Raw genomic sequence first — 57,193 nt, forward strand, 5'->3', positions numbered from 1 at the left:
AGAGCAGGGCGATCAGGGTTTGGGGAGCTCCCCCCTGTCAAACACAGAGCCACAGGGCAATCAGGAGATTGGGGAGCTCCCCCCTATTAGGCACAGAGCAGGGTGATTAGGGGGTTGGGGTGCCTTCCCCTGTCACGAACAGAGTAGGGCGGATAAGGAAGTTGTGGCCCTGCCCCCTGTCACACACAGAGCCGCAGGGAGATCAGGGGGTTTGGGCGCTGCCCCCGTCACGCTGATCCCGGTGCCGGGAGCCTCACTGCTCCACTGATCCCGGTGCTGGGAGGCATATTACCCTTTACTATATAGAATAGAGGCCTGGTGCATGGGTAGGGGCTGGCTGGTTTGCCCTGAAGGGTGTCCTGGATCAGGGTGAGGGTCCCCACTGGGGTGCCTGGCCAGGCTGGCTGAGGAGCTGAGGGCTGTTTTCCGGCTGGCGAGTGACTAAAGCTTCCAACTGCTCCTTGTTTTCTTCTCTCTTTTTTTTTTATTCTGGGCCAGCTTTAGCTCTGAGGCCTCGCTGCTGAAAACATCGATACAATGTTGTGGTCCCAGCCTGGCTGAATGGAAGCCGGTTTCTGGGGTTTTGTTTAGCTTCTTATTTGCAACATAGTACATAGTTGCTTAGAGTTGCAGCTGAGAGGCCAGCAAGTGAGGCGGGGAACTTTGGAGTCTGCAGCAAGCAAGCCTCATGCTCGCTTTAGTGCCTGGCTGCCGGCCGCCATCTTGGCTGACAGTTAATTTGCATATACTCACTGATTAGCCAATGAAAAGGGTAGCGGTCGTACGCTAATTACCATGTTTCTCTTTTATTAGTGTAGATATATATATACATATATATATGTCTAAACATAGTTTTCCAAAGTTTTTTGGTAACTTAAAACTTTGGAGTTTGCTGGGTTAAATAGTAAAAAAAATGTAAAGATCTACGTATTTTGGAATAATGGGATACTGAAATATTAATCTGAGTTTGCCTCTTATAGAGAATTTAGAAGATAGATTTGAATCCATTAATGAGCATGCCTTGTGTTTTATTTGAAATACATCTTTAAAAATGCAAAAACTTAAGAGAGAGGTAGATAAAGTTTAATTAATCTGTTGGTATTTAGTTCTAAACATTACTTCTCCAAGTTTAACATTTGTAAAAGTAATATTGACTTATTTGACAGCAAAAATAATTTGCTCCTCCTGAAAATTCTGCTTAGCAGCCATGTGCCCTGGAATTTCCCAGCTCTGCTGTAAGATGAATTTAACATCCTTACACTCACAAAAAGGGAAAGCCTACCTCCCTGTTGACTGAGAAGGAAGTAACTGATAGGGAAAAAGGCATTTGTGTTCCATGCAATCCTTTCTTGGGGCAGCTGAGTAGAGAAAATGGGGAAAAATCAATAGGCCAAGAACTGATGAGAGGGCTTTGATTCTTACTGATTTCAGAGACATTTTTATTTATTAACATATTGTAAAACAGAAAACAAAAGATCCAGGCAGCTCATTTTCTGGGCCCCTGGGAATGAATATGGCCACCCCTGTTCTAGAGTGTGTAGGGGAAATGCCAGGAATAGAGGGCAGAGCCAACTCTGGGCTAGTGGCCTGCTGGCTATGGACGGTAAAAAGACTCATCAAAGTGGACAGGCAAGCCACGTTCACAGGCAATAACAATGTCTCTGGACCCTGCTGTGGCTCTGTACCGGCAGGGAGGCTGGTTGGACCCTCCTCTGAGCTTGCAAGTAGTGACCTGGAAAGGAGACTTGCTTCTTCTTAAATTTGCCCCATAAGGCACTCCATTCTTATCTTCACAGACAGCCTTGATGTTGTTACTGGTGCCATGAATAAAGGTGTTGGTGTCTTTGCAGGGTGAAGTCAAGCCTCGTCTCCTCATCATGGTATCACAGTATGCGTCATTCCGGCCACTTGGTTTGGCATCATAATGCTGGTTCAGGAAGTGTTTGTACCTGCCATCCTGAGCCAGGGTTGGTGGGGTCAGACAGGGCCCCAGCATGAAGACCAACAACAGTAGACCCAGGCCCATCATCATCTCTTCCAACAAGGCTCCTGCCAAGGGCAAAATATATGGTAGGACAAATTAGGCTAAAAGGGCAAATGAGACTAAAAGGACAAGGACCTGCTGGGCTAGTGACAGCACATCATGAGTCCAGTATACACAGTCACCTAAATTATATCTTTTCTCTTCTCTTCCTCATTAATCTCACATTTCTTGTCAATCCATTCTTTTGGAAAATCAATCTAAGTTTTCTGAACACAACTTCCTACCCCAAGCATTCTTTCATATTCCTTAAGACTCCGAGTACTTACCTTTCTATCAGTCATAGCATTGCAATATCCATTCACACTCTTAAATCCATTTATTAATTAATTGAATAAAAAACATTATATAAGCTCCTCTGGGTACAAGGCACTGTGCTAGGTCCTGGCACACAGAGAGCATTAAGACATACTCAAGTCCTCCCTAAAAGGAGATGTAGCATCCATGGGGAAGGAATAGGAGCTCCAGTTCACTGAGATGAGACAGTAAGAGAGGAAGCTTATGAAGAAAATGGACTTTTAAAAAAATATGTTTTATTGATTTTAGAGAGAAAGGAAGGGAGGGAAGAGAAAGAGAGAGAGAGAGAGAGAGAGAGAGAGAGAGAGAGAGAGAGAGAGAAAGAGAGAGAGAGAGAAAGATTGACGTGAGACTGAAACATCTATTGGTTGCCTCCTGTATGCACCAAGACCGAAAATAAACCAAGAACCTGGGTACATGCCCTGACCAGGTATCAAACAGGCAACCTTTTGGAGCATGGGATGATGCTCAACCAACTGAGCCACACTGGCCTGGGCAAAGAGGGTTTTCTGAGCCCAGGGAGAGGGTCAATCAGAGGTTTGTTAAAGACAAGATTCTAAGTATTCAAGTCCATAAATCAGCTGGCTATAAGGAGAGCAGTTGAGAGCAGTTTTGCCCTGAGGTGAAGGAGGACAGAACCAATTCTCTAAGAATTAGTTGGTTTATGGCTAAAGGTGGAATTATTATATACTAGTTAGAAAAGAACAGAGAGGAGCATGGAAGAATTGATGCAATGATTGGAAGTGGGTCTGGGTCAACTTTTACAGAAGACTGGAGGAAGAGGAATTCAAGCTTATTCTTAGGATCAAGGTGGATTATTCTCAGAGAATATTTTCTAGTTTCCCCAATAAATGTACATACACTGTTACACAATAAGCAAATGATGTTACTATGTGATAAAACAACAACAAAGAAAACTTTCATCAAGCCATTTTTACAGTTTGTTGTAATGATTTTATAACATCTTCCACAAAGAAGAATAAGAAAGAGAAGAGGATTGCTGCCATCATCTCTCAAGAGTATTCTGTCTAAACTGTGGAACTCTCACTTTCCAGGGGTAGTGTGTCACACACACTCAAACGTATTAATCAAGTAAATAGAATGCTTCTTTCTGGAGTATGATTTTATCTCAATGATAGCTATTAAAATAGAATTAAACAAGTATAGATAATAACAAAATAGAAAACAAATTTCATATTAACTTTAAAAATTTTATGTGCACCCTTAATGGTTTGACTCAGTGGATAGAGCTTTGGCCTGCAGACTGAAAGGCCCCAGGTTCGATTCCGGTCAAGGGCATGTACCTTGGTTGTAGGCAGATCCCCAACAGGAGGTGTGCAGGAGGCAGCTGATCGATATTTCTATCTCTCTATCCCTCTCCCTTCCTCTTTTTAAAAAATCAACAAAATATATTTTAAAAAAACTTTATGTGTTAAGAAATGTGAAGATTTGAGAATTTAAAAATAGTTGGTGTCGCCAGAAAAATATTTGGTAATTTCTGACAATATTTTTAGTTCTTTGGAGAAAAATTCAAAGAACATGCAGAGCCCGTAAAAACTGTCGTATCTTCCCCCACATTATATCAAATATATGTCAGTTTTCCCACATCCAATAATAAAAATGACTTCTCACTATACATTTGAAACTGATTTTTGTAATTTTGTTTTTCAAATTTTTGTGAATGAGCAACTCCTTTACTTTATGATTGGTTATGATTTCTTAGCAACCATCACACATAATAAGAAATTCTTGCAATGGAAGAAAAATTTGACCTTCAAGTTATTCTCAAGTGTGATGTGATTCATATAAATCCTAAATTAAAATTTGTTTTAAATGATACATTTTCATAGACATTAAATGAAAGAGTATTCTTTATTTTTGAATTTTTCTTACATGTGCATCAATAAACATTTTTATGTCAAATATTTTTACATCCTTAAAGATGCCTCAGGTTCTAGCAGTAAGCCTGTGGTATTATTAAACAGCCCTTGTAGTATGACTGTAAATCTAGAAAGACCAGGAATCCAGGGTTTGATGGTTTCATGGGAAGGCATGTGAGAGAGGGAGCAAAGTGAACACTCTTTCTCGTCATCATTTGGCATTGATACACCTTGTCTGATTCATAATAATGATACACAAATTTGGCACACTGTTGAAGAATATGAAATTATATACTAAGAAAAATGTTGGTTATTCCACAGTACTGAAATAAATAGCAGCTGAGATAATTTCCATTAAGAACATCAATTACAATTTATGATAGAATCAAGTGAAAGCATGTTCTTGGGACTTGAGCAAAAAAGTGGTTCATGACTGAAGAGGGCAGAGCCAGCCCTAAGAATAACAAGTGTTCATACATGGCCACTGCTTCAGCACAGCTGCTGGCCTGCCATGCTCCCCATTTGCCAAGCCCTTTACATTTACATTGTGCTTTTTAGTCTTCTGGGTGTGTTTTCTTTTTCTAGTTTTGTGGAAGACCTCATGAAAGTTTTATTGATTTGGATTCATTTAGGTCTCTTGTTCTTCGACAGACAAATATTGTCTTCTAACGTCAAAGGCAATTATAGAAACTCAGGCTCCCAAGATGGAACAGGACCTTAGAGTCATCAAGTCAACACCTCTCTGCCTGGGGCCAGAAACCCAGAGTTCAAAATCAGGAAGTAGAACCAGAGCTGTAGTAGCCAAAAGAGTCATTAGGTGGCAGTGGTGGATAGAAATGTTGCAAACGTTTTCCACGTTGTAGTAGAAATAGAAAAAAGCATTCTTTTTGTTTCTTTTCTTGCTCTGCCACATTTAATGCCTGTTCCCTGGGGTTATCCAGATGCCCTTCAGCAAATGGCTTCCCCAGGACTTAGGGGATTTTATCACAATTCGGGAATTCCTCCTAAATCTCTACTTGCTCCCAATCTCACTAATCTCCCTTCATCCACACACATATAGACAATCCCAAAAGAAATCTGCTTTCATTTTAAACTTTAGAATCTGGTTCATTTTTTCTTAGTTCATAAGTTAGGTGCATAGGCTTTAAAGGGGGAAAAAATGTTTCATTGAAATAGCTAAACGGCTAGAAATAGTATGTATATATTAAAAAAATACAGCCAAAGATTGCCCAGGGGTAAGAATCTTACCAAAATCTGGAAGAGTCCCTCCAACTGAAGATGGTTTCCAGCTCTTTGTTCCTGGAGATGGGTCCAGCTGTGTGCGCTGGATCCCTCTGGTTCTGATTATATAGAGATCAAATGAACTGGGTGGGGAAACTATAGGATGTCCCAAAATTCAAGCAAGATTTGCAATTCAATTCAATTTCAAATCTTGCGTGAATTTGGGGACACCGGATAGTTCAAAAGAACCCTAATCCTGGCGGTTAAGCAATGTTTGCAACATTAACATTTAACACAATCTATTCAAGGACTGCTGTTGCAAGTCACTGTCCCAGGGTGAAAGACAGGAAGTTGGGAGCTGGCTAGAAAGTGGGCTATTTGAGAATGTCTTGTATTAGAGGAATAAAATAACTTCTCACAAAGTTCGTAATCATTCAAGGGGACATGGAACTAACTTTATGATGTACCAGGAATTTTATTAAGCCCATTTTATATCTATATTTGTTTATTTAGGTCTTAAAACTGCCCTGACAATGAACACTAATCACTCTTTATTGAAAATTACAGTTTTCTTGTTTGTCTTTTGCATTAAACTGAAAGCTATTAGAGAACACAAACCAGGCCTTTTTACCCTGGTATGACTGGTGATTTGCAGGGTGCCAGACCAAGGAGAGGTTAGCAGATTTAATGAATCAAATATCCGGTAGTTAATGAGGCAACTGATCATCTGTGAAGCTAAGTAACTTGCACAGATAGTAAATGTCTCACAATATGGCAAATGTGTAATGGCCATTATAATGAAAAGGTATCTTTAGACTGAAGACTGATGCAGGTAACTCCATAGGATAGAACAGAATTTATTAAAGGGCAATTAACTTACAGGCACAGAGAATCAGAGCAGACAGAGGACCCAGGAGTTTTACAAAAATTATTCTCCACTAACAGGACCCTGTTATAGCACTTTCTTAATAGTAGAATTCAGGTACTAATGATTGACAAGACAAAGGGACAAAGACTGTAGTACTCACCAGGGCCCATACCACCTGGTGATGGATGGTTGTTTCTAATTGATACCATCACCAGTTTGGTATTTATCTTGGTTTTTATACCATTCCAGCTTTTACTAATAAAGGGATCAAAGTTTTGCCACCCTGAAGCTACCTTTTTGGGATACTGATTTTAAGATGTTTATTAAGAAACAAAAGAAGAGGGTATTTGTTATCTAAATCTTTGTTACATGTTAGTGCTGAAAAAATTCCATTCCAGTAGCACCTGCCTGGTGCCACAAATGAGCGGGGTGTGGCTGGAGGCATCTCACATATTGTGGCAGACATTCCATCTTTCTGACTTTCTGTGTAATGAAGGTCTGCCCTTTCTCTGAGAGTGAACCTGTGTACCTATGAGAGCTGTATCTTTTTCACTCTCTTTGGGTAAGCCTTTCTGCTTCCTTGGTTAAGCTGTAAAAGACTTATGGCTATTAAAATCCTACTGTCATTGAGCAGATGTTGACGTTTTGAATTGAAGAACTTTTAAATGAAAACTTTTATAGAGCTCTCATCTTGTTATAATAACTAGCCATTAAGATACCCTTAATAAGATAGAAGGACAGAGATTAATATAAAAATCAAAGTCCACTCAGATCCCCTCCTAATTACTTCCAGAAATTTGTAGATATTGTAAAAATTAGGTTACTGGAAGCATAATTGCCTAGCACTTTAGAAGAAGAAGGATTGATACACAGAAATATAACTTGAGACTTTTGAATTAGCTATTTAGCTTTTTTGGTGTTACAGGTGCTAATTCGGTCAATTAACAAGATAATTCTTTTCAAATTCAGAAGGCAAAGTTATAGTCTTCTCAATAAGGTGGAAATTTTTAAAAGGTTATTGAGATAAAAAGATTATGAGAATATATTGAACAGGTTAAAAGGATTTGATAACTGACTGGAAACTTAACAAAATTGGAAGCTAATTTTTCAAAAACAGGAATATTTTGAAAATTTCAACAGGTCTTCCTGTTGGGTAATCAGAAATGTTAACACAGCTCACTAGGGCCTGAGGCTGAGGTAACCAATGGAAAAGAAATAAGGCACTTTTACAAATAAGTGGCATTTGACAAGGTGCAATATAGAGATCTTGTAACATAGAAACCCACACCTGAAACCTACATGTTCATGCTGACCAATGTCACCTCAATAAATTCAAGAAAGATAAAAAGTAAAAAAAGTGGCTAAAGTCATCATGCCTGATACTCCCCTGTCCCATCTCCAGGTTCCTTAAAAGTTATCGTGGGCAAATGAAAAATCTTGTCTTCTCTACAATTATTTGTAATTCTGTTTATGTGTATGATCTGTTGGTGATATCTGTGTATATATATGGTGTACTTTCTGTCTCCAGATGATATTATTAGGTTGTAATAATTTATTGGCTTAAAGGAATTAAATATTTACCTAAATTAAGAAATACAAGTGCCCTACTGTGTTTGTCTCAGTGGATATAGTTAGGCCCATGGACTGAAGGTCCTGGGTTCCATTCCAATATTGGGCATGTATTTTGGTTGCAGGCTCAATTCCAGGCCCTGGTCTGGGCACCTGGGGGCGATAACCAAAGGATGTCTTTCTCTCACATGGATGTTTCTTTCTCATTGTCTCTCCTCAGCCTTCCCAGAATTTATAAAACTCAACGGAAAAATGTCCTGAGGAGAGGAATAACAACAACAAAAAAATTAAAAATAAATTAAAAATAAAAGCCCAAGTATTTTTCATAATCCTATAATCTAAAAAATTTGTTATTAAAGCTGATTAAAAGTTGGTTTAATGCCAAAACCGATTTGGCTCAGTGGATAGAGCATCGGCCTGCAGAATGAAAGGTCCCAGGTTTGATTCCGGTCAGGGGCATGTACCTTGGTTGCAGGCACATTTCCAGTAAGAGATGTGCAGGAGGCAGCTGATCGATGTTTCTCTCTCATCGATGTTTCTAACTCTCTATCTCTCTCCCTTCCTCTCTGTAAAAAAATCAATAAAATATATTTTAAAAAAACTTGGTTTAATTAAATAGGCACGTATTTTAGTTATTAATATTGAAAACGGTATTTTTGTTTTACCTGGGTTTACATAAATAAGTTCATATATGTTACATAATTTGTCAAGAAAATAGCTTGTGTGATAATTAACTTTGAAATCACATAGGGTTGTTATGAACTAATCCTATCTAAGAAAAGAGTAATATGCAAATTGACCATCACTCCAACACATAAGATGTCCACCCCCATGTGGATACAAGATGGCTGCCACAAGATGGCCTGCAGGGGAGGGCAGTTGTGAGCAATCAGGCCTGTAGGAGAGGGCAGTTTTGGGCGACTGGGCCTGCAGGGGAGGGCAGTTGGGGGGGACCAGGCCTGCAGGGGAGATCAGTTAGTGGTGACCACTCCTGCAGAGGAGGGCAGTTAGGGGTGACTGGGACAGCAGGGGAGGGCAGTTATGGGTGACCAGGCTGGCAGGGGAGTGGTTAGGGGGTGATGAGGCTGGCAGGCAGAAGCAGTTAGGGGCAATCAGGCAGGAAGGTGAGTGTTTGGGAGTCAGCAGTCCTGGATTGTGAGAGGGATCCCAGATTGGAGAGGGTTCAGGCTGTGCTGAGGGACACCCCCCCCTCCCCCCCCCCCCACCCCACCCGTGTATAAATTTCGTGCACCCGGCTTCTAGTAAATAGATGTAAATAAAATAAAAATATTTTAGGTAAAATGTTTTAGTAATAATGTATACTTATGTAAAAACAGTGTTCTAGCCCTGGCTGGTGTGGCTCATTTGGTAAGAGTGTTGTCCCATGCACCAAACGGTCATGGGTTTGATTTCTTAGGTGAAGATTAAAAATAATAATAATAGCTCTGGCTAGTTTGGCTTAATGGATATAGTGTCAGCCCATGGAATGTAGGGTACTGGGTTCCATCCACACCTATGGATATATATTGTTTTTCATTGAGTCTAGAGAGAGAAGGGGAGGTAGAACAAGAGAAACATCAATCAGTTGCCCACCATACATGCCCCAATCAGAGATTGAACCCAAAACCTGGGTATGTGCTCTGATCAGGAATAAAACCCAAGAGATTCAGGCAGAGAAAGCTGCTTCAGGAAGGAGATCTTAGGATGTTCACCCTAGCCTAGTTTGAATTAAAGATGATAAACAAGAGGGCTTCAGGCAGGTGCTCATGTCACTTATAACTTTCTAAGGCTTTTAGGAGCCTTGTGCCAAAAATGGGGATGGGAGCAGAAACCAATATATATATATATCACAGGGGTCTAGTCATTGATATTTTTCTAAAAGCCCCCAGTTGAATTTAATATGATACCAGAGTTGAGAGCTGCTGGAACATTTGCTGAATTTGTTCCTAAGCTTTGCCTACGTTGGGGATTATTCAATAATGTATGTCAGGTTATTTAAGCTGATTTACGGATACAACTAAATGAACTTCTAATTTAGTCAGCTACCTTGATTCTCCCACAATACATAATTGCATGTAGAAAACAAAACAACTCAGGGAGTCTCCATCTCAGTCTAGTCCATTTTTCTAAAACTAACACCTTCTAAGAGTTTGGGCATGAAAGATTGTCCCAGTTACCCTCATTCTTACTCCCTCCTTGATCAGAGACAGAAAGTGACTACAAGTCTTGGAGGAGGGAGAAGTTGGAGAGGGAAGAGGAGGATTAGGTATTGCTGAAGTCTCTAAAAGATGGCACTGATACTTTTGTTTTTAATTTTTTTTCTTGGAAAAATATTTGCAATGATTTTTAAGGACACAGTAAAAGATGAAATTGAATGTATATCTCACACTTAATTTTGTTATTTTAAAGTAATATTTTATGTTCCTTAATATTTTTAACAATTCAAAACTTCTATAGTACATATGTCTTCAATCCTTTTAATGTTTAAATAACAAGAATGTAATTGAATTGTTTAATTAAAGGAAATTCAGTCTTTCACCAGATTACTTTCTCCAAGAATTTCAGGAAATGTCCAATGCTTTTATAGTATACTAGAGGCCTGATGCACGAAATTCATGCAAGGGGCTCGACCCAGGCAGCTGCAGTGGCTTGCCTCAGCCCTCCCATCCCCGGCTTCATCCAAAAGCTCGTCCAGAAGGATGCCCAGTCTAATTAGCATATTACGCTTATCTATTTATATAAAAACCATGGATGGTGTTCGTCACATACAGATGAACAGCCAGGGACTGAGCGGAAGGAAGTCAGTCCTACAGAGGTTGTCTTGGCAACGGCTGTGCCCTCCCCAAAGCTGTTGCCAGGAGTGTTTCCTGTAAGGGCAGAGTTTGAGGCAGGAACCCACCCTGGGAGCATGGAGGCATATCTTTCTAAACTTTAGAATCTCAAGTGTGCCATGCCAGCACGGGGTGAACCTGAGTGGGGCTGCTGAAAGGCTTAGAAAAGACAGACAAGCAGAGAAACCAAGATGGCGGCATAGGTAAACACCAGAAATTGCTGCCTCCGACAACAACTTCAAAAATACAACTAAAAGACAGAATGGTCATCATCCAGAACCACAGGAAGGCTGGCTGAGTGGAAATTCTACAACTAGAAGGAAAGAGAAGAGCACACAGACTCAGAGGAGCTACGAAAGTAAAGTGCAGAGTTACGGGGGCTCCGGCGCGCGCGGAAAGGGGTGGGCACCTGAGGACCCCGCTGTTTTTTTGAATCGGGAGGGAGTCACAAGCTCCTGACTGCTCTGAACTCTGGTTCCAGGAAATCTCTGGGGTTCCAGGGCTCATACGGGGAGAAACTGGACGGTCTGGCAGCAGGCAGAACTCGGAACTTGAGGGCGGCTTTCCCTCAGAGGTGCTGGCAGCAATTACCAGGACACTGAGACGCGCGGGCCCCTTAGGGCAGGGCTGAGAATCAGCCATAGCTGCTTGCTCCGCCCTGTTGATTCCGAGACCCCGCCCCATCCAGGCTGCTGCAAAGGCTTTTGCATATGAATGCCCGGGTCCTTTGCAACCTGAAAATTACCTAACAAATTGCAGCTGGGCCAGAGAGACCCAGAAGTTCCAAGAGAAGGCCCAAGGCCCCACAGCAGCTTGCATTGCTTCACAGCTGGGCCTCATCTGGGCACCCCCAAACCCCCAAAAAAGGAAGGGGAATCTGCATATCTCTTTGTAGCTCCTGCTGGGTAACCTCAGGAAAAGGTTTAATTAGCACCTCCTTAGATCCAAGAGCCAGTGTACCCAGTGGTCAGAGTGGGACCATCCAGATTACAACTCCTCAGATTCATAAGGAACACACTCAGGGGGCAGACTCAGTGAGCACCAGAGCCCCACTGAAGCAAGTCTTGCCCCAGAAGGGTGTCTTCAGCACAGAAGTTTTCCCACTGCAGACATAGCTGATTCTCACAGCCAATTGGCCTGGAGGTCAATTCCTCCCAGTGACACCTAAAACAATCAAGGCATAACTACAACAAGACTGTGCACAAAGCCCACAAGGGGGTGCACCAAGAGTGTCCACCTCAGGTAACTGGGGAGGCTGAGCCACTGGGCCCTATAGGACACCTAGCACACAAAACCATTCTACCAACACAGGGAAGCAGACAAAATGCCGAGACAAAGAAACAGGTCACAAATGACAGAAATGGAGGACAGCAAACGACTGGATATAGAGTTCAAAATCACGTTTCTAAGATTTTTCAAGAATTTTATGGAAACAGCCGATAAATGTAGTGAGATCCTCAAGAAATCTAGTGAGACCCTCAATGTTGTGATAAAGGACCAACTAGAAATTAAGCATACACTGACTGAAATAAAGAATATTATACAGACTCCCAACAGCAGACCAGAGGATCGCAAGAATCAAGTCAAAGATTTGAAATACGAAGAAGCAAAAAACACCCAACCGGAAAAGCAAAATGAAAAAAGAATCCAAAAATACCAAGATAGTGTAAGGAGCCTCTGGGACAACTTCAAGCGTACCAACATCAGAATTATAGGGGAAGAGAGAGGGCAAGAAGAAGAGAGAGGGTAAGATATTGAAAAACTATTTGAAGAAATAATGACAGAAAACTTCCCCTACCTGGTGAAAGAAATAGACTTCCAAGTCCAAGAAGCGCAGAGAGCCCCAAACAAAAGGAATCCAAAGATGACCACACCAAGACACATCATAATTAAAATGCCAAGAGCAAAAGACAAAGAGAATCCTAAAAGCAACAAGAGAAAAAAAGTCAGTTACCTACAAGGGAGTACCCATACGACTGTCAGCTGATTTCTCAACAGAAACCATGCAGGCCAGAAGAGAGTGGCAAGAAATATTCAAAGTGATTAATAACAAGAACCTACAACCAAGATTACTTTATCCAGCAAAGCTATCATTCAGAATTGAAGGTCAGATAAAGAGCTTCACAGATAAGAAAAAGCTAAAGGAGTTCATCACCACCAAACCAGCATTATATGAAATGCTGAAAGGTATTCTTTAAGAAGAGGAGAAGAAAAAGGAACTCTTACCATTTGCCACAGCATGGATGGAACTAGAGAGCATTATGCTAAGTGAATGTTGGACCTTGGAGGGAAGGTAGGGGAGGATGGGGGTAAGGGGGAAAGATCAACCAAAGGACTTACATGCAAGCATATAGGTCTAATCAATGGACACGGACAACAGGGGGGTGAGGGCATGAGCGGGGGGAGGGGGGCGGGTAGGGGGTAACGTGGGTATAAGGACACATATGTAATATCTTAATCAATAAAAAAATATATTAAAAAAAAAAGAAAATGAAAAAAAAAAGAAAGAAAGAAAAGACAGACAAGAGAATGAAAGCCAGGTCTTGGTTGGACACTGCTTCTCTGAGAGACAGCGTCCACGCCCACAGCCATGTGTTTAGTTTATAACAGATGCTATGAGGCAAAGTAAGGGTGTGACCAAGATGTTTACAAACATTCTCCTGGGTTTCAATCCTACTCAACTACATGCACCTGAATTCTATCCAGCCCACATCACTCAGGCACATGGGGCCACGTGTTCCGACCATAGGTTCAAGCTTACAACTACAGCTGTCAGCTATAATTGTGCTGGGAGGGCCCTGCCCTCCAAGCTGGGACTTGCACGTGGAAATGAGAGGACTGTGCCCTCTCATCAGTCCAAGGCTTGAACCTGTCCAAAACACTGTAGCAGCTCCCCACAATAAAGTTTCAATTCTGTTTCTTTGTTACTAATGTTGTGGCCCCACCCCATAAAAAGAAACAAAGGAAAATTTCCCCATTGAATTTCTGAATAGTATTACTCCTTTGGGAATGCTGTGTCATAAATTAAAATTGAAAGTGTGTGCAATCATCATGCTATTGAGAAATCTCAATAGTAAATGGGGTCTTTGTAATGGTACCATATTTATTATCAAAAGATTACGACCTAACATTATTGAAGCTGAAGTATTAACAGGATCTGCAGAGGGAGAGGCTGTTCTGATTCCAAGAATTAATTTGTCCCCATCTGACACTGGCCTTCCATTTAAATTGATTCAATGACAGTTTCCCGTGATGCCAGCATTTGTGATGACTATTGATAAATCACAAGGACAAACTCTAGACAGAGTAGGCATATTCCTACCTGAACCTGTGTTTGCACATGGTCAGTTATATGTTGCTTTCTCTCGAGTTTGAAGAGCATGTGATGTTACAGTTAAAGTTCTAAGTACTTCATCACAAGGGAAATTAGTCAAGCACTCTGAAAGTGTTTTCACTCTTAATGTGGTATACAGGGAGATATTGGAATAAGTTTAATCGCTTCATAGTCATTGTTTGCATCACTGTTGTTTTTATATCATGTTTTTGTTGTTTTCATATCATGTTTTTGTCATTTTTATATCATGCCTTTGTTGTTGTTATATCCTTTTGTTACTGTTTATTTATTAATAAATTTATATATGATTTTCATATACATTTTATTAATTTCCTTTCATCTCTCACACTTCTATTATAGAGAAAGGGCAAATAACAATATTAAAATATCTCTGCTAATTAATTCCCTTTTTAAAAAAATATTTTATTGATTTTTTACAGAGAGGAAGGGAGAGAGAGTTAGAAACATCGATGAGAGAGAAACATTGATCAGCTGCCTCCTGCACACTCCCCACTGGGGATGTGCCCGCAACCAAGGTGCATGCCCTTGACCGGAATCAAACCCAGGATCCTTGAGTCCTCAAACCAATGCTCTATCCACTGAGTCAAACCAGTTAGGGCAATTAATTCCCTTTCAATGTGCACGAATTTCGTGCACCAGGCTACTAGTTATTATAGATAAAGGAGAGGCCCGGTGCACAAAATTCATGCACAGAAGGGGGTTCCCACAGTTCACTTGCACCCACTCTAATTGGACACCCCTCTCAAAATCTGGGACAGCTAGCTCCTAATCACTCAATTGCCTGCCTGCTTGATCACCCCTAACCTCACTTCCTCTCTGACTGATCACCCCTAACTGCCTCTGCCTGCCTGATCACGCCTAACTGCCCTCCCCTGCCAGCCTAATCAAGCCCCCAACTGCTTTCCAGATGGAAATACAGGCTATTTCCAACCTTATGTATTGAAACATTTGCCTGTTAACCTATGGGGTCGAGATATACTAGAGCAGATGGGAGTTTTAATAACAAGTCCCAATTCCATTGTGATGTCTCAAATGCTTACTCAAGGAATTCACCCCCTAAGACAATGGTTCTCAACCTTCCTAATGGCACAACCCTTTAATACAGTCCTCATGTTGTGGTGACCCCCAACCATAAAATTATTTTCGTTGCTACTTCATAACTGTAATTTTGCTACTGTTATGAATCGTAATGTAAATATCTGATATGCAGGATGTATTTAGGCGACCCCTGTGAAAGGGTCATTCCACACCCAAAGGGGTCACGATTCACAGGTTGAGAACTGCTGCACTAAGAGGACTCAGAAAGAATCAGCAAAGGAGGCATTTATCTATCCTAATGTCTACTCAAAATGGGAGGCATGGATTAGGTTAGCAGAATTTTCAACAGGGTCCTTGATTGTCTCTCCGACCCAGTGTACAGCAGCTAAAATTACCTGGCTTGCAGATATCCCTGTCTGGGTTGATTATTAGCCCCTATTAGGAGAGAAGTTAAAAGCTGCACAAGAATTGGTTCAAGTACAGCTTGAGGCAAGTCATATTGAACACACTCACAGTCCATGGAACACACCCATATTTGTAATAAAGAAAAAGTCTGGTAAATGGAGACTATTGCAATATCTAAGGGCAATTAATGAAACCATGAAGATTATGGGGCCCCTTCAGTCGGGGTTACCATTCCCAACAGGTATCCCATTGAAATATCATTTATTGGTATTAGATCTTAAGGACTGTTTTTTTGTTTTGTTTTGTTTTGTTTTGTTTTGTTTTTACTATTCTTCTCCATCCTGAGGATTGCAAAAGATTTGCATTTAGTGTCCCTGCAATAAATTTTAAGGAGCCCATAAAGAAGTATCAATGGAAAGTATTGACTCAGGGCATGGCCAATAGTCCTACCTTATGTCGGGATTTTGTGGCTGCAGCCATATATCCTATAAGGAAAAAATATCCCAAGGCTTATATTACATTTCCTTTTTCTTATCTTGGCAGCATTATTGAGGGAAAAACAATAAAACCTCAGAAAATTCAATTTCGGACTGACACTTTACTTACATTAAATGACTTCCAAAAATTATTAGGAGATGTTAACTGGGTTCGACCTGCTTTAAAATTAACCACTGCTGACTTAAGCCCTTTATTTCATATACTCAGGGGAGATTCATCTCTGTCATCCCCATGCTGCTTGACAGAGGAAGCCAAGATAGTCTCACATAAAGTTGAGGATGCCTTAACTTCAGCACAACTTACTAGAATTGATTACTCCCTTCCTTTACAGGTTTTAATTTTCTCTACTACACATACACCCACTGGGGTCATTTGGCAAGCTCTTGGAGTTGTTGAATGACTATATTTAGCTCATTCTCCAACTAAGGTATTAACTCCTTTCCATGATTCCCAGTTAATAGCTCAAGCCCTCCTTCGAACAGGCCAGTTAGTGGGCCGAGACCCTAACCTTATTGAAGTGCCATTTACAGCTATACAGCAAGACTGGCTCTGGCAACAATCAACAAATTGGCAAATTGCACTTGCTAATTTCTCCGGACAGGTTGGTTACCATTATCCAGCAAATAAGGTTTTACAATTTCTCTCAGTTATTACCTTTACCTTCCCAAAGATAGTGAAGTCACAACCTATACCTCAGGCATTAACCATTTTTACAGATGGATCCAGTTCTGGAAAGGCTGGATAATACTGCAGCAGAGGTGCAAAGGTCCTTCAAACCTCTTATATTTCAGCACAATGGGTAGAAATACAAGCTCTTATTTATGCCTTGACAGATTTTGCTATGGAGCCCATTAACCTATATAGTGATAGTGCCTATGCGGTAAGTATGGCCAAAATTATTGAAATGGCTACTATAGGGCACATTAATTAGGAGGAACTCTTTCATTTATCTTTCACCCTTCAAAAAGTCATTAGAGAATGACAATTTCCCTGCTTTATTGGTCATATCCGATCTCATTCAGGTCTCCCTGGTCCGTTAGCTATAGGCAATGATGCTATTGATCACCTCCTTGCTGTAATGCAAGAGGCTACCCCATTTTCTCTTGCCCAGTCCATGCTTAGCATCATCAGAATGCTGCTTCCTTGTGCAAACAGTTCTGTATCTCTCTGGAGCAAGCTCGTCAAATTGTTAGGCAGTGCTCTCAGTGTGTAATTCATTGCCCTGTGTAATCGTTGGGGGTTAATCCTAGGGGTCTTAAACCTAATCAAATCTGGCAAATGGATATCACCCATGTACCAGAATTTGGTAAGCACAGATGGGTACATGTTAATATAGATACCTGCTCCCGCTTTATCTTTGCGACTCCCCAAACAGGGGAAAGTGCCAAGCATGTAATTAATCATTGCTTAGCCGCCTTTGCGGTACTAGGTCCTCCCTTAGAGCTAAAGACAGACAATGGACCCGCATACGCTAGTTCTTCGTTTCAGCATTTTTGTCAGCAATATCAAATTTGTCATAAACCTGGTATCCCTTACAACCCTCAAGGTCAAGCAATAGTGGAAAGAACCAATCATACACTTAAAATGCAATTACTAAAACAAAAAGGGGGAGATGAATATTATGTGTCACCTCAAAACAAACTCAGTCATGCTCTTTATACTTTACATTTTTTGAATTGTGATGCAGAGGGTCATACAGCAGCCGAAAGGCATTGGGCCTCCTATACAACAGCCTCCGCGGGTTTAGCCCTATGAAAAGATGCACAATCTGGACAATGGCTTGGACCAGATCCAGTAATGATGTGGGGCAGAGGTTGTGTTTGTATCTTTCCAGAAGGAGCAGTGCAGCCAATTTGGGTGCCAGAGCGTTACCTGTGTCACCACAATGGACCCAGAGAAGCTCCTTGTCTTTTAGCTCAAAAGACTGAGAGTTGCCCCGATGACAGCAATACAGAAAAGGAAGATGACGAAGGCTACACAAGGGACCGAGGTGTCAACATGGGGTCAGCTGAAGAAGTTAACAACTGAGGCCCAGCAGATGGTAGAAAAACAAGATGTGGAAGCTATTCCCTCAATCATGTTTCTGGCTATGCTAGCACTGGTTAGCTGCCAGTCTTCTGCAAAGTCTTGTGCAGCCAAGTCCGAGGACTCTGAGTAAATCAGTAAAAGAAACTTTCATTTAGTAGAAACTCACTTATTGCTGTTTTGCATTGGCATTGTTTTGTTACTCTTACTAGTTTTAAAAATGTTAACACATTGGCATTGTTTTGTTAATAGGCAGAGCTTTGTAGTTTGGGTTTTGCATTGGCATTGTTTTGTTATTTTTTTAATAGCCAGAATTTTGTTCGTGATGCTTAAGTTTTACTTTCATTATAGTAGCTTAAAAATAAAAAAGGGTGAGATGTACAGAGCGGCTATAGGGTTAAGCCTCAGACTGACCTGTTGGCAAAGCCACAAACAAGTCCCAGCTTAGAGGGCACAGTCTTCTTAGCATACTGACCTGTTGATGCTCCACCTTATGATGCTCCCTAGATCCTTCCTGGGTAGTTAATGGACTGTGGGAGGTGCAGCAAGTGCTGCCAAAACAAGTGAAACTCAAAAGAACATTGTAACTATGGTGACCACTACCTTATTTACCTCTGGCTATAAAATGAAGGATCAGCTTGCCTCTGGATCTCTCTCTGTGGCCTCAGCCAGGCACAGGAAGATCCACCTAGACCCAGCTTATTCTCTTTGTCCTTCATTTCTTCATCCTTTCACCGCCCTCACTCAGGCTTGTGAACCCTTGGCTGAGCTGGCTCGGCCCAGAAAATCTCACTGAGCTAGCAATGGCTAATTCTGACTAGGAAAGACCGGGCACTTTTCAGCTCGGCCCCCATGAGCCCATGGTCAGAATGAAAATAGGGGGCAAGACTGTGGACTTTATGGTTGATATGGGAGCTGAGCACTCAGTACTCACACAGAAAGTAGTGCGTCTCTTGGGAAAGGAGTCACCATTATCGGAGCTACTGGGGATCTGACCTGTAGACCATTCTGCCACACTCGCCGATGCCAACTTGGTGGTCATCAAGTAATTCATGAATAATTCCTGTACTTTCCAGACTGTCCAGTGCCTCTAATGAGTAGAGACCATTTAGCCAAAATGGGGGCAGAAATCACTTTTGCTCCAGATGGCTTAGCACAGCTTCACCTAGGTGAGGAGACCTCCCAAATGATTCTGTCCTTAGCAATGCTGAGGGAAGAAGAATGGAGACTTTATAGCCCCTAATCAAAGGCCTCACCATTAGAACCTGAATTAGAGGAAGAATTCCTGCTGGTCTTGGCAGAAGGGAATCCTCCAGACCTGGCTAAGGACCACGCCCGGGTGCTAATTGACGAAAGCCTGGGGCACAGCCTGTTAAAATCCACCAATACCCAATTCCAAGGGAAGCATGCCTAGGAATCCAGGTCCACTTAGACTGGCTGCTCCAGTGGGGACTTGTTAAAAGATACAGGTCTCCATGGAACACGCCTCTCTTGCCTGTCAAAAAGCCTGGGACTAATGACTACCACATAGTGCAGGGGCTGCGGGCTGTTAATGAACCTGTTATAACCCTGCCTTCAATGCTGCCAAATCCCTACACTCTTCTGGGACTCATTCCATCAGAGGTGGAATGCTATACATGCCTAGATATGAAAGATACCTTTTTTTGCCTTCAGTTGGCATCCTCCTGCCAGTCCCGTTTTGCCTTTGAATGGGAAATCCCAACTATGGGGGCCAACGAACAGTACATCTGGCCCAGACTGCCAAAAGGGTTCAAGAACTCCCCTACTCTTTTCAGTGGAGCACTAGCATCTGAACTGTCTAGGTTCCCAGTACAGGACTTGGAGTGTGTTCTACTCCAATATGTAGACGACCTCCTAATGGCTAGCTCCACACAAGCTCAGTGCTGGAAGGAACGCGAGCCCTTCTGTAACTATTAACCTCAGTAGATAAATCCTCTAGACAAAAAATCAGCAAAGACATAGCAATCCTAAATGACTCACTAGATCAGATGTACTTAATTGACATCTTCAGAACATTCCACCCCAAAGTTATAGACTATACATTCTTCTCAAGCACACATGGGACATTTTCAAAGATAGACCACATATTGGGACACAGGAAAACTCTCCCAAATTCTAGAAGATTGAAATCATATCAAGCATCTTCTCAGATCACAGTGGCATAAAATTAGAAATCAACAACAATAAAAAAAAATCAAACAATTGGAGGCTAAATAGCATGTCACTAAACAATGATTGGGTTACCAAAAAGATCAAAGACAAAATAAAAAATATCCTGGAAACAAATGACAATGAAAATACAACAATCCAAAATCTATGGGACAGAGTGAAAGCAGTCCTGAGAGAGAAGTTCATAGCATTACAGGCCTACCTTAGAAAACAAGAAAAACTTGTAATAAATTTTCTAACCATACAACTTAAAGAATTAGAAAGAGAGCTATAAGAAAAGCCCAGAGTAAGCAGAAGGAAGAAAATAATAAAGATCAGAGAAGAAGTAAATGATATAGAGACTCAAAAAAATACAAATACAGAAGGTCAATGAAACCAAGAGGTGGTTCTTTGAAAGGTTAAACAAGATTGATGAGCCTCTAGCTAGGCTCACCAAGAAGCAAAAAAGGAGGACCTAATTAAATAAAATCAGAAAGGAAAGAGATGAAGTAACAATCAACCCCACAGAAATACAAAGGATTGAAAAAACATACTATGAACAACTCTACTCCAGCAAACTAGACAACCTAGAAGAAATGGACATACTCCTAGAAAAATACAAGCTTCCAAAACTCAATCAGGAAGAATAAAAAAATCTGAATAGGCTGATAACTATGGAGGAAATTGAAGCAGTAATAAAAAACAAAACAAAACAAAACAAACAACAACAACAACAACAAAAAACTTCCAGCAAGAAAAAGCCCTTGGCCAGACAGCTTCAAAGGGGAGTTTTACCAAAAATTCAAAGAAGAACTAAAACCTACCCTCCTCAGACTATTCAAAAACATTCAAAAGGAATGAACACTTCCGAGCTCTTTCTATGAAGTCGGCATTACCCTAAACCCCAAACCAGATAAAGACAGTACAAAGAAAGAGATTTACAGGCCAACATCCCTGATGAACATAGATGTTAAATTCCTCAACAAAATTCTAGCAAATCAGATCCAGCATTACATTAGAAAGATGATACACTATGACCAAGTTGAATTTATTCCTGTGATTCACTGGTATAATATCTGCAAATCAATAAATGTGATACATCACATAAACAAATTGAGAGACAAAAATCACATAATCATATCAATTCATGCAGAAAAAGCATCTGACAAAATCCAAAATTCTTTCTTGATAAAAACTTTCAGTAAAGTGGGAATAGAGGGATCTTATCTCAACATAATAAAAGCCTTAAATGACAAACCTACAGCCAACATCATACTCAATGAGCAAAAACTAAAACCAGTTCCCCTAAGAACAGGAGCAAGACAGGGATGCCCACTCTCACCACTCCTGTTCGACATAGTACTGGAACTGGTAGCCATAGTGATCAGACAAAAAGAAGAACTATAAGGCATCCAAATTGGAAAAGACAAAGTAAAACTGTCATTATTTTCAGAAGACATGATATTGTACATAGAAAAACCTAAAGACTCCATCAAAAACTACTAGACTTTATAAATGAATTTGGCAATGTAGCAGGATACAAGTTCACACCCAGAAATCTATGGCTTTTTTATACATCAATAATGAACTCACAGAAAGAGAAACTGAAAAAAACAATCCAATATACCATTGCATCAAGAAAATTAAGCTACCTAGAAATAAATTTAACCAAGGAGGTAAGGGACCTGTACTTAGAAACTTACAGCATGCTGAAAAAAGAGATGGAACACATAAACAAATGGAAGAATATACTGTGTTCATGGATTGGTAGAATCAACTTCATTAAAATGTCCATACTAGCCAAAGCAATCTATAGATTAAATGCAATCCCCATTAAAATACCAACGGCATATTTCACAGACCTAGAACGAACTCTCCAAAAGTAAATTTGGAATAAAAAAAAGACCCTGAATAGCTGCAGCAATCCTGAGAAGGAAGAACTAAGTTGGAGGAATCACAATACCAGATATAAAGCTACATTACAAAGTAACTGTTCTCAAAATTTCCTGTTACTGGCACAAGAACAGACATATAACCAATGGAACAGAATAAAGAACCCAGAAATCAACACAAGTCATTATGCTCAATTAATATTTGAGAAAGGAGGCAAGAGCAACAATGGAGTCAAGACAGTCTCTTCAATAAATGGTGTTGGGATAATTAGACAGATACATGCAAAAAAATGAAACTAGACCACCAACTTACACCATCTCCAAAAATAAACTCAAAATGGATAAAGCACTTAAACATAAGATGGGAAATCATAAAAATCTTAGAAGAATCCATAACCAGAAAAAATAGACATATGTCATAGCAATATCTTTATCAGTACAGCTCCTACAACAATGGAAATGAAGGAGAAAATAAACAAATGGGACTACATGAAAACAAAAGGCTTCTGCACAGCAAAAGAAACCATCAACAAAATAAAAAGAAAGCCCACTGCATGGGAGAACATATTTGCCAATGTTATCTTAGATAAGGGTTTAATCTCCAGAATTTATAGGGAACTCATATATCTTAACAAAAGGAAGATTAACAATCCAATCAAAATTGGGTAAAGGACTTAAATAGACACTTTTCAAAAGTGGACATATGGAAGGCCAAGAGACATATGAAGACATGCTCAAAGGCACTAATCACCTGAGAAATGCAAATCAAAGCAACAGTGAGGCACCATCTCACACCTGTCAGAATGGCTATCATCAACAAATCAACAAATGAGAAGTGCTGGTGAGGATGTGAAGAAAAAGAAACCCTTGTGCAATGCTTGTGGGAATGCAGAATGTTGCAGCCACTATGAAAACAGTATAGAGTTTCCTCCATAAATCAAAAATAAAACTCCCATTTGACCCAGTACTCCTACTCCTAGAAATATATCCCAAGAAATCAGAAAAACCAATCAGAAAGGATGTATGCACTCCTATGTTCATAGTAGCACAATTTACAATAGTTAAGATTTGGAAACAGTCTAAGTGCCCATCAGTAGATGAGTGCATTTAAAAACTGTGGTACATCTACACAATGGAATACTACATTCCTGTAAAAAAGAAAGAACTCTTACCATTCACAACACTATGGATGGACATGGAGAGCATTATGCTAAGCGAAATAAGCCAGTCTGAGAAAGATAAATATCACATGATGTCACTCATTTGTGGGATATAATGAACAACATAAACTGATGAAGAAAAATACATCTAGAGAAATAGAAGCATCGAACAGACCATCAAGCCTCAGAGGGAAGGCAGGGGAGGGTGGGAAGGGGGGCGGTGACACATCAACTAAACTACTTGTATGCATGCATATAAGCATAACCAATGGACACAGCCAGTAGGGCATGGGCTGGGGTGTAGGACTGGCCGGGGAGAGGCCAATGGAGGAAAAAGGAGACATATGTAATACTTTAAACAATAAAGAATTTTTAAAAATACACAGGATACTGTGTTTTAATGTTTGGTATTTCTTCTCCCCATACCTGCCTTTGGCAAAATTATATGAAGCGAATATTACTCTTATGCTGTATCTTTCTTCCTCATTTAGCAAACAGAATTCCAGTAAACTATACTTACTGTGTCCTTAGCATTCCATCCTGCAATTTCATCCTGGCTCTGCCCTCCAACAAAATGTAAGTCTTGAGCCTCATTCCTGAGAAGAGTTGCATTTTAAAGTTCGGCAACCCCAACCTATTCCTCTGTCAAGTGAAAATGATTATTATCAGATAAACTCAACTGTGCTAATATCTTCTACAGAGTGTATTATTTGTTGGGAAACTACTGCCTTAACCCAGCTAAATTGCATTAGCCTTAGAGATTTTTTTAAAAATATGTTTTTACTGATTTTAGAGATAGAGGAAGGGAGAGGAAGAGAGAAATAGAGAATCATTGATTGGCTACTTCCTGCAAGCCGCCTACTGGGGATCGAGCCTTAAACTCTGGCATGTGCCCTCAGTGGGAATCTTACCGTGACCTCCTAGTTCATGGGCTGAAGGTCAACCACGGAGCAACACATGCCAGGCCTTAAAGATATTCTTAATAAATGAGTCCAGTATGAACCTCTGTCTTTCTAGAGATGATGGAGAAGGTACTTCATAATCCATGGAACCTATAGCTCTTATACAGATGACAACCTACTGTATTTTTATATCAGAAACCTCTATCTTCTGAAGCCAGGGAGAGGAAATGATTGATGGGTACTAGTGATGTTGGTTTTATAAAAGTCCAAATGAAAGTACCAAGCCAAAGATTTGAAAGGAAGAAGACCAATGTAGACTGAGCACATACTATGAGGTAGGACCATCCTACATGTTACACTAAATCAGGCCAGCCCACCCCTACACTCCCAATCTGAGTGAAATTCAGCATGCCTAGGTCGAAACTTTTCCTCAAGTTAGTATTTAAACATGTACATTTTCATCATGCACATAAACATATTACTCACATATAACACTCACCTTAAACTACACACAGCACCAATCACATCCAAACATAATCCATAACACACACAACTCTGATACTTATACCAAACACCACACATACTCTGCACATATAACATATATAAATGTCCACACAATGGAATAATATAGTTTATTGTGAAGGGAGGATCATTCAGCTTGGGTAGGTGTAAGAAATCAATATCAGAAAAATTCCTGGGATAGTAAAAAAGAGATGCCATGTGAGCTGAATCTTTAAAGATTTATAAATAAAAATAGGAGTAGAACAGGTAAATGACAACAGAAGGCTATTTCAGGCAAAGAACCAACATAGGTAAAGGTATATCAAGAAACCATGTGATACATAACTCTAAGTGGTTGGAAAACATTGGCACTTAAATACAAAATAGTGATTGCCAAGGGCTATTGATGTGAGCAGGGCCCACCACTTGGGAAACACTAATCACTCTATTAAAACCTGGAGGTGTGGGTAGACTTTCTAGTTACTGACGACCTCTAACAACCGGATGTCCTCTATGTTATCAACAAACCCGTTCATGCCACAGTGGAATTCAATGTAGCTGTGGCTCCTGTGCTCTTTGTAGCCCTTTTGTTATTCCCCTGGTAACACTTGATTATTTTGAAGGAATACTGGGCCCATATATATACATTTCTGTAGCGATCTCTCCAGTTCCTGATGCATATGTGCTTGATTTTGTGCCAAGAGGTATAAATGAAGAGGTGATAGTTCCTGTCTTTTGGAGCTTCTCTTTCTCTCATGAGATCATTGCATCTGTACTCATTGAATTCCCAGCTTGTGCTCAGGTGGTGCTGTTTCATGAATTCCCTCCTGGAAAGGTTCTGGCTGTGTACATGGATCCTACATAAGGGGAACAGCAGGAGCAAGAGAGGACCTAAGACCTTTAGAGAGTATGACTTCTGTCACTAGGATCACTTGTGGGTCTACATGGAAGAGAGAGGAAAACATAATTGCAACACTGCCCTGAGCTGAGCTCCACCTTAAAATTCCATTCCCTGCCAATGTAGATACTTAGGCTCAATTTTACTATTTGGTTGCAGAGTAGAAGATGATAAATCTCATTAGATAATTAAATTTACAAGAACTGAAAATATGCTAGAGCCTGAGTGAGACAAGCATGAAATTGTAAAAATTAGATGAAGTTTATTTTGAGAATTCCAAACACCTTCTCTTCACCCAAAACAAGGAGCACTCTAGCTAGTTCTGTTTTATAGTCCAGATGGGTTCTCATAAAAGAGTGTGTCTGAAAGAGAATGGGACTTTAAGTTTTATGTCTGTGAAGTAGAAAAGGTTGTCACCCTTTAAGGGAAGGTAGAAAATGAGTAGACTTGGGAAACATTTTGCAAGCAGGAAGGCTTTGGAAACCTGAAATCCCAGGCTGCAATTAAAACTGACTGCAATTGGTGCTTAACTCATCTCCACTTCCTCATAGCACTTCCCCAATGCCTGCCTGAAACATGGTAGCACTTCTGACTACCCACTTGCCTTCTCAGAGGCCATTTCCCTAATTATCATCATGCTGAATGGTCTTGATTTGCCATTAAGAATACCATTATAAAGTTTTGAAGTAGGATTCTAAGCAACCAAGTACCAATATTGACACTACCATCACAGGAGCTACTCTGGTCAAAATCAGGGCCTAGATATGTTTGAAAAAGTCTCCCCTTTAAACCAGCTCCCTGTCCTCAGTTAGCACAAAGAGTTCACTTAGCCCTACAGAAAATCTAACCTGATTCTCAATATTTCAGAATTGGTGTCCTCAAATGAGCCTAATAGAAGCTCCCTTACTGACCTGTGAGAGTCTAATGGGATTTGCATGAGAGCACTTTTGAGGGTCTCCAGTGCTCTGTCAGGCACACAACAAGGGATAGGCAGGTTCTCATTTGTGGCACCCTATCCCTAGCTCAAATGGCCTAAACAGGAGGAGGAGACCAAGATTTAAGCTGCTTCAATGTATTATGCTTGAAAATATTGGGGAGGAAAAGAGGTGTGAATTAGTAAGATTAATACTGAGTTAAATTCAGGTCTTTGCTTCTTACAAATTGGATTACTGCGTTCTCAACTCTACCACCTAGAAGGTCAAGCAAGCTCCTTCCAATGTTCCTGGGTTTTTTCCCCCAGCCATGCTCAGTACCAACCCTTCTAACTCTAACTTGCCTTATTCAGATTCCATACTCACCTTCACAGGTCCATAGATATTAGTGCGTGAATCTAAAGAGCAGAGTCAGTGTCCTTTCCCTTCACTTAGAGCTAAGAAGTCTGAGGCAGTGAAGAAAGGAATAGATGTGGGAGGGGCAGTGTTCCAACTGATTGGCAGTGGTGGAGGGGGAAGAGGGGACAGATTACTATGTGCACCTGTTTATCTCCTCTTCTATAACATTGGTGGTCACTCTGAGAAAAACCTGGAGCAAAGGGGTCCTACATCAGAGACAGTTTTCTAGGTACAAAGGGGGCAGGAGCTAAAGAACAAAATTCACAAATAAGTTTGAAGATCTAATTGGCTGTATTAAGCAATTCAGGAATTGGGCAGCATCCTATCTAGCAACTAGAAAGGTGTTTTGGTGAGTTTTACAAAATGGATGGTTTTTATAGGCAGGAAGAGGGTGGGATTACCAAGCTAAAGACTGGATAATTTTAAGCGGGAGACCTTCATTCAGGGGAAGGCAGGGGGTCTTATCAGGCAGATTACCTTACCAGTGCTGATCAGGAAATTCCAAATTAAGTGTTTTACAATTCCATCTCTGGAAGAGGCTGAAACTGAAATTTGGTTATTTATTAAGTTTTTGTTTGGTGTCATGGCTTAACAAAAATGACTCACAATTTTATTCATGATTTTTCATGTTTATAATTTTTTGATTTTATAATGATGTGAAAGCAATATGCATTCAGAAGAAACTGCCTGGACTAAGCTATGATGTTCAGTAGTGTTGAAAAGAATGGAGGTGAAAAAGTTTAAAATGGAGTCACTTTTGGTAACCATGTGAGTTAACAGATACATTAATTAGCTTGATTGTAGTGATTCTTTCACAATGCATATGTGTACTGAATCAGATTGCACACCTTAAATATAGACAATGGATATTTTCCATTTGGTCCTTCCATGCGCACCCCCCCCACACACACACACATGAACACACACACACACACACACACACACACACACACTCACATACATACTTCCCTGTTTAGCTTCTGGTGTCTTCATACATCTCTGTTCCCCAATTTGTTTCAAAATAATCGAAGGGGAAAGGGAGGTGTGTGAGAATTGTCTTTAGTAAATGACACAAATGTTTCTGTGCCGTGGTCATTGATCCAAAAGGTTTTAATCATGAACCAGTTTATGAGGGTATTAAGATGTTGGTTTATGTTTATAAACTAGAAAAGAATTAAAAGAGGATAGAAGAAAAAAATCTCCAGATAAATACCATAGCACCATACTCACAGATATCTGCAGTTTGAGTTCTTTATTAAAAGGAAAACATGAAAAATCTTTCAAATCAGAAAGAGTGAATGAGTCTTAATGATTTAGTACATGGTTAATACTGTAATTACTACATGATTCAAAAGTTTGGAAAGAGAAAAAGAAAGTTCTTTGTGTCATGTCATAGTTTTATTAGATCCAAACATAACAAGGTTGCCAATTATACAGACAATTGTACAAAATGAAGTCTCATTTTGCCAGTTTATACTTCCATAATTTTAATGCTTCCTGAACTGCTGACTTTTGAGAATGTCAAAAAGATGATTCCTTCAAAACACTCCTTATAATGAAGTAGAAAAAGTCCTGGATTAGTAGCCAGTTGAAGTGGATTTTTTGCTTCAGCATTTCCACTAACTTCATGATCTTCAGCAAATCCTTTAACTTTGGTCTCTATATGTAGCCACATCAGCATCACAGAGGTGTGGTGTTATTAAAATAAGATAACTGAGATGGAAGCACCTTAAAATACTTGAAATGCTATATCATACATATAATGACTACATTCCAGAGGATACAATCTGAGAGAGCTAAGCTGACCAGTATTATAAAAGGAAACAGAAGAGTTTGTAGAAATTTTTATTACAGAAAAACCCAGTCCCATTATAGGTTTACTAGTGGCCCAGTGCACAAAATTCATGCATGCGAGGGGCTGTGGGGCAGTGTCCTTCAGACCAGCCTGCACCCTCTCCAATCTGGGACCCCCCAGGGATTGGGCCTAAACCGGCAGTCAGACATCCCTCTCGAAATCTGGGACTGCTGGCTTCTCACTGCTCACCTGCCTGCCTGCCTGACTGCCCCTAACCACTCTGCCTGCCAGCCTGCTCACCCCCAAGTGCCCCCCCCAGCTGTCCACCCCCAACTGCCCCTCCTCCAGCTTGATCACCCCTAATTGCCCCCTCTGCCAGCCTGCTCACCCCAACCTGTCCCCCACCACCGCCCTGATCACCAAACTGCTGTCCCATCCTGGCCTAATCACCCACAACTTCCCTCCCCTCTTGGCCCCTAACCACCTTTACCCAAGCCCTGCCACCATGGCTTTGTCTAGAAGAACATCAGGAAGGTCTTCTGGAAGGTCTCCAGTCTAATTAGCATATTACCCTTTAATTAGTATAGATAGAGGCCTGGTGCACCGGTAGGGGCCAGCTGGTTTGCCCTGAAGGGTGTCCCACATCAGGGTGGGAGTTCCCTTTGGGGGTGGGGCGGCCTGAGTAAGGGGCCTATGGTGGTTTGCAGGCTGGCCACTCCCCCATTGGGGTGCAGGTCCCTACTGGGGATGGTGTTGGACTGGGCAAGAGGCTAGGGCAGTTTTCAGGCCTGCCATGCCCCCATGGGATGACGGTCCCCACTGGGGGTTGTGGCCATTCTGAGTGAGGGGTTGAGGGCTGTTTTCAGGCTGGCCACACCCCCTTCAGGATGGGGGTCCCTGCTGGGGTGCCTGGCCAGCCTGGTTGAAGGGCTCATGGCTGTTTGCAGGCTGGCCACACCCCCCAGTGGGGACCCTCACCCCATGGGGGCATGGCCAACCTGGGTAAGGGGCTGAGAGCCGTTTTAAGGCTGGCCACACCCCTTTCAGGATGGGCGTCCCTGCTGGGGGGGGGGCCTGGTCAGCCTGGGCTGGCCACAACCCCCAGCAGGGACCCTCACCCCGATGGTGGTGTGCCCAGCCTGGGGGCAGCTGGCCTGGGTGACCCAAGCATCCTCTGTGCTCAGGCGGACTCTATGGCTGCCGCCCACAGGCTCCTCTGTCAGCAGCCAGCCGGGGCAGGTGGGAAGCTTGGGTCACCCCCAACAACAGAGGAAGCCAAGCTTCCTACATCACCGGGGGTCCCAAGCCTCCCACTCACTCCGCCTGCTCCTTGGCCGCCACCCACAGGTTCCTGCTTCGGCAGCTGGGCATGGCAGGCAGGAAGCTTGGCTTCCTCCATCATTGGGGATGACCTAAGCCTCCCACCTGCTCCGGCTGGCTCTGTGGAAGCTGCCATCTTTGTCCCACTATTTTGCATATTCCCTCCTAATTGGTTGTGGGTCATGGTGGAGATATGGTCAATTTACATATTTTTCTATTTAATGCAGACTAGAAGCCTGTTGCAGGAAGATTCCTGCAAGAATAGGGCTTTGCTCCCGTCTCTTCCGCTCTTACCCTGCCCGTCTCTGCCTCTGCTACCTCGCCCGTCTCTGCTGCTGCTACCCCACCCGTCTCTGCCACTGCATCCTCCCCTTCTCTGCCGCTGCTACCCAGCCCATCTCTGTCACTGCTACCCCGCCTGTCTCTGCTGCTCCTACCCCACCCTTCTCTGCTGCTGCTAGCCTGCCCTTCTCTACCACTGCTACCCAGCCCCTCTCTGCCGCTGCTACCCTGCCCGTCTCTGCTGCTGCTTCACCACCCATCTCTGCAGCTGCTACCCTGCCCCTCTCTGCTGCTGCTACCCGCCAATCTCTGCCACTGCTACCTACCTGGCCCCTCTCTGCCTCTGCTACCCCGCCCATTTCTGCCGCTCCCTACTCTGCACTTCTCTGCCGCTGCTACCCTGGCCTCTCTCTGCCACTGCTACCCTGCCCATCTATGCTGCTGCTACCCCGCCCATCATTGCCGCTGCTACCCCGCCTGTCTCTACCACTTTTCTCCTGCCCATCTCTGCTACCTCGGCTCCACTGCTTGGCTTCCTTCTATGGTGTCTTCAGTCTTTGCTCCCAGCCAGAATATGCAAATTAGCCGCCATATTTGTTGGCGGTTAATTTGCATATCACACTGATTAGCCAATGGGAGGTGTAGCGAAGGTACAGTCAATTGCCATGTTTATCTATTATTAGATAGGATGTCTCCATCACTCTTTGATGCATTTAACAGAATGGATTATATAGAGAAAAGGAAGTAGACATAAACAGAGGGGGCAGAGCCTGAGACAGCTCAAATGCATTACTCATTGCTATTCAAGGAATAAGTAGAAGGTCAACCATAGGGCCATAACCCCTTCAGGGTAGTATCTATCCGTCAAAGTGCACAGGCACCTGGGGGTTACCCTCACAGGCAATGACAACATGCCTAGAGCTGCCCCTGCCCTCATATCTGCAGTTTACCGGGAAACTTGCTGTAAGCCTGCAGTCTGTGACTCTCACTACACCCTCATGGCAGTTCTCCTTGCCATTCCTGCACTGGATATTGGGGGTCCTGCAGATGTTGTTAATGGCACCAATGTTTTCGTGGATGAAGGTGTTGAATTGCTTGCACCTAAGCCTAGTCATCCCCTGTCTTTGCATCATTGTGTTGCGGTATAAGCTGGTGCCACCTCTCTGTGTAGAGTCCACGTGTTGTTGCTGTAATGGTTGGTACATGAACTGGCCATAGGAGGGCTGTACGAACCCCAACCCCAGCAGGGTCAGCAACAACAGCAGAAGCAATGAAAGGGTCTTCTGGAGAGCCATCACTACGTTGAAGGTGCATAGAGAGAAACCAAGAGGTAGGAGAAAGGAAGGTAACAAATGGGCACCAGAGAGAGGTGTTGAGAATGGCAAGCTGATATTTGTCAACTCTACAGTCTACTCTTTCCTCCCCACTTCTCTGCTCACAACTTTTCTCATCACTGCTTCCCCAGGAGTAAAAAGTTTGCAAACATGATCTTCTCTGAAAGCAAGAGCTTTTCTCTTTTATAGAGAGACGATGCTGTAGCTGGGGTACAATGGTTCAAGGTAGAGACTGAACAGGTGGAAGGCCAGGTGTATATGTCCTGTATGGCCAGGGTGTGAAAAGGGAGAAAAGGCAGATCTAAATGACACTGGAGTTGTCTGTCTCTTGAGGAAATTCTCTAGTCATGTGATCTTTGGAGAGTGTTTGGTTCTCTGGAGACTCTGATTCCCAAAGGTTTGGATAGACAGGAAATCCAATGAGAGTCTGTGAACTGATTTTAATTCCTGACATCTGGGAATTGAGGAAGGTGTTGGAAAACAAGGATGGAGTAACGTTTAGGGTGAGCCTTTCCTTTCATGTGTCTATTCTTTTTTAAATTAAAAAATTTCAATTACGTTTGACATTTATTAGTTTCAGGTGTACTAAAAAGTGATTTATATACCTTAAGAAGTGATCACCACATAAGTCTAGCACCCATCTGACACCGTACATCGTTATTACAATACTATTGACTGTATTTTTTGTATGCTGACTTGGCATCTCCATGGCTATTTTTAAAACTGGCCATTTGTACTTCTTAATTCCTTCACCTTTTTCAACCAGTTGGCATTCTTTTAATGGTATGAAAATCAAGTCTTTTTGAAAATCTTGCTAATCCTATTTTTTAAAAAAAGAGTATGCAGTCAAAGTGCTCTGAAGATAGTATATATTGGTTCAGTGAACTAATAAACCAAAGGAGGGAACTAGTGGGCAAATGAAACAAAATGGCTTGTAGAACTGACTGATAAAGGAAATTTTTAAAATAAATCTCAACAGCACAATCGCCACAAAAGAGGATTTATACTGCCTTTTTTCCTTGCTGTTTCTATGCACAACCAAAAACTAGGCCTTGGTAATATATTCCATCATCATGAATGTATCCTTGATGCTGTCTGTCTTATCAATAGCTGTTGCTAGTTTTTCTGTTGTCTCTAGTTGCAGAATCATTTTGTTGGCACTTTTAGCAGTGGAAAACAAACATAAGTTAATAGAGATTAAAAACAACACAAACACTAAACAAAAACCTTCAGAGCCACAACAAAGAAAGCATTGCCATATAGTGTCAGATCATTGCTTCTGTTGACTGAAGAAAGGAAGGAACCCAGACCTATCTGACTCTAAAATCAGTGCTTTTTCCACATCTTCTACTCCCTCTCTCTTTCCACTGTCCAAATATTCAGGATATTCAAGACATTTATGTTCAGAGTTGCTTCTCTCTGGCAATGGAGTTTAATCAGGGGTGGAATAGGGTAGGAGTGGAAGTGGGAATTGCTCACCAACACCAACTAGCTAGATGCTGCCATCTGACGGTCTCTCCTGGGATTGGCATGAACTCATGAACTGTGAATCTCCTTAACCATGGCAATGAGGCAGAGCTGACTCACTAGAGCAACAATTTTCAACCTTTTTCATCTCAGGGCACACATAAACTAATTATTAAATTCTGAAGCACACCAAAAATATATTATGTCAATCTAACCAAATAAATAGGTATAATTTTGATTCATTCACACCAGGCAGCTATTGTGTTGGCTGTCATTTTTTAATTTGACAATCTAAGGGGAAATTAGTCAGTGCTCCTGACTAAATAGTCAGGTATTGCACGTTTTAAAAATTCTTGAGGCATACCAATAATGAAAATTCCAGTTGAAAAACGCTGGACTAGAGCAAATAAAACTAATCTCTGACTCAATAGGAACTGAACAACCCAAAACAGAAAGGACAGTTTTTTGAGGGTCATACAGGCCCATTTGTACATATGCAGTCCAAACCTGGTCTTAGCAGAAGTCCTGGTTTGCTGTATATGGGTACTACTGTCCTTTGTTTTCAAATAAGCTTCATGATGGCAGGTCACACTGTCTGGGTGACTGAAATGGCTGATGAGGGACCTGCATACCAGTTTCAAACATAAGTTCATTCTTTAAAATGCTATCTCCTATAGTCACAACCACCTTTTGCTTATGTACAAAAAGATAGAAAGCTCTAGGTCACATTTCAGTGCCTACAGCTATAGATATGAGATATGGACTTAGGAAGAGAGAGAAGGGAACAGTTGTGGGAAGAAGAGTAACAGGGAGACATGATGCTTGATTAACTCCTCATCCTCAGACTAATGGATAGAATTTCTGAAGGTACATTTAGCACTTGGGTAATAGCTTCATCACAACAATGTACTTTGGGTTATTTTCCCCAATTCTAATTTTGCATGGTTAATTTTGCACTTCTGATTTTGCATGGTTTTGTCTAACTTTTTCTCATTCTGCTTCTTTGTGTCCAAGATATGATTTAGAAAGATAACTGGCTACAGAGAAGACCTAAACTATTCATGCAAGAGCAAACCCACAGCCTCAGCCACAATAACCAACTGATTTAACAAGATATCAACACATATTTGCCAACATGCCGGGGTCCAGCCTCAGTGGGCCAGGGGTTCCCAAAGGTGTGGACGGAGTTGACGAAGAATGTTTTACAGAAGACAGCATTCAGAACTCTCTAGCTCTCTTTAGTCTCTGTGGATCTTCCTGTGCCTGGCTGAGGCCACAGAGAAAAATTCCGAGGCAAGCTGAGCCTTTATTTTATAGTCAGAGGTAAACAAGATAGTGGTTTCCATAGTTACACTGAAAAGGCTGCAGTGGGATTAAGGATAAAGCTCCTTCGGCCTACCTTCTCCCATGCCTCTACATTTACCTTTCCGGCACCTTTCCTTCCTCAGAAAAGCATGGACATACTTCTTGTATAAAACATTCCATCTGAGTGGGAGTAACCTTAACTCCTCTGCTAGCAAGCGTATGTGTTTAAAGATCAATACAGAGTCTTTTTCCTTTAGACTCAGCATGGTACATCTTCTCAATCTAAGTTTTGTACTATGCACCTTCTTACCCTACTTATCATCTATAGGGGGATCTGCAGTACCCTGGTGGAGGCCTATCCGTCCCGAGTGTGGGGGTTCTTACCTAGGGGAATCCTGTTAGGCCTGTCTGGGCGCCATCTGCCGGGGTCTTGACCCAGCGGTCCAGGGGTTCCCAAAGGTGTGGACGGAGTTGACAAAGAATGTTTTACAGGAAGACAGCATTCAGAACTCTCTAGCTCTCTTTAGTCTCCGTGGATCTTCCTGTGCCTGGCTGAGGCCACAGAGAAAGATCCTGAGGCAAGCTGAGCCTTTATTTTACAGTCAGAGGTAAACAAGGTAGTGGTTTCCATAGTTACACTGTTCTTGTGAGTTTCACTTGTTTTTGTTCTTGTTCTTGCTGCACTTTCCTCAGCCCATTAGCTTCCCAGATAAGATCTAGGGAGCTTCATAAGGTCAAGCTTAATTATGCTTAAGAGGACTGTGCCCTCTAAGCTGGGAATTGTTTGTGACTTTGCCAACAGGTCAGTCGGAGGTTTAACCCTATAGTGGCTCCCCACACCAACAGAAGTCCAATGTAGCCATCAATGGGTGTATCTCAGTACCAGAGCTACAACAGAAAATGAAATGATCCCCAAACCATCCCAACACATACTTTTTGGTCAGAGCTTGCCTCAAAGGCTTCCTCCACTCTACCACATTGATTTTCAATAAGAACTTCTTTTGACACTGTGATCCCAAAGAACTAGCCCTGCCACTTTAACTATATGATCTTGGGAAGATTACTTAACCCCTCTCAGCATTATTCCTCATATGTAAGTGAGTATAATAATACCTACATCTTAGGGATGTTATGAGGAATAAAGGATAAAATAAATTTTAAGTGCTTATCATAATGCCAGGCACATGGTAAGTCCTCAGTAAGTGTTAGCAATAGTCATTTTTGCAATTTCCATTTTTCTTGGTTTCCTTTGCTTCCTTCAATCTGGATAAAATAATGAATGACTACACCACGTTGTGTATATTATTATTCCCCTCTCCCTTATTGTGTAGAGTACCTGTATTCCTTCCAAATTAGAAGGCTGTTTTTAAGTTGAAATATCTAAGCTATTAGAATTTATGCTGTGTCCTACAGAAAAATTTCCTCTTCACATTGAGTGGAATTTTCTTCCTTGCATATCACCATCTTCAAAGGGCTTGGGCATTTTGAGGTTTTTGTTTTCTTTTCCTTGCAAAGTTGACCAGGACTTCAATTCCTTAAATGATTTACTTGAGATAAAAACTGACTTTTCTGCTGAAACCGGTTTGGCTCAGTGGATAGAGCTTCGGTCTGTGGACTGAAAGGTCCCAGGTTCGATTCCGGTCAAGGGCATGTACTTGGGTTGCGGGCACATCCCCAGTAGGAGATGTGCTGGATGCAGCTGATCGATGTTTCTCTCTCATCGATGTTTCTAACTCTCTCTCTCTCCTTCTCTGTAAAAAATCAGTGAAATATATATTTTTTTAAAAAAACTGACTTTCCTGTCACATGACATTTCATTTTCAGCAGCTTTAGGTTGTGAGAGCACAAGAGACCCAGAGCAAAAAGTGTTAGGCTTGGCTACCCAGCTGCTCATTCCATCAGCAGGTCAGCAAGCAGCCCCATCCCATTGCCATGTGATTTCCTAGGAAACAGCCATTTGCCCTAATACCAGAACAGAGAATGCAATGATAACACTCTAAGCAGATGTTTGGAGAAGATATGTGTTTTCACAGCTATGGCACACTCAATATAATAATGGTCCATACTTGTGGCCTTCCCTATCAAGGCCTAGAGTAGGTCACTGATCTCTATGGAAGTCATCTTGCATCATATCAAGGTGAAGGTACTAGTTGGAGAACCTGAGAAAAAATTCCAAATATTCTACCAAAACTTGGACCTTTCTGACTTCCTAAGGGGTTTTTGGGATTTTACAATGAGGCAAATTTTCTCTTAAGAGAGGTTTGGAAAACTCTTTTTTCCTACTTTCTTAGGAAATGACAGTGATATCAAGTTTGAAATAGGTTCACTCAAGGAAGAAAGATCCATGTGCCGAGTGTGCACCAGTAATTTACTTCTCCATTTCTTCTGCCATAAATTTAAATACTTTCAGTAAGTCTGGGCTCTCCCAGGTGGCACCTGGACACTGGTCTATAACCTGGGTATTGAAGAAGCAAGGCTTTTGGCCCATTTCAGGGCAATGTAGGCAGCAGGAGAGGGCACCATTGTGAATACTGTGAACACTACATTCATATATTCACAAGACAGCAAAACTTGTGATTCATAACTTTAATTTATTAACAACTACTTTATAAATAAAAGATTCAGGCACCTGTTGACAGAAATTAGGTAAGGGGAACTTAACTATTAAACCTGTGAATTGATTAATATATTTTATAAAGAAAGTGTCTATTCACCTAAGTATGTGTTTAATTGAAAACAAATCTAGATAAAGAAGAATAAGGGATAAGCTTGGAATCTTTCTATAAATTCCCAAAGACCTCACAGTTGCTTGACATCCTTTGATAAAGTAAAAGATTCAGGAGAAAATAATGGAAAGCAATCAAATTTTTTATCTTTATATAAAACTAGAGGCCCGGTGCACAAAAATGTGTGCCATCATGGGGGAGAGGGGGTCTCTCAGCCCATCCTGTGCCCTCTCGCAGTCTGGGACCCCTCAGGAGATAATGACTTGCTGGCTTAGGCTTGCTCCTGGGAGGCAGAGGCCAGGCCCCATCTCTAGGTGCAGCCCCTGGTCAGGCTCAGAGCAGGGCCGATTGGGGGAATTGGGGCACTGCCCCCTGTCATGCACAGAGCAGGGCGGATCGGGAGGTTGCAATGCCACCCCTAGTCACACTCAGGTACAGCCGATTGGGGGGTGGGGGCACCGCCCCTTGTCACACTCAAGGCAGAGTCAATAGGGAAGTTGCGGCGCCATCCCCTGTCACACACAGAGCAGGGCGGTATCAGGGGGTTGGGGCGCTGCACCCTGTCATGCACAGAGCAGGGCCCATCAGGGGGTTGAGGAGCTCCCCCCTGTCACTCACAGAGCACGGCCCATCAGGGGGTTGAGGAGCTCCCCCCTGTCACTCACAGAGTAGGGCCAATAGGGGAGTTGGGGCACCGCCCCCTGTCACACACAGAACAGGGCGGATCATGGGGTTGGGGCGCCGCCACTGTCACACTCAGGGCAGGGCCAATGGGGAAGTTATGGCTCTACCCCATCACACACAGAGCAGGGCCCATGCCGGGGGGAGTTGTGGCGCCACACCCTGTCACACACAGAGCAGGGCCAATCAGGGGGTTGGGGCACTGCACCCTGTCACACTCAGGGCAGGGCCGATGGGGAGGTTATGGCTCTACCCCGTCACCCACAGAGCAGGGCTCGTGGGATGGGGGGTTGGGGCGCCACCCTCTATCACCCACAGAGCAGGTCCAATCAGGGGGTAGGGGTGCTGCACCCTGTCACACACAGAGTTGCAGGGCGATCAGGGGGTTTGGACGCTGCCCCCTGTCACGCTGATCCCGGTGTCAGGAGGCCTCGCGGCTCCACTGATCCCGGTGCCAGGAAGCATATTACCCTTTTACTATATAGAATAGAGGCCTGGTGCACGGGTGGGCGCTGGCTGGTTTGCCCTGAAGGGTGTCCTGGATCAGGGTGGGGGTCCCCACTGGGGTGCCTGGCCAGTCTGGCTGAGGGGCTGAGGGCCCTTTTCAGGCTGGCAGGTGACTGAAGCTCCCAACTGCTCCTTTTTTTCTTTTTCTTTTTTTATTCTGGGCCAGGTTTAGCTCTGAGGCCTCGGCTGCTGAAAGCAGGTTTCTGGCCTTTGTTTACCTTCTGTATTTGATACAATGTTGCGGTCCAGCTTGCTGAAGCCCGGCTGACTAAAGCGGGTTTCTGGGGTTTGGTTTAACTTCTATATTGCAACATAGTTGCTTAGAGTTGCAGCTGAGAGGCCGGCAAGTCAGTCGGGGAACGTTGGAGTCCGCAGTCACTGGAGCAAGCAAGCCTCCCTGTTCACTTCAGTGTATGGCTGCCAGCCGCCATCTTGGCTGGCAGTTAATTTGCATATCGCCCTGATTAGCCAATGGCAAGGGTAGCGGATGTATGGCTAATTACCATGTTTCTCTTTTATTAGATAGGATAACCAGGAGAATACCCTGGAGCAGTCTAGTCAAAGCAACTCAAAATTACCTCCTGCCTTAGACAAGAGGTCAGTACCAGGAGTGAACTTTGGTGTTCATATGTGTGTGTGTTTGTGTGTGTGTGTGTTCATGTGTGTGTGTGTTCGTGTGTGTGTGTTGGTGTATGTGTGTGTGTGTGTGTGTTGGTGTATGTGTGTGTGTGTGTGAGAGAGAGAGAGAGAGAGAGAGAGAGAGAGATAAAGTTTAAGAAGGAAGTAGATAGAAAGTTTAATTAATCTCTTGGTATTTAGTTTTAAACACTACTCTTCAAAGTTTAAATTGTGTAAAAGTAATATTGAAAGCAAGAACAATTTGCCTCTCATGAAAATGTTGCTTAGCAGCCATGAGCCCTGCATTTTCCCAGCACTCTCTGTAAGATAAATTTAACATCTATCCTTTCACTCACAGGAAGGGGGAGTCTACCTTCCTATTGCCTAAGAAGGCACTAACTGATAGGGAAAGGGGCTTTTGTATTCCATGCCATCCTCTCTGGGGCAGCTGAGTAGAGAAAATGGGGAAAAATCAATAGGCCAAGAATTGATGAAAAGAGTTTGATTCTTACTGATTTCGGAGACATTTTTATTTATTAACATATTGTAAAACAGAAAACAAAGGATCTAGGCAGATCATTTTCTGGGTCCCTGGCAATGAATGTAGTCACCACTGTTGTGGAGTGTGCAGGGAAAATGCCAGGAATGGAGATCAGAACCAACTCTGGGTCAGGATCTTGCTGGTTATGGATAGTAAAAGGACTCATCAACAGGGCTCATCTGGACCCTGATGTGGCTTTGTACTGGCAGGGAGGCCAGGGGGACCCTCTTTATGCCTGCAAGTAGTGCCCTGGAAAGGAGACCTGCTTATTCTAAATTTTTTTCTGTAAGGCATTCCATTCTCATCTTCACAGATAACCTTGATGTTGTTACTGGTGTCTTTGCAGAGTGAAGTTAGGCCTCATCTCCTCATCATGGTTTCACAGTATCTGCCATTGTGTCCACTTGGATTGGCATCATAGTGCTGGGCCAGGAAGAGTCTGTACCTGTTGTCATTCTGAGCCAGGACCAGTGGGGTCAGACACAGACCCAGCATGAAGACCAGCAACAGGGGACCCAGGGCCATCATCGTCTCTACTAACTAAAGCTTCTGCCAAGGGCAAAAGGTATGGTGGGGAAAATTAGGCTAAAAGGACAGGCATTATGAGTCAAGTACCCTCAGTTACCTAAATTGCATATTTTCTTTTCCTCATTAATCTCACATTTCTTATCAAGCCATTCCTTTGGAAAATCAATCTAAAATTTCCTGATCACAACTTCCAGCTCCAAACATTCTTTCCTATCCCTTAAGACTCACTGAGTACTTGCCTTTCTATCAGTCATAGCATTGCAATATCCATTCACACTCTAATTCATTAATTAATTGAATCACAAATATTACATAAGCTCCTCTGGGTACAAGGCACTGTGCTAGGTCCTGGCACACAGAGACCATTAAGGCATACCCAAGTCCTATCTCAAAGGAGATATAGCATGCATGGTTAAGGAATAGGAGCTCCAGTACACTGAGACGAGACAATAAGATAGGAGACCTATCAAAAAGATGGACTTTGAAAAAATATGTTTATTTGATTTTAGACAGAAAGGAAGGCAGAGGGAAAGGGAGAGAGAGAGAGAGAGAGAGAGAGAGAGAGAGAGAGAGAGCCTGTGAGAAGGAGAGAGAAACATTGATATGCGAGAGAAACATCTTATTGTTTGCCTCCTATTGGCTCCCAGACAAGAGATCAAACCAACACCAGGGCTTTGATCTGACCAGGAATAAAACCAGCAATCTTTTGGTGCATAGGATTATGGTCAACCAACTGAGCTATACTGACTAAAGAGGTCAAAGAGGGACTTCTAATGAATCCTAAACCCAGGAAAGAGTGAATCAGAGGATTGTTAAAGTCAGGATTCCATGTATTCAAATTAATAAACCAGCTGGCTATAAGGATAGCAATTGTTAGTAATTTTGCCCTGAGGTGAAAGGGCACAGACCTGATTCCCCAAGTATTAGTTTGTTTGTAGCTCAAGGTGGAATTATTATGTATTATTTAGAAAAAAAACTGAGAGGAGCATGGAAGAATCACACAATTATTGGAAGTGGGTCTGGGGGCAACTTTTACAGAAGACTGCAGAAAGAGGAATTCAAGCTTATTCTTAAGAACAATGTGGATTATTCTCAGAGAATATTTTCTAGTTTCCCTATAAATGTACATACACTGTTAAACAACAGGCATATGATGTTACTATGTGATAAAAACAACAACAACAACAAAGAAAACCTCTTCAGAACTTTTCCTCAAGATAAAGTCCTTGCTGTTGGCTGTAATGATTTCTTAACATCTTCCTGAAAAGAAGAATAAGCCCTAGCCAGTTTGGCTCAGTGATTAGAGTGTCAGCCTGTGGACCAAAGAACTGTTTGATTCAGGTCAAGGGCATGTCCGTAGATTGAAGGATCCTCCCTGACCAGAGCCCTGGTTGGGGCTCCTACAGCAGCCAATCATTAAATGTGTTTCTCTCACATCAATACTTCTCTTTCTTTTCCTCTCCCTTCCACTCACTCTAAAAATCAATGGAGAAATATCCTGGGTTGAGGATTAAAAAATTAAATAAATAATTAAGAAAAAAAAGAATAAGGAAGAGAAAAGAATTTTTACCATCTTCTGTCAAGAATTTTCAGTCTAAAGTATAGAACTCACACTTCACAGGGGCAGTGTATCACAGACACTCAAATAAACCAATAAAGTAAATATAATGCTTCTTCCTAGAGTATGATTTTATCTCAATAATAGCTATTAAAATAGAATTAAATAAGTATAGATTACAAGAAAATAGAAAACAAATTTCTTATGAACTTTTAAAACTTTATGTGCTAAGAAATGTGAGGATTTGAGAACTGAAAACTATTTGGTGTTTGAAGCATGTAGTTTCTGAAAATATCTTTAGTTCTTTGGAGAAAAATTTAAAGAACATTCAGAACCTTCAAAAACTGTCATTTCGGGGAGAAACCAAGATGGTGACATAGGTAAACTCTGGAAATTGCTGCCTCGCACAACCACTTCAAAAATACAACCAAAAGACAAAACGGACATCATCCGGAACCACAGGAAGGCTGGCTGAGTGGAAATTCTACACCTAGAAGGAAAGAGAAAAGTACACTGAGACTCAGAGGAGGTGCGGAAGTAAAGTGCAGAGGTACGGAGGCGCATGCTGAAAGGGCTGGCAACTGAGGACATGGTTTTCTTTTTCAATCGGGAGAAAGTCTCAAGCTCCCGACTGCTCTGAACTCCAGTTCCGGGTGAGTCTCTGGGGACCCAGACTCATACAGGGAGAAACTGGACTGTCTGGCATCGGTCGGAACTCGAAGGTGGCTTTCTCTCAGAGGGGCTTGTAGCCATTACCGAGACACTGAGATGCGGGGCCTCTTAGGGTAGAACTGAGGAGCAGCCATAGCTGCTTGTTCCACCCTGTTGATCCCCTGAAACCCTGCCCCACTCAAACTGTGTGCAAAGGATTTTGCATATGAAAGGCCTGGCCCTTTGCAATCTGAAAATTACCTAACAAACTGCAGCTGAGTCAGAGAGACCCAGAATTTCCAAAAGAAGGCCCAAGGCCCCACAGCAGCTTGCATTGCTTAACAGCTGGGCCTCATCTGGGCATCTCCAAACCCCAAACAAAGAAGAGGAATCTGCAGATCTCTCCACAGCTCCTGCTTCATAGCCTCAGGCACGGGCTAAATTAGCACCTCCTTAGAGATCCAAGAGCCAGTGTACCCAGTGGTCAGAATGGGACCATCCAGATTACAACTCCTCAGATCCATAAGGGACACACTCAGGGGGCAGACTCAATGAGCACCAAAGTCCCACTGAAGCAAGTCTTGCCCCATAAGGGTATCTCCAGCACAGAAGTTCTCCCACTGTAGACACAGCTGATTCTCACAGCCAATTGGCCTGGAGGTCAATTCCTCCCAGTGAAACCTACAACAATCAAGGCTTAACTGCAACAAGACTGTGCACAAAGCCCACAAGGGGTTCACCAAGAGTGTCCACCTCAGGTAATTGGGGAGGCTGAGCTACTGGGCCCTATAGGACACCTAGCATAGAAAGCCACTCTATCAACACAGGGAAGCAGCCAAAATGCGGAGACAAAGAAACAGGTCACAAATGACAGAAATGGAGGAAAGAAAACTACTGGATATAGAGTTCAAAACTACACTTTTAAGGTTTTGCAAGAATTTTATAGAAACCGCTGATAAATTTAGTGAGACCCTCAAGAAATCTAGTGCGACCCTAGAGGATATGAAAAAAGACCAACTAGAAATTAAGCATACACTGACTGAAATAAGGAATATTATACAAAGTTCCAACAGCAGACTAGAGGATCACAAGAATCAAGTCAAAGATTTAAAATACGAAGAAGCAAAAAACACCCAACCGGAAAAACAAAAAGAAAAAGAATCCAAAAATATGAAGATTGTGTGAGGAGCCTCTGGGACAGCTTCAAACGTACCAACATCCAAATTATATGGGTGCCAGAATAAGAGAGAGAGCAAGATATTGAAAACCTATTTGAAGAAATAATGACAGAAAACTTCCCCTACCTGGTGAAAGAAATAGACTTACAAGTCCAGGAAGCGCAGAGAACCCAAAATAAAAGGAATCCAAAGAGGACCACACCAAGACACATCATAATTAAAATGCCAAGAGCAAAAGAGAAAGAGAGAATCTTAAAAGCAGCAAGAGAAAAACAGTCAGTTACCTACAAGGGAGTACCCATACGACTGTCAGCTGATTTCTCAACAGAAACTATGCAGGTCAGAAGGGAGTGGCAAGAAATATTCAAAGTGATGAATCGTAAGAACCTACAACCAAGACTACTTTATCCAGCAAAGCTATCATTCAGAATTGAAGGTCAGATAAAGAGCTTCACACATAAGAAGAAGCTAAAGGGGTTCATCACCACCAAATCAGTATTATATGAAATGCTGAAAGGTATCCTTTAAGAAGAGGAAGAAGAAGAAAAAGGTAAAGATACAAATTATGAACAACAAATACACATCTACCAACAAGTAAATCTAAAAATCAAGTGAATAAATAATCTGATGAACAGAATAAAGTGGTGAATATAATAGAATCAGGGGCATAGAAAAAGAGTGGACTGACTATTCTCAGGGGAGTAAGGGGTGTGGGGGTGCGGGAAGAGACTGGACAAAAATCGTACAACTATGGATGAGGACAGTGCGGGGGATAAGGGCAGAGGGTGGAGTGGGAACCGGGTGGAGGGGAGCTATGGGGGGAAAAAAGAGGAACAACTGTAATAATCTGAACAATAAAGATTTAATTTAAAACAAACAAAAAAACCCCGTCATATCTTCCCCCACATTATATCAAATGTATGTGAGTCTTCCCACATCCAATAATAAAAGTGACTTTTCACAAAAATTTGAAACTGATTTTTATAATTTTGTTTTTCAAATGGTTTGTGTATGAGCAACTTATCTATAATAATAAAAGCATAATATGCTAATTAGACCAGACGTCCTTCTGGACGACCTTCCGGGGCTTCGAGGGAAGCTGGTGCCAGCAGGTGGGGAAAGAAAGGCCTACTCTTGCATGAATTTCATGCATCAGGCCTCTAGTTTACTTTATAACTGGCTATGATTTCTTAGCAACCATCACACTTAATGAGAAATTCTTACAATGGGAGAAAAAATTGGACCTTCAATTTATTCTTATGTGTGATATAATTCATACAAATCCTAAATTAAAAGAAGACAAATGGTACATTTTCATCTTTATTTTGTAGTTTTCTAAGTCAATAAAATTATTTTCATGTCAAATATTTTTATACCCTTAAAGATGCCACAGGTTCTAGCACTAACCCTGCAGTATTACTAAACAGCCCTTGGAGTATGTCTGTGAATCTAGAAAGACCAGGAAATCCAGGGTTCTGATGATTTCATGGGAAGGCATGTGAGAGGCAGAGCAATGTGAACACTCTTTCTCATCATCATTTGGCATTGATACACCTTGTCTGATTCATAATAGCAATACACAAATTTGGCACACTGTTGAAGAATACCAAATTAATACACTAAGAAAAATGTTGGTCATTCTACAATACTAAAATAAATAGCAGCTGAAAAAATTTCCATTAAAAACATCAATCATGATTTATAATAGAATAAAGTGAAAGCATGTTCTTGGGATTTGAGCAAAAAAGTGGCTCATGACTGAAGAGGGAAGAGCCAGCCCTAAAAGAATAACAAGTATTCATACTCGGCCACTGCTTCAGCACAGCTGCTGGCCTGCCATGCTCCCCATTTGCCAAGCTCTTTACATTTACATTGTGCTTTTCAGTCTTCTGGGTGTGTTTTCATTTTCTAGTTTTGTGGAAGACCTCATCAAAGTTTTATTCATTTGGATTCATTTAGGTCTCTTGTTCTTCAATAGACAAATATTGCCTTCTAATGTCAAAGGCAATTATAGAATCTCAGGCCCCCAAGATGGAACAGGACCTTAGGGTCATCAAATCAACACCTCTCTGCCTGGGGCCAGAAACCCAGAGTTCAAAATCAGGAAGCAGAACCAGAGCTGTAGTAGCCAAAAGAGTCATCAGGTGGCCGTGGTGGGTAGAAATGTTGCCAACATCTTCCATGCAGTAATGGAGACCATGGGTCCTTGTAAGATGTACCAGTGCTGTACAGGTTGTGGGGATTTTGTTGTTCAAAGAAGGGGGTCTGAGCTGCTGGGCCTGTCTAGAGTCTGTCCAAACACTCTGTGCTTAGATATTGAGACCAAGGACACCCCATTAGATACAAGTGTCAAAGCAAAAGTGATAAAGCTCAGGATCTGCTCACAAGGATATCATAAAATAAAGATATACATATTGCCAATTTGCACAGGTGCCATTTCCAAGCTGTCATCCAATCACCTCTCCCCTTGTTTGTGTTTCCTACTGGTGTATACTCTACAGGAGGGCAGACCCCATATTCACCTTGAATCACAGTGCCTGCCTCACAGTAGACCCTCATTTTTTTAAAAAAAATTTTTTAGTGATTGACTTCATTTTCCTCTCAAGACTTAAGTTTGTTCATCTATAGAATGAGAGAGTTGCCAACTCTAAAATATGGAATTCTTTAAGCATAAGAGAATGTTTTCCTGTTTTACTAGCAAAAGTCTAGTGGAATTACAGAGACGAGTTTGTATAAGTTTAGTTGATAGTAGAAGGCACCTTGTGAAAAAATAATAGATGATAAAAAGATCTGAGACTCAATCTCAGTGAGATATGTCATTTCTTAAGGCTCAGCGTATAAGGAAAAGCCATAGACTACCTCTAATTAAGGTCCTGGACTGATGCCATCCAGAGGCTTCACATCCTACAAAGCCACTTGCTGGTGGAGATTGAAGGCCTCCCATCCCAGTCTGGAGAGGTAAAGGAAAATCTTTGCTTCTAACTTGCAGAATTTGCAATCAATTCTGTAAGAACTTAAATTTTTTCCTCAGGTTTATTGTAATATTGAATTTCTAAGACATCCAGATACCAAAGCCCAGCCAGCACACACCATGGTCACCAGTTTCTAATATCTGCTCCCCCACTCACAACTTGCTCACTCGTATATTCAATCCTAAATTTCCCCAAAAGAGGTAAAATGAGTTTGGGAGAACACAAATGTGAGACAGATTATTTGTGGTGCTGAAGTGAACATGCCTTGGTCAAGGGTTTGGAGCCTCACATCTGGTCATCAAACTCACACATAACCTTCTATATTCAAGCACATAAGTGTCAGTCAGTTTTTGTCAGTGAAATATGTCCTCAGTGTTCTTCAGACTAACTTTATCATCTGTCTCAAATCAACCTTTTAATCTTCACAAGAATTAATATTCTCTTCCTCTCTCCACAGGCAATGTTTTGTATTCAAGAGATTCACCCAAGTTTACACTTCAAGTCTATGATAAGTAACTACGGTTTTAATTTCCGTACATGTAGCTTCACACTTTTATACATTCTAGGGCAATATCCCACAAAATGTAAACATAGCAGTCAAGGCATATTCCTCCCTTTATCTCTTTTCCTTCTTTCTTCCCTTCAACCTGCCAGTATACCTTCTTTTGATCTTGAATGTGTTCCACTTGGTTATTAAAGAGCAATCAAACTTTTTTAAGTAAAAAAATTAGTAGAGACAATTAGAAGAAAACAAAGCTTAAAGCAGTCTTTTTGTTTCTTTCCTTGCTCTGCCACATTTAATGCCTGTTCCCTGGAGGCATCTAGATGCCCTTCAGCAAATGGCTTCCCCAGGGTTTTGGGGATTTTATCACAATTCAGGAATCCCTCCTAAACCTCCACTTGCTCCCAGTCTCACTAATCTCCCTTCACACACACACACACACACACACACACACACACACACACACAGTGCCAAAGAAATCTGCTTTCATTTTAAACTTTAGAATCTGGTTCATTTTTTCTTAGTTCATAAGTTGGGCCCATAGGCTTTACAGGGGGAAAAATTGTTTAGTTGAAATAGCTAAATGGCTAGAAATAGTATGTATATATGAAAAAAAAATACAGTGATAGATTACCCAGGGGTAAAAATCTTAGAAAAATCTGGAAGAGTCCCTTCAACTGAAGATGGTTTCCAGTTCTTTGTTCCTGGAGATGGGTTCCAGCTGTGTGCACTGGATCCCTCTGGTTCTGATTATATGGCGATCAAATGAACTGGGTGGAAAAACTAGTTCAAAAGAACCCTAATCCTGGCAGAGATAAGGAAACCAAGGACACTGCCCTTGGCTAACAAGGAAATTCACCTTTTTATTGGGAATGACTAGATAAAATATCTACCCACTGGAGTAGATTAAAGACTTGTTCTCCGAGGTAATTTTTGATGTTGGTAAACATGGCCCTTTGTCTGAAAGTGGCCTTTTTTCTGATGTCCATTGTTCTTACTCTTGCTCATGACAGGACCAAGGTTTCATTGTTCACATACATGATCTGGATTCAGAAGACACTGTTTCTGATCTATGGGCCAACTCCAACAACTGCCTTGGAAGAACCCCACAGAGTAAATGTGGTCTCCCAGCAGAATGTTATTCCCCTGCCCTGTCTACTTACCCACATAATTTGGTTTCATGAAAGGATGCCATGCCAATAAGTAGGTTATTCATAGGTTTCACAGAACCAGGAAAGCACTTGTAGAGGAGGTTATGTGACAGCTGTTAGTTCCCACTGCCCTTGACCTCAACCTCCCAGCTACTAACCCTCAGAACTATCCTTGCCATATTTCCTGGGCTTCTCCTTACTTCATCCTCAGCTGTTCACAAGAGACTAACCAGGAGTCCCCGATATTCTATTCCCTGTAGCACAGCTGCAAAACTGATTACCTCCACTGATAAGCATTACTCCTTAAATGGTTAATTGATCTCATTGTCTCTCAATTGGATAGAACCTACTGAGAGAAGATTAACTGTCTTATCATCTCTACAGTCTTAGTTTCTAAAAGAGTGGCTGACACCTAGTCCCCAAGTTCTTTTTATTACCCCTCATGGTCTAAAAATGCATTCTCCGATCTCACTTTTGGGACTCCAAACATGCAAACTCTCCTGGCTTCTCTCAGGGCTCACCAGCACAACTGGGTTTGGTAGTGGTTACCAAACAAGGCAGGTTGAGTAGAAAGGCTTCCAAGAGTCCCAGGAAAGCTCTGCTTCAAGCTTACTGATAAACCCTTAAAACCCACGGATATGCCTTCACTTTGGAGGTATTGTCCCCCTTTCCAATGTACTCTCTCCCAGGAGAGATTAACTGTTTAAACAGCTGTAAGTGGGTTACACATGCTTGGGCAGGTACTCTAGAGCCTATCTGAGGAACAGTTTTGGTAACTGGAAGGGCCTGAGCACTTAAGGAGGAAGAAAAGTGGATGAGGCAGGTTAACTACGGTGTCGGGTGAATTTCCCGCCAAAATATAAGATGGCGCGGGCAATTATTTAGGTTTCCCGCGCAAAATCAGAGTTAGTTTAAACACGTAATAATATTCACAAAACTCAAAACTAAAGACGTCCGGACACAAGAAGTATTTCTCAATAACTATTCTCTTTGCATGGTGAGATATCCAGGGATATCGGTTATAAAATGAGAAAACAATACATTGGTACCCTAACGGTATTGTACTCGACCAGCGCCATAAAGTGTTCTCTACTTACAAGGGATTTTTATGATACCTATTACCCCAATGGGTATGAAACGGTTCGCATACGCAGGTAGGTATCTTTGTGAACGGCAAACAAACAAATATTTGGTAATACGCAGTTACAATCGGCCCGAGTTTACACGTTTCCCGCACTCCACCGCAAATCTATATGAACCGAGTTAAGACGGCTCCCGCGGAGTACGCGCAATTCACACGAGCCGACTTAACTCGTTTCCCGCACTCCAAGTGTTAATAAAAATAAAACAAAGTAGAGAAATTCACTGGAAAGTAGAATAAGGGAAATGGAGACAAAAATATTTAAACAAAGGGCCAAGCAATCAACAACCAGCTAATAAATTATAAGACTCTATCTTCCCTAACCAAGGACACTTAGGATCAGGTATCCTTGGTTAGGGAAGGACACTTAACCAACCAGCGAGTGAGTAGCTAAAATCACCCTAGTCAGGGAGATAGATAACAGAGACCCAGTGGTGCCATTAGTGCCAAACCGAAGAATGAATGGGGTCAGGGGAATAAATAACAAAACACCCAAATTAGAGCCAGTCAAATCCAAGATACAGCTAAAGATGACAAGAGAATGATCCCACTATACTCTCATTTGATACATAAGCATGTTAAAATACATGCCTAAAAAGCTGATAAATATTCTGATTGAGACCACCCTAAAAGTCCATTCTACAAAAAACAGATAAATCCTCAAGACAGGCTCTCCCCTGAGCACACAAATGCTACCCTTTTCTCAGGTGTGTAATTTTACTTTCTTTCTCCTAAGTTCCCAGGGTCCTCCTCTTGTTTAACTTTTCAGTGAGCCAAAAGCAGTCCTCCCTTGGCTCACTGTTGTCTCTCACACTTTTACTTCTCAGTGACCCAGCAGCCCAGCCTAGGCTCACATCTGTTGCTGTGACTTTCTTTTCTGAGTTTATGCAGCCCAGTCTAGGGTCACTTTTATTACTGTGATCTTGCTTCTTCTACCCAAAGCTCTTCCTTTGTGTCACTGTCCTAACCTTTAATAAATATACTCTCAAAATTAGCTGGGCTTATGACTTGAATTCTTTCCTGCATGAAGTCAAAAACCCACATATCCCAGTCCTGCTGGCCCAGTCCTATCCCTTTCTGGTGACATGGGCAGCATGGAGAACCCAAAAAGGAAAAACTGCCCCTGCTTTTCAGTTGTGCTGGGACACAGTCCTGCCTGAGCTTCAATCCCCCCACTCCCCCACCCCCCCGCACCACCCCCTGTCCTCTCCCTGCTTGCCTTCATCCCCAACCATATCCTGAGCTAAGAGAAAAAAAGTTGGGGGTAGTGAAAAGAGGACCAAGCAAACTGCCATAAACAGCTTTCCCTCAGTACTTGGTGCCTCAGAGTTACTGAAGCCTCTGGAGAGAAAGAGGTAGGCATGACTCTGACCAGAACATTTGTTCTGCCAAACAACAAAGTTCAATGTCTTTTTAAAGCAAAGAGAGGTAACAGGATATGGGGTCCTTAGAGTGGGGCCTCTACTGGCACCTAGCAGAGTGCCCAAATCCTCACTGTCCTTTGTGGGCAGACAAGCTATTTGGGAGTGGAACCTACTTTAAAGTAATCACATACCACTTTTTCAGGAGACACTGAGAAGTGAATTCTAAAAAGTTATCAACCAGTCACTTGTTAGGGAAGATGGCTGCCAGGCCCATTCCAACACCCTGATTGCCTCAGCAGTCCCAGGAGACTGAGGCAGCAGCACCTCCCACAGCCTTTGGGGACAACATGACTTGATCAACACAATCCTTCTCTGATGAATCACCAAACAAGAGAGACAAGGGACTCCATTCCAAAATCACATTCACACACAAACAGTCCCATTGCCTGAAACTCCAGTTCCAGCCCAGTTCACACAGACAGATCAGCCTCTGGGTTTAGTTTGGCAGTGATGGCGGGGAGCAGCTTCTAGCCTCTGAACACAGCCATGTCCCTTCTCTGCCTCTGGGATTTCACTGAGCAACCTTGGGGAAATCCACAACCTGCCTACACAGTTGACAATCCAGAGATAAGTGAATGGTTGATTTCATTCTAATTATCTTATTTTCATCTTCGCACAATGAAGTTATGAGGAAACAGAAAATGGTTTTTTTTGAGAAAAAAGTTTTCCAATTTCATTAAAGTGCATCTAAGTCTTATCCATTTCTGTTTCAAAATACAACAGGAAACTATACTCCATGATTAGTAAACACTATATCTTTGCCAGTGATTGCAATAGATGTGAAACAATTGTCAATTGAAATATATGTTCATATATTTTAAAATGTTCTGACAGCTTGAACTTGGAAGATATTCTCCTTTTACTAAAAGGTTTTTCTATGTCTCTTCTTCAAGCCAATAGTTTCCCTGCACAGACAGGGGAAGGTTGGGTTCCCCTTCTAAGGACTCTAGTGCTGGTGCACTTTCCCCTTTATACAGAGTACACATGTTTAATTCTGTCCTTAAGACTAATAGTAAAATTGTGTGATGGAGGGGAAAGTTTAATATTCAAATTTCTTTATAACTCTACATAGTTTTGGTCTATACGCATGAAACTTACTTAAGAAGAGAAGTAATGGTTAAAAGAGAATGATGCTCACGTGAAAAGAAGGATCATGCCTCCACTTCCAGGAAGGGGAGACAGTTCTGATAGAGGGACAATGGGGCACAGGCCTGCTGACATGGCTCTATTTCCAAACAGACAAACAGCAATCACTCACTTTTCAACAAACTCGGCTTTATGCCCATTCTCTTTTCCCCAAATGTTTCAAGCTGTTCTTCTGAGAATAACTATTTACAGAGATTGCTTTTTGCTCAAATACAGTATAATGAAAACTCCTAAAGAGGGTTTTTGCCAGCCTGCTTTGGTCCACTTTCCTAGTCATTTACTTTAATTTGTGAATCACACTGGTAAATGCTTCCAACAATACCTTGACCAGCCTCTTACCTTTGCCTGCTTATAACCTGACATCTGCACTTTCAACTAAAGCCAGAGCCCTTCCTCTCTTCCTGGAATGGCTTTCTTATCCTCTTTGCCAAATGATAGTTTTTCTCCTCTTTATAGGAGTACCTTCTTTTTCTATGAGTCCTGTTGCAATACCTGACCACTCCGTGCTGTCATAGAATAAGAGAGAGAGAGACCTCAGAGACCATTGTGTCAAATCCTCATTTTACAGATGAGGAACCTGAGGGACAGAGAAAGACAACATGTGTGGCCTAAGGAACATCTAAGGTTCCTAGGAGTAGAAGCTTTCCAATGCACAACACAGCTTTCAGGTTCTAACTAGTAATTTCTAGAAAATCAAAGCTAATTTTAAAGGTGCCTGTGAAAGTTGCTGTTTAAAGGAAACCTACTTTGAGTATTTCCCTGAATTCAAAAAATATTTTAAGTTATTAAAAAAATTACTTGAAATGAAGTGTAACACAATTATCAAACTAGTTAGTAGCCTTGCAGTTTAAGTAGCTCTATGAATACCCAAGACTGCTTCTGGGAGGCTGGCTACCTGCTGTTCAGATAATTAATCACTTGGGTTTCTAGTGATTACATTTATGACTTGACTATAAGATTTTTAATGACATACAGGAGGGTCTTGGCTAAGTTCAGATTTCCCTAGTCCCCACAATAGTGCTGAGGCTGTTTTTACTGTCCATTAGAAACAAAGATGTCATGTCATGCCCGTGTGCTGTTGTCTGTGGGTGTGCTGTCTCCGAGTAAGAAGGCTGGGGATCCCAATGTTGTAGTAAGAAAAATGAAAGAGGAGGCTGTTGGCAGTGTCTCCAAGAATTTCAGGCACTGGCTTTGAGTGGGTTAAGGGTGAGGAGACATACATACGAGAGAAAACAGAAAATGAAAACACCAAAGGTCATTTTCACTTGCAAGTACTGAATGAGTTCTGCTTCGTAAATCTGGCAATCAACCTAGTAGGAAGCAAAGATTCCTTGGTTTGAGCAAGCAGGGCCCTTTCGGGGCCGCCCAGCGGTGGTCCCTTGGAATTCTACCTTTAGGCTATAGGCATTCGCACTGCCATCTCTGTCCAGCTGCGGAAAGTAAACATGGGGTGGGAATGCAGCACCACTAACTTTACAAAACTGCATTTTTGCCTCCTTCCCATTCCTCAGCTCCCAGTCTGGTCCCACAAACTCCTCCTGAATTTCCTCAGCTAAGAAGGGACTACCCCAGCCAAAGTGCCCCTGGTAAAATTAGGACACGAAGCAGGAGGAGGAACAGAAATGTGAACCCATCTTGGCCTGGGAACAAAATTTCAGAAAAGGGCAGGGCTTAGAAAGAGAAGTTTTTGTTTCTCACCCACTTCTTCCTCCTTTGTAAGAAAAGGTGGAGCTTGTAGAAAATGCAAAATAGTTGTTCTGACTCCTGCTTTGGATCTGGGTGGGGTCTGTGTGTGTGTGTGTGTGTGTGTGTACACTAATGGGATTGGGGTGCAGAGTGGAGGGGAGACTCTGGGAGCGAGCTCCTGGGTAGTTGGTACCACTCCCAGTTTCTAGGAGGAGACCCCAAGAGTCCAGTTCCCGCCTTCGGAGCTGGCACCACAGCAGCCCCCGCCCCAGGCACAGTGGGAGAGTCCCTGTGTGGCCTGAAGCAACCCTGGAGATCTGCATTGGAGACACAAAGTCAGCGAAGACGTGTCCGGGTTGGACAGCAGGACTTGGGACAGCAGGAGGTGGGGCACCAGCCCTGCCTGCAGAAGCCAGAAGGGACACGGGCTGCTGCTCCCAGGAGCAATGGGGCCTCTAGAGTCCAGGAAGCCAGGCAATTTAGTCTCCAATACAGGTCATTGGCTTCCTGTTAGTTCAGTGCACCTCTTCTTTGCTAACAGTTTGGGACAGGCCCGGAACACTTTTTGCAGTAGCTCCCAAAGGAGGAAAAGCAATTTTTAAAGCTTAGGCTGGGCTGGGATTTGAGCCTGGGACCCCCGCACCCAAAGCAAGAAGCACACCCTGAGTCCAAGGAGCCCAGATGAGCACCTGCTCACACTTAGGGTCCCTATGGACCCCTCTATAGGTATTGATCCCAAGCCCACTTCCCAGTAAACTTCCTGAATGCAAATCTTTACCAGCATCTCAGTGACGCTTCACCAGGGAACCTGACTTATGACACAAGAATATAAATGCACATGTGATATTTTATTGTTTTCTAACATGGGCATAGGTGTTATTGAGTTTTAGAGAGAGAAAAAGGGAGAGAGTGTGGAGAGAGAGAGAGAGAGAGAGAGAGAGAGAGAGAGAGAGAGAGAGGCATCGATGTGAGAGAGAAACAGCCATTGGATAACTCCTACAGGTGTCCTGCTTGAGGAGTGGAACCCTCAACCTCAGTATGTGCCCTGACTGGGAATCCAAACCATGACCTTTTGGTGTGGGACGATGCTCCCACCAACAGCTACCCGGTCAGGGCTAGATGGTTTTTTTTCTTTGTTTGTTTTTCAATATGTTTTTATTGATTTTAGAGAGCACAGAAGGGAGAGGGACAGAGAGATAGAAACATCGATTGGTTGCCTCCAGCATGCCCCCCATTGGGGATCAAGTCTGCAACCCAGGCCTCTGCCCTGAATAGAATCAAACCACAACCTTTTTGTTTATGGGACCACATTCAACCTCTGAACCACACCAGCTGGACTAGGTGGGTTTTTAGTTTAGAACTAGAGGCCCAGTGCATGAAATTGTGCACTTGGGGGGCGGGGTCCCACAGTCTGGCCTGTGCCTTCTCACAGTCTGGGACCCCTCAGGAGATGTATGACTGCTAACCCAGGGAAATTGGGTCTATGGGTCTAAGCCAGCAATCAGACATCCCTCTTGCAGTCCAGGACTCCTCGGGGGATGTAGCAGTGCGCCAAGTGGCAGGCAGTGAGAGAGGAGCCCAAATTGTGGCCAGGCTTTGCTCCACTCGCACTTATCCCGGCATGCTGCGCCTGCTGCTATGGAGTCAGGAGAGGCTCCCGCCATGAAAGCTGTGCTCCCCAGCTGTGAGGCCAGCTTCTGGCTGAGTGGCACTCCCTCTGTGAGAATGCACTGACCACCAGGAGACAGCTCCTGCATTGAGCGTCTGCCCCATGGTGGTCTGTGCGCATCATAATGACCAGTTGTTCTCTTCGTTCCACTTTAAGGGTCGCTTAGGCTTTTATTATATAGATGCATACATGTAAAAAGTTGTAAATATTATGAATGTCCAACAATAGAGAATTTGTGTGATGGATCATGCTACATCCCTAACATGAAATACTACAGAGCCTTCAGAATAATATAGGTATTTGTTGACTTGGAATAAATGTTTATGATGCATAATTTTGAATAAGTTTTTTTTGTTATTGTTATATGTAATATAACATGTACACAGAAAAATGAACCAATTTTAAGTATAAAACTCGATAAATTAGTCCAAAGTAAACATATCTATGTTCACTACTATCTAGGTTAAGAAACTGAATATTAACAGGAGCCAAGATACATTTTAAGAGAAAAAGTAGAATCTGAAGCAGAATATACATAGTATACAATATCATCCTATCTAATAATAGACAAACATGGTAATTGACCGTACCTTCGCTACGCCTCCCATTGGCTAATCAGGGCGATATGCAAATTAACTGCCAACAAAGATAGCGATTAATTTGCATACTGCAGGCAGGGCAGGACAGCGCAAGCCACCAGCGCGAGCCGCCATCCAGGCCCCCATGTGAGACCCCAGAAGCCGCCTGCCTGCTGCCCAGGATCAGATCCGATCCCGGGCCACAGGCTGGCCCCAGAAGCCCCAGAAGCCACCTGATATGGCAGTAACTCTATCAGTAAGCACTCTGAAAGTCAGTGGCATAAATGCACCAATATAAAGACAGATTATGAGGGTGAATCAAAAACAAAACCTACTTTAAATATAAAAACACATATAGATTAAAAGTAAATGAATTAAGCTGCAGCCTGTTTTGCTCAGTGAATAGAGCATTAGCCCTTGGACTGAAGGGTCCCAGGTTCCATTTCAGCCAAGGGCATGTACCTCAGTTGCTTGATCCCCAGTTCCCATCAGAGCATGTGCAGGAGGCAACCAATCAATGAGTCTCTCCCTTTCCCTTCACTCTCTCTAAAATTCAATGGAAAAATATCCGTGGGTGAAGATTAACAAAAACAAAGTAAATGGATTAGGTAATATTAAAGAGATTATAAGAAAAATATATTCCAAATTTTGTTAGTTGTATAATGATTATGTTTAAATTATTAACACCTAAGAAATTGGGTGAAGGGTACATATAATATGCTGTAGTATTTTATATTTTTTTACATGTATGAGAGTATTTCAAATTAAAAAATTAAAAATTAATAAAATATTAATTGAAATGTATCTGCATTACATGGAAATTCTCCTAATTGCTCCTATCATAATTTATTAAATTGTGCTAAAATTTACAAGGGTTCAATTAAAAAATATCTCAATTCTAAATGATATAATAGAAAATATATAATAGTGCAGTTATAAGCACTTATCTGAAAATAAAAATTTAAAGAAGTGAATTTAAAAAAGGGATTAGCCAAAGAAAATATATGCACAACCCATGGACACAGACAACAGTATGGTGATGGCCAGAGAGAAGTGGGGGGCAAGAGCTGGGTAGAGGGGGCAATAGGGGGGAAATAGGGACATCCTATATAATAATAATAAAAGGCTAATATGCAAATTTTCTGAACAGCAGAATGACCGGTTGATATGAGGCACACTGGCCACCAGGGGGCAGACGCTCAATGCAGGAGCTGCCCCCTGGTGTTCAGTGCACTTCCATATGGAGAGTGCCACTCAGCCAGAAGCTGGGTTCATGGCTGGCCAGCGCAGAGGTGGTGGCAGGAGCCTCTCCCACCTCCGTGGCAGCACTAAGAATGTCCAACTAATGGTTTAGACCTGATCCCTTGGGGGCCTAAGCCTTTAGTTGGACATCCCCCAAGGGCTCCCTGGGCTGCCCGAAGATCCCTAGATAAAACTTAGGCCTGATCCCGCGAGGAGTAGGGGAGCCGAGAGGTGGGACTTAAGGAAAGGAATCATTGAGTGGCAATTGGGAGAGGCGGTGCTGAGGGAGGCCCCCCCCCCGCGCCCGCGA

General features: G+C 42.2%; 2 protein-coding genes and 1 pseudogene across 2 annotated transcripts; all 3 read right to left on the reverse strand.

Moving 5' to 3' along the window:
• Window positions 1-1,415: 1,415 nt before the first annotated feature.
• RAA2 (angiogenin) lies at window positions 1,416-5,593 on the reverse strand. Its single transcript, XM_006087444.3, has 2 exons — window positions 5,467-5,593; window positions 1,416-2,049 (listed from the first exon to the last, which is right to left on the reverse strand). The coding sequence occupies exon 2, from the start codon at window positions 2,030-2,032 to the stop codon at window positions 1,595-1,597; it is 438 nt and encodes a 145-aa protein (XP_006087506.1). The 5' UTR covers window positions 2,033-2,049; window positions 5,467-5,593; the 3' UTR covers window positions 1,416-1,594.
• Window positions 5,594-25,128: 19,535 nt separating this feature from the next.
• LOC106696960 lies at window positions 25,129-26,169 on the reverse strand (annotated as a pseudogene).
• A 4,942-nt stretch (window positions 26,170-31,111) lies between these two features.
• Window positions 31,112-31,588, reverse strand: LOC102419900 (ribonuclease 4-like). Its single transcript, XM_023752881.1, has one exon. It carries the CDS (start codon window positions 31,571-31,573, stop codon window positions 31,136-31,138), a length of 438 nt encoding a protein of 145 aa, XP_023608649.1. The 5' UTR covers window positions 31,574-31,588; the 3' UTR covers window positions 31,112-31,135.
• Between the last annotated feature and the right edge of the window lie 25,605 nt (window positions 31,589-57,193).

Source organism: Myotis lucifugus, unplaced genomic scaffold (assembly GCF_000147115.1).
Source record: "Myotis lucifugus unplaced genomic scaffold, Myoluc2.0 scaffold_38, whole genome shotgun sequence".
Lineage (NCBI taxonomy): Eukaryota > Metazoa > Chordata > Mammalia > Chiroptera > Vespertilionidae > Myotis > Myotis lucifugus.

Coding starts and splice junctions, on each gene's coding strand:
- LOC102419900 (XM_023752881.1), bottom strand. CDS start 31,573: ATGGCTCTCCAGAAGACCCTTTCATTGCTTCTGCTGTTGTTGCTGACC.
- RAA2 (XM_006087444.3), bottom strand. CDS start 2,032: ATGATGATGGGCCTGGGTCTACTGTTGTTGGTCTTCATGCTGGGGCCC.